This window comes from Lucilia sericata, unplaced genomic scaffold, assembly GCF_015586225.1.
Source record: "Lucilia sericata isolate MDLA Ls3-8-SP2 unplaced genomic scaffold, ASM1558622v1 Contig000575F_arrow, whole genome shotgun sequence".
NCBI classification, from domain to species: domain Eukaryota; kingdom Metazoa; phylum Arthropoda; class Insecta; order Diptera; family Calliphoridae; genus Lucilia; species Lucilia sericata.
Genome location: NW_023994583.1, coordinates 176,048 through 247,834, shown reverse-complemented (window position 1 = coordinate 247,834; position 71,787 = coordinate 176,048). Strand labels below are relative to the sequence as shown.

At 31.6% G+C, this 71,787-nt stretch overlaps 9 protein-coding genes across 10 annotated transcripts in view; 3 read left to right on the top strand and 6 right to left on the bottom strand.

Annotated features, from left to right (window-relative positions):
* Positions 1-10,321: 10,321 nt before the first annotated feature.
* On the top strand, positions 10,322-11,493 carry LOC119606393 (endocuticle structural glycoprotein ABD-4). Its single transcript, XM_037959840.1, has 2 exons — positions 10,322-10,583; positions 10,694-11,493. Exons 1-2 carry the CDS (start codon positions 10,572-10,574, stop codon positions 11,261-11,263), a joined length of 582 nt encoding a protein of 193 aa, XP_037815768.1. The 5' UTR covers positions 10,322-10,571; the 3' UTR covers positions 11,264-11,493.
* Positions 11,494-16,130: 4,637 nt separating this feature from the next.
* On the bottom strand, positions 16,131-32,287 carry LOC119606382. Its single transcript, XM_037959824.1, has 2 exons — positions 31,160-32,287; positions 16,131-17,417 (listed from the first exon to the last, which is right to left on the bottom strand). The coding sequence occupies exons 1-2, from the start codon at positions 31,716-31,718 to the stop codon at positions 16,270-16,272; spliced, it is 1,707 nt and encodes a 568-aa protein (XP_037815752.1). The 5' UTR covers positions 31,719-32,287; the 3' UTR covers positions 16,131-16,269.
* An 11,684-nt stretch (positions 32,288-43,971) lies between these two features.
* Positions 43,972-46,252, top strand: LOC119606384 (putative ATPase N2B). The gene is made up of 5 exons (XM_037959828.1): positions 43,972-44,675; positions 44,735-45,168; positions 45,285-45,456; positions 45,513-45,770; positions 45,834-46,252. Exons 1-5 carry the CDS (start codon positions 44,262-44,264, stop codon positions 45,954-45,956), a joined length of 1,401 nt encoding a protein of 466 aa, XP_037815756.1. The 5' UTR covers positions 43,972-44,261; the 3' UTR covers positions 45,957-46,252.
* Positions 46,253-46,842: 590 nt separating this feature from the next.
* On the top strand, positions 46,843-48,402 carry LOC119606385 (deoxyribose-phosphate aldolase). Its single transcript, XM_037959829.1, has 3 exons — positions 46,843-47,052; positions 47,115-47,698; positions 47,997-48,402. Exons 1-3 carry the CDS (start codon positions 47,025-47,027, stop codon positions 48,345-48,347), a joined length of 963 nt encoding a protein of 320 aa, XP_037815757.1. The 5' UTR covers positions 46,843-47,024; the 3' UTR covers positions 48,348-48,402.
* Positions 48,403-48,458: 56 nt separating this feature from the next.
* Positions 48,459-49,719, bottom strand: LOC119606386. Its single transcript, XM_037959830.1, has 2 exons — positions 49,362-49,719; positions 48,459-49,294 (listed from the first exon to the last, which is right to left on the bottom strand). Exons 1-2 carry the CDS (start codon positions 49,380-49,382, stop codon positions 48,545-48,547), a joined length of 771 nt encoding a protein of 256 aa, XP_037815758.1. The 5' UTR covers positions 49,383-49,719; the 3' UTR covers positions 48,459-48,544.
* An 813-nt stretch (positions 49,720-50,532) lies between these two features.
* Positions 50,533-53,304, bottom strand: LOC119606383 (probable nucleoporin Nup54). 2 transcript variants are annotated; one of them, XM_037959825.1, is made up of 5 exons: positions 53,053-53,304; positions 52,463-52,960; positions 51,097-52,031; positions 50,922-51,041; positions 50,533-50,863 (listed from the first exon to the last, which is right to left on the bottom strand). In XM_037959825.1, exons 1-5 carry the CDS (start codon positions 53,105-53,107, stop codon positions 50,642-50,644), a joined length of 1,830 nt encoding a protein of 609 aa, XP_037815753.1. In that variant the 5' UTR covers positions 53,108-53,304; the 3' UTR covers positions 50,533-50,641. The 2 variants fall into 2 exon arrangements, with proteins under 2 accessions (XP_037815753.1, XP_037815754.1); XM_037959826.1 differs by having other exon boundaries at positions 52,463-52,930; positions 53,053-53,297.
* A 1,367-nt stretch (positions 53,305-54,671) lies between these two features.
* On the bottom strand, positions 54,672-56,382 carry LOC119606391 (WD repeat-containing protein 89-like). Its single transcript, XM_037959838.1, has 5 exons — positions 56,242-56,382; positions 56,006-56,186; positions 55,351-55,944; positions 55,064-55,285; positions 54,672-55,002 (listed from the first exon to the last, which is right to left on the bottom strand). Exons 1-5 carry the CDS (start codon positions 56,267-56,269, stop codon positions 54,771-54,773), a joined length of 1,257 nt encoding a protein of 418 aa, XP_037815766.1. The 5' UTR covers positions 56,270-56,382; the 3' UTR covers positions 54,672-54,770.
* A 1,567-nt stretch (positions 56,383-57,949) lies between these two features.
* On the bottom strand, positions 57,950-60,073 carry LOC119606389 (WD repeat-containing protein 89-like). The gene is made up of 5 exons (XM_037959832.1): positions 59,936-60,073; positions 59,665-59,875; positions 59,038-59,598; positions 58,499-58,717; positions 57,950-58,327 (listed from the first exon to the last, which is right to left on the bottom strand). The coding sequence occupies exons 1-5, from the start codon at positions 59,940-59,942 to the stop codon at positions 58,075-58,077; spliced, it is 1,251 nt and encodes a 416-aa protein (XP_037815760.1). The 5' UTR covers positions 59,943-60,073; the 3' UTR covers positions 57,950-58,074.
* A 10,762-nt stretch (positions 60,074-70,835) lies between these two features.
* Positions 70,836-71,787, bottom strand: part of LOC119606387 (transmembrane protein 18) — a 1,609-nt gene continuing 657 nt past the window's right edge. Inside the window, exons 3-4 of the mRNA XM_037959831.1 lie at positions 71,547-71,695; positions 70,836-71,473 (exon numbers count right to left, since the gene is read on the bottom strand). Of these exons, the coding sequence (XP_037815759.1) occupies positions 71,354-71,473; positions 71,547-71,695 (269 nt within the window). The 3' untranslated portion in view covers positions 70,836-71,353. The remainder of the gene's footprint in view (positions 71,474-71,546; positions 71,696-71,787) is intronic.

The window sequence follows — 71,787 nt, the reverse complement described above, 5'->3', positions numbered from 1 at the left end:
CCTATAGTTCTCCTACTTATCGCCCAGCACCGATGTGCCTTGTTCATCCTTACTTAACTTTGTCTGTCATTGTTATTTTCTTGCCCAGGAAACAAGGTTCAGTATACGTAGATATTTTTGTCTTTCTTGTGAAAAGACAGATTTCCGTTTTTGCCGGGTTAACATTGACGTCTCTCGGTTGAGCCCAGCACAAGGCCGTATTCAGAGCCTCCTCAGCTCTTCTACACAAGTAATTTGGATCCTTTCCCTTTAAAAGTATTACGACATCGTCTGCATAGCAGACAGGTCTAAGACATTTCTCGGTTAGGGTCCTTAGGAGGTTATTAATTGTGGTAACCCAGAGTAAAGGTGACAAAATACCACCCTGTGGTATACCGCGAAATACCTTTTTCCTGATAGTTATATCGTACATCTCGCAGCTTATCCATCTGTTCCTTAGCATGTGGTTGATCCAGTTACGGAGTATCCGGTTGGATAGAGTATCAGTGTGCACGTTATTGAAGGCACCTTCGATGTCAATGCATACCGCCAGTGTATACAGTTTGCTATCGAACGATGCATCTATGTAGTGGACAACTTCGTTTAAAGCGGTTTCCATCGATCGTCCCTTTACATAAGCATACTGCTTATATTTAAGTTCTTTACTGCTATAACCATATATATACTGCTTTTAACCATACTATCGACTATCCGTTCCAAGGTTTTAAGTAGGAAACCAAACTTTAGCGAAAAGGTTTATTACCATGCATTGACTCTTTCGGAATAGCTTTCTGACAGCCTCTTAGAAATCTATGGATAAGCACACGTTAAAATAGCTGATCAACTGGAAAGTCGGTGGTTAGGACTAACCCTAAATGGTAGGTTATATAGCTAGTTCGGGTCTGTCTCCTCTGTTTTTCATGTGTGCAATGACTCCTTGTGGCACTGTTGGGATATCGTGTGGATTAATTATATATTAATAGAAAACCAAATCCACAGAATACCCAAAAAGTCACATAGTAATATGGTTCCATCAAAAAAATGCAGCGAGATGCCATTTTACGTAAACCAAAAGCTGCAAAATCTAACCAGGAATGTTACTATAAAAAATCGCTAGAAACCCCTGTTTCTGGATTAATAAGATGTCAAGTCCCCTTGAGCAACTCTCCAGCTAGTAAAGAAACTATAAACAAGATGTCGGTTTCCCCTGTTATCTCGTTTTTCGCTGTTATCCAAGGAAGCGACCACAATTACTCTAAATCTACTTGTAGATGTATTAAGGTCGACTGAAAGTAAATACTCGATCGAATGGGTGCAGAAGTTACAGTTTCTTAATATTGATACTACTTCCGGATAATTGGGTATTATATCTTAAAAGATTGTAATTTAACAACTTAAATTCCAATTAAATAATAATTTCTTTTGAATTAAATAATTAATTAAGTTTTTTCTTCATCTACAAAAAAAAATCTTGAAAACTGTGAATGTTAAATAACATTATTTATTGCAACTCATAAACATTAATTTAAACCATTAAAAATGCCACAAATACTTGGCCTTTTTTTTTGCCAATTAGTGGGTGCGGAAGATGCTGCCCAAGAAAAAACCAAAAACAAAATATAAACCATTGAAAATAAATGTTTTACACACAAAAAAACGGGTTTCAAGTCTCACAAAAAAATTTGGTGGCAGAAACAACAATTGTTTATGTAGACTTAAAAACAGCGGGTACATCAGACCAGGTCCAATAATACAAGTAACCGACAATTAAATGTGACTAAGGAAAAACGATGCCAAAATACAGCAAAATGTTGCTATATTTTGCTGCTGCTGCAAAAACACAATTGAAAATCTACCGGCTAAGCGGTTATTCAACTTTTTTATTTATTTTTATATTTTGTTTATTGTTTAATTTTATAAAAAAAAACACATTTACACAAATAAACGCGAATAAATGCAGTCAATAGACAACAAACAAAATCGTTCAGTCTACACAGCCAATTGTATAGTTATTGTGATTTCTTAATCTGGCTAAATGTACTTGTAAATACAGTCTTCGCCGTCGTCGTCAGTCAAAGTGGAAGCTAGATACAAATACAAAAATTACAAAAGGAAAAAAAACAAAACTTAACTAAGGAAATACAAATTAATTTTTTTTTTCTACTTGTCTATATTTTTAAATGTTATTAAAAAATACAATTTTGTTGGTTTATTTTCGCAATTTTTATTTTATTCCGAAAAAAAATCAGTTGTTGAAAATTTATATTTAACCTTTTAACTTAATTCATTTTTCGTTGTGAGCGAATAATTTGTTCAAATAAACCACAAAATTCATACAAATAAACGAAAACATCATTATGATGATTACAAGATGCAACATTCCATTAAAGATTCATATTCGACGCATAATAATTGAACTGAAATTTATGCAAATTGTAAACATTCGCATAAAATACTAAATAATAATTGAAAAAATCTATGACAAAAAGGAAAAACAGCATAAGTAGTTTTTTTATATTTTCCAGAATTGCAACACTTAATTTAAATAAATTAGTTTTGAAAATACAAACAAATTATAAAATTCGTATTCGATTTCTGACGCTAACTATAGAGAAATTTCGGAATTTATTTATTTATCACATCTGTCAATTAGCAAAATAATTGAATTTAAACTAATTGTACTATTAATGTTAATTTAACTTATTTATGAGTTAATATAAATAAAATTTATTATTGTAATTTGTAAATAAGAAAAAACATCCAATATCAGTTTGAAGTAAACGTATTCAAGGTATTTACCATTTAAAATCATCACTCTTTTGTGTACAATGTAATGGAAATATCTATAAAATTAATAACAGACATCCATCCATCCATTCATTTTTATCCATATAAAACTACAATTTTTCTCCATATTGTATTAACTGTTACAGTAGAACCTGGCTATTACATGCTAAAAATTGTTTTAATTTTGGAAAAGTATATTGAAAATTTAGGCAATTAGGTTTGATACACTAGTATGGATATCGAAAGTAGCGTATAAACTGATCTTCTTATACAATCTTTAGATCATTTTCATGTTGGCCGATATAGAAGAAAATGTACGACCATTTAGTAAAGATTTCTATCTCGCAAGACAGAATTCTTCAGCCTTTACTCTGGCTAGCCACGATTAATAGCTTCCTGAGAAGTCTAAAAAAGAAAGGTGTTCTTAGACCAGTCTGTTATGCAGAAGATGTCGTAAGAGGTAAGAAGGGCCTGAACAAACCGTTGACCGAGAAAGCTAAATGCAAAAACTAAAATTTGTCTTTTCACTAGAATAATGAAAATTCGTGAAATAAACTTTAACTGGAAAATGAAATAGAGACATTATCAACAAAATACATCGTCCCTGAAAACCATAGGCCAACACTAAAATTTGTCTTTTTACAGGAACGATAAAAATTCCTTAAGTGATTCTTAACAGAAAATTAAAATGAATATATTACATAGAGGATAGGATCAACAAGGTACATCGGTGTTGAGAGCTATATAAGAAAACCTTAGGGCCTTAGTCTACTTATTATCACTAATGCTTCAATAATCTGGTAGCTTGTTTAAACAAAAATTGAAATATATATAATACCACTACAGGGAGCTCAGCATAGATGTTACTAAGACCGTATTGGTCTGGAAGAGAGCCAGAAATTAATACTCTCTTAAAGGTATGCTGTGCTTTGTATGGACACCACATTACTCCTGAGGAAGTTAACCTGACGAATGCAAAACCGATCAACACAAAGAATTGAATTAAATACATGGGAAATTATTACACAGTGAGACAAAATAAACGAAAATCGAAATACCTGGGAAATGATGCTATTTTTCTGAAAGGTGGATCCAAGTAGAACAAGAATCTGTTTTTGAAATTTTCCAAACACCTCCAAAATCTTGAGATACGGGTAAATAACATCTCCAAACTTTAAAAACGGTACAAAGCTAAAATCAAAAACATGTTTGCCGCTGAAATGCACACATATTTTTCTAGGTTGCTTAAACATTATATATGCCATTAAAAAGGCCTTAGCTTCTTCTATCTTAATCCGTTCAGAAACTTAAAATTGGTTGAGATTCAACTAAGTTACTGACTTTTAAGTGCTTAAAGATATGAAAAACCTGGTTTTACCCGTATCTCAAGATTTTGGAGGTGTTTGGGAAATTTCAAAAACAGATTCTTATTCTACTTGGATCCACCTTTCAGAAAAATAGTATCACTTCCCAGGTATTTATTTTTGTCGCATAGTGTTATATTATTGTCTTTCGTTGAAATTAGATCCAAAAATATTTACGTACTTCAGAAACACTGATTGGAATATTACTTGGAATTACGTTCAAGGAATCTGGGTTTCACAATAATGGACGAACATTTCTTTCTTAGTTTACTATAATTCAATATAGTTTTTCCACCAACATTTCCCATGTAAAGTTTTCAAAACAGCTTTGAGAGTTTATAACAAATTTTGGAATGTCGTTAAAATAAGTAGATTTTCCATTTAGTATAGAAACCAGATTGGTTTTAAAAGACCTAGCCAAAGACTTTCAAAAGAAATACTGAAAGAAAAACAAAAAGATGGCAGCATTTAGAAGATTATCATGTTGAAGTTGCAATACTGTATCGGGAAGGTCTATGGGGGTAAAACACATTCGATTACTGTTATTGAGATAACAAATAGAATGGCAATCTTATAAACTCAACGTCGAAAAAAACTAAAAAAATAAAAAGAATAGCTTCATTTATGCTCAAGTTCCTAATAGAATTTCTAATTTTAGAAGCGTATAGAATCTGTCGAATGTCGAGATTTCGAAATTTTAATAATTTTTCCGATTTGATAACAATGGAGAGTATGGACAAATTCTGAGGCCAAATTAGAATTCAGTGCAGATCAATGCTTTGTCTCCGGGTTAAAAAAATAGTTGACCTGTGTAATTCTTTGGACTGATAATATACAGTAATTTAAAATGGGACTTGAACAGGAAAATATCTCAACAGCGGCAAAGTGATAACCAAAAGATTAGGAACTCAATTCAAAATACTGTATTGTTTCTAAAGATTTTAATTTTTTAATAGCAACCGTTATTTTTTAGATCAATTTCTAATATCTCATGGTTAATTAAGGAGTACCTCCATAAACTTAAAAAGTCTCAAACATTTCACTACAAAACACTTACACAATTATCAGTTCTTCTATATTGAAAGACTTGTAATACTGTTTTTTTTAATTTTTGCAATTTAAATAAAAATTAGTTTCATATTTCTTTTATACTCAAAAAATTTTAATTTTTTACATTACAACTAGACGTAAGACGTAATCGACTAATATGTAATTGATTACGCCTTTCTTAAGTAGAAAAAATTTTAAAACAAGAAATTTCAATAACAAAACGAAAAATTTTAGGTTAAAAATGTTTATGCTGAAATTTATTACAGATATAAAAATATTTGTACAAGTAATTAAAATTGATTTACTTTCCCCAGTGAAAAATTTATCTTACAAACTAGTTTTATATTGTAGGCAATATTTATCCTTTAAATTAACATGTAAGAAAGTATAGTCGGGCGTGATCGACCATATGATATTCTACACCAGCTATGAATATTAAATGTGATTTAGTTTTCATAATAAAGTTTTTATTTTCAATATAACTTTGTTTCCGATACATTTTAACAATTTATCGGCGAAAAACCAATTTCCTGAAAGAGAGTTTATATGGGGACTAGGGGTAAATATGGACCAATCCCGATAATTTTGTGAATAGATTTATTTTTATATTTTTGCTCAATTTCATCGCGATGTTAGTATTAATAAGTGAATTTTGGACATTCAAGTTCATTTTATGAAGGGGACTTTGTATGGGAGCTAGAGTCAAATAAGGCCCGATCTTTATGAAATATGACCAAGTTTCACAAAGATCGGACCTCTTAGTTGTGCCGCTTTTTATCGAGATACAGGTATATTTAACATAATTATGAACTCAAAGGACTTTTTCGGGGGGTTCTCTTGTATGGGGACTTAATCGACTCAGAAAATGATTCAAAGCCGATTGGTATACTTTAAGGTGGGTAAAGGACGAATATTTCTGTGTATTACAAAAATCAGCACAAACCCAATATACTCTCCCCACTAAAGTGGTGTAGGGTATAAAAAAAACTTATCATGAATATTTTTTCTTAAAAATTAAATTTATGAGGATCCTATAAGGAATCTGTTTTCGTACCTACAATATATTCTTTACAACAAAATCTGATCATTTCAACTAGACTTTACTGTAAAAATATGTAAATAATTTGTACTATTTTTTGCTTATACTTATTAAGCATTTGCCATTTACTTGTAATTTATATTGAGTATTTACTGCAAATATTAGGGTGTTTTTTTTTTTCATTTCTAGAATCATTGTTTCAAACTTATAAGCCATGTGAGACGCCCTTTCATGTTTAAGTCATTTTGGAGCCAAGGATAAAACCTTTTGAAAATGTTAAATACCTTTTCGAATATTGACACATATCCCCTTTCAGAAATGGAATTTAATATCAATGAAATCTGACATGAAATTCTAACTAAATATGTTCAGTAACACAAATTTAGTAATAATGAGTCTTCAATTGTCCATTGTCCCTTTTCAGAAATCTTTCAGAGACACTCTAAAAAGTTTGTAACTCCTGCAAATTCTTTAGTAATCGGGGCCTGTTGTTGAACCATGCCCCTATAAGACTCTTGGTTCATTCTACTCTCTGAACCTTCCTAATGTACATACATATGTAAATACTTACGCGAACATTTGTAGATATGAATGTAATTTTTGCTTCAATACTATACACAAAAATCTAAAACCAGTTTTGAGTTTTAATAATTTTTGATTTTGTCATTATTCCATTTACCAACTAAATAACGGCATAATTTACAATGATGCGCGACATTTAGAGATTTTTCATAGAATAAAGTTATGAACAAATAAATATTGGTTAGAGATAGTTTTCGTAGCAAAACTAATGTTATTCAATGATATTAAGAAGAGAAAAAATAAGGTGATATGCCAAAATACTGTAAGGTTTGCGTTATTCATTCGTAATATCGAATTTAAAATTATGTAGTAAGTATAAGTAATCGTAAGAATGAACTTCTAGCCCAGGAAAATAAGGGTTTTGCTGCTTTAGATAGCTAAATGAAAATTGGAACCTAGCTAATCCTTTGCATGGTTAGTAAGGGATTTAAAGTCACCAAAAATATCGTGTGCGCTAAGCGAAATATTAGAGATCAAAAGTTACAAAAATCTGTTTTTAGGGAATATCTCGCTTATTATGCATCAGACGATATATAGTAGTCATTGAAAAGTAAGTTATTGAGTAAGTACAAGCCATTACCATGTTTGTGCAGGGTAATTACTAATTTAATGTCAATACTTTGTGTGACACTGCCTTAAAAGAGAGCAATTGTTGTTTTGCTCTTAAATAAATATCGCTAGATCTGCAAAAGCAAAATATATCTGTGTCTGTAGCAAAGAGTACTCGTACACAGAGAATATAATTTCCTCTTAATTTCCACTAATATCAGTAAACTTAAGGTTTTATGTACACTTGATATAAGCATCGTAAATATAACACTGGTAGTAGATATACACATGATGTAATAAAATTTTTTAATTCACATTTCTTTTGTAGCTAACTTCTAGTTTTTCTAAGTGTATAAATATTTAAATACATGATTGTAAATACACAACAATTACCAAATCACTGCAAAAAGATAGATGAAAACTTGATGGCTGAGTCTGCATTATGGAATAGAGTATACATATACCGGCAACAAATAAATGCAGACAATCACACAAATAGCTCTCGTGAAAATCCACCAAAATTAATGATCAATGATTAATTAAGGTTGCCAGATAAATATCACCTTCAGAATTGCCAAAAAAATTGCTAAAAACTGAATAAGGAGACCAAGACTTTCGAATAAAGTAATCTATTTTTATTTAGATTAAGTTATTAGTAAAACAAGAGCTAATTGTATTACAAGACTTTACATATGTATATTTATACCTGCAACAATCAGCAAGGAACTACTTATTCTTAGATCGATTAACCGCCATCGTATTGTCAAGATACTTAACAACAATTTAATCACATTATATAGATCCAGCCTATCATATCCTTGTAATCATGTTGCTTTGGTAATTAGAATTGTTGTAAGTTTCTTTTGATATTTTCAGATCAATTGGTACCGTAGCACATTTTGTGTGTGTATATCGCTGTTGTCTGCAGTTAAACCAAGCCCCAAATTATTAAGCGACCCATCCACAATTTCCGTTGTTTCATTCTACCTTGAATTATTATTGGACAGGATCGTTAATTGATAGATTTCTATTCAGTAGAAAATCTATTATGATGACTTTAAAATGAAGAATACAGTGGACGATGACTTTTTTATTGGACATAGGCACGAAGTATCTTTTAAACCTTAGGAGCAATATAGTGTTCAACATGATGAAATATAGACCAATAAATTAGCTCGCATTTTATCAAGAATATACAAATCTATATTGACACTTAAGCTGCTATTAAGTCATGTGTTATTAAGACTATCATTACGGCAAACTATTGGACAGCAAGAGGCCAGTAGTCTTTTTCATCCACTGGGTAGATTTGAGAACGCCCCTGAATCCTTCTATGAAGAACTCAAGTGGAAGTTTTTGTAAATGGCTGTGCCGGTCCATGAACAAGCACTTTGCTGAAGTACTCGAGCTATCTAATCTGTTGCTGTAGGGATCAATCCCAATGCAAACCCCAACAAGTAAAAGACAATCCGGTAAACCGGAAGGTGACCACCCTTTCGATGTCATGAATCCCCATCAACTAATGACGCATTTCAGTACATTCCATAACCTCTTAAAGCCCGCGCAATCACTCAACTGAGATGGCCATGTTGGCAACAGCACCTAGAGACGTATTTGGTAGTTCGAAATACCTAGCCAATAAATCAGGTTCCCTCTGTATTTCGAAATAATGTGACAAAGGATGTAGAAATTTCCTAAGTCAATTCGAACCCAATAATTGCCCCGACAAGTTGAGTGGTGGGCCTCAACCATAAGTCGCGTAGCATTAAACAACAGCATCGAAAACTTCCTTGAAGTAAAAGGTCTACTAAATCAGCACTAGTCTCCTGTCGGGCAGAGGAGTCTTTCCCGATCGTTCACCAACTTATATCAGTTCCATTCTTAGAACGATCTACGGAATGGCAGGCAACTATCAAGTGTCAACCTCAAAATTCTCCAACCTATACTGGCGCCCTACTACGCGAAAAATAAGAGATACACAACGGGTTCAGAAATCCAGCATAAGTTGCTCTGTCACATCACCCAGTGAAATCTGTTGAGATGGCAACAGCACCGGAGGGAGAATACGGATATATATAGCATATGATATATCAATCCTTAAACCAACATTCACTCCCCACGAATGTGGGTTTAAGGCATAGCCACTACTTGGATGCCGATGGAACCTCAACCAACTGACCAGCCAGGACAAGTACTGCGGGCAACTGTCCACCAGTAGTACGAGATTATCTGGTGCTCCGTTTCGATCCCATGTCAAATCATTCCATGAAAAGGCCGAGGATACATTTGATCATCACCAGTGTGGATCGAGTTTCATTAAGAAATCTAACATCTAACCGAAAATCTTTGATGTCTAATGAACACGATGTGATTTCCATTAAGTATATTGGAATTTCAAAATCGAATATATATTTTTGTTTAGTCTAAATGAGTTGTATACCAAAAAGACTCGGAGACCTTTAACGATCCATTGTGGTTCCCTTTAAGATGAAACAAAAATAAACAGAAAGAATATAGAATAGTCGGAGAGATAAGTGTGAAATTAATGGCAGGGAATTCTACGCGGTCCGACGCTTAAATAACCAATCCACTCCCCTGACAAAACCCAGAATATCGCTTATACTACATATAGTTATATCACCTAAATCATTATGGAATATATTTCCTAGATATTTCTCACCGATATAACAAAATTAATATTTGTAAAACTAGCATTAATTTGAATATTAAGAAAAATACCTTTCAAAGTCTCATGGAAAAATATCTGATGGTCACCTTAAAATAAACAATCTAACCACACATGTTTGTGGTAGTGGCTTCAGCCACTCCAGTATCTATGAATGTATAAGTATGTGTATGGTGGGCACTATGAGGCATCTTGTATCTGTGAGTTTGTGACTGTGTGACGAGACTGACTAGATGATGGCTGCTTGGCTTGTTGGCTCACATTAGTTGTTCGTTTATTGGATGGCTTAAAGGAGGCGCAGTCATAACAGTATAAATAGCTTAAATAGGGCTTGTTGTTGAACAGTCTTTTTTCAAATTTTGCTTTCACTCCGCCAAAAACCGCTTAAACGCGAATACATCAAGTGAATATTGGATACTATTGGATTTGATAAATAAATTTGTGTATTTTAAAAGAAAAAAGAAATAAAAATCCTAAAAGGAAAAGATAATTTAAATAAAGTATAAAAAAAAGAAAATATAAATAAAGAAATAAAATGAAAGTGTTTGTAAGTAAAATGAAAATAATTTAAACTAAAAACTGAAAGTGTAAATAACGGGTTTTTTTCTAATTTAATAAAATTTGTTTTTTTTTTTTTTCATTAAATCCTTTACGTAGTTGTTTACTGTAAGTGTTTGTACGATACTCGTAACCGGTACGGCAAAACCTCAGCCACAACCACAACATCGTTCCAATAATGTCAACATTATTCCAAATGACGAAAAGGCCGATCATCAATTGAGACGAGAAACTTCCACTTGGATACCCATTTTAAAATACAACAAAGAACAGAGTGAAGATGGCAGCTACAAGACTGAATACGAGACGGGCAACAATATCATACACGAAGAGACCGGATTTCTAAAGGATTTCTCTGAAGTCAATCCAAATGGAGTGCTAGTACAACATGGTCAATATTCTTATCAATCACCAGAAGGTGAAACCATTAATGTTCAATATACAGCCGATGAACATGGTTTCCGGGCCACAGGCGATCATATACCCACACCTCCAGCTATACCCGATGAAATTCAAAAGGGTTTAGATCAAATCTATGCAGGCATCAAATTGCAACAGGAGCGCTTGGAACAAAGAGCCAAAAGTGATCCAGAATTTGCCAAGAGATTAGAGAATCAACGTCAGGCTAATCAAAACGGTCAATATGTGGGTCCTTTAGAAAACCCCTAAACATTTTGATAAACCTTTTACACCCACAACTATTGTTAAATCCTACTGATTACCTTTTGTTTTCATAACTTGTTGAAAATTCATTTCATCTAACAATCCCTTGTCATTTATTATGTAAATTTAATTAAACAAAACTTAACTTAAACAATTATTATTTAAACTTAACACAAACAACACAAATGATAAATTAACAATAAATCAAAAACCAAGTGAAATGAAAAGTTTTCTTTCAAAAAAATAAATAAACCAACAAAGACTGTGATTTGTAATAAGTTTTGGTGTTGCAAGTATACGAGAGTCCTAATTTTATTCCGTTTCATCATCTCCCGTATGCCACAAATTACTTTACTTGTATGAGAGTAACTGCAACAAGAGTATCTATCTATCTATACATGTATGTTTGTAAAATATTGTTGTATTGCACATTTATTTCCCTCTTATATTGTAGATAAAGAAAAAAAGTAATTTTTTTAAAAATATGTGTGGAAATAATCTGGTTTGTAACTTTCAATTACTTATGAACACAAAATGCTTCACTTATCTGCAAATACTAATTGTGTATTTATGTATGTATGTTTGTATTCACCTGTAATATACATAAATATTTAGTTAAATAAAGAAATAATAAAATTAAAATTATTTAGTTATAAACAATTTGGTTGAATATTTACTTTTCAATTATTTAAGAAATGTGGTTTGTATTGTTTTGGTCATAAAACCATTTTCGTTGTTCGCTGAAACCCATTATGAAGCCTAAAAAATTTTGACACTGCTCTTTGGTTTGAAATTGATTTTGAATGACTACAAATAAGGTATAGAAAATTCAGTAATTTTTGACAACGAAAAATACCTCAATACGCAACGTCTTTAAACACCTTTTTATTACATTCCCAACAAAAACTGCAATTACCAAGTAAGTGGTTGAAATGCTATCATATTTTAAGTGTTTATTTTAAAAAACGGTGATGACACTGGAGGCAAGTGCTTACCACACTCGCTTACAAATAGGGAGTTAAAGTAGGAGATAAGTAAGTCATTACTAGACTACTTTTAAGTTATATAGACGCTATGCAGTGATCATTGAAAAGTAAATTTGTAGATAAGAACAAGTTATTACCATATTTTTAGGGGGTTGGTCTAGGGAGTAGACTAGTTCATAGAATAGTGAATATTATAAGATCAGTTAATAGACTAATATTCTAGATGAACCCGTAACCTTTTCAAAATTAATGTTTCAATTAATAAACTAGTCCCTAAGAAATCAATAGAATAATATGTAGACTCATTAATAAAATATTCCAAGATTAGTGAATTGATTGATTCATAGAATACACTTTGCGACAAAAATAAATACCATATAATTTTTCTGTTTTACTAGGTTTTTATTCAAGGATCTGGTATGGGTCTGGTTACGGACTAGAACTAATTAAAGTACAAAACTTTATAGAACATTTTCCAAAAATGGGGTCAAATTCATACTATGACACTAATCTCTAGGTTAATTAACCAAAAGCGGATATAGATCACTTCATCCATGTATACTACACATATTTGATTGTTATACACAAACATCTGACGTACCCTATCGAATACCAAAGACAGAAATTGTCGGAAGCTACGAAACATTGATCTCAGATAGAGTCGTAGTCGAAAACATTAGAGGAAATCTACTACTACATGGATGGCTCTAAGCTAGAAGTTAGAACGAGAATGGGAAACATCAATAAAAATTCAGAAACCGAAATACATTAACGACTTCCAGGTCACAACACTAGATTAAAGGCAGGCAGATGTAAATCTATTTTCCAATAAGTCATTATAAGTCATAACCGAATTTTCATCCATTGGTAAGTACTGTTTCATATGGACATCAGGCCAATCGAACTAATATACTTGTCATTAAGTTGAGCGGATTTGAACAAGTAAAAGTCAAGAAAATCCCCTTGGTCCATATGAAATAACGGAAAGGCGGGTAGATCTTTATAATGAAACAGGTCCACGTTTAGTTTGATAGTACGTATCCTGACATACGACTATGGACATAGCTTCACTAATTTTGTCCAAAATAAGATCCAGCGGAGCGGTGTTATATTGCACATCAAATAGGATCATTAAACCCCCTTTAGGTTACACAGTAATCTCTAGATAAGAGGTACTCCACAAGGTTGTGTACTATCATCGCTCTTATGGCATTTTTATTAAAGAATCTGGTATGGGTCTGGTTACGGACTAGAACTAATTAAAGTACAAAACTTTACAGAACATTTTCCAAAAATGGGGTCAAATTCTTACTATGACACTAATCTATATAATAAGCAAAAGTGGATATATATCACACATATTTGATTGTTACACACAAACATCTGACGTACCCTATCGAATACCAAAGACAGAAATTGTCGGAAGCTACAAAACATTGATCTCAGATAGAGTCGTAGTCGAAATCATTAGAGGAAATCTACTACTACATGGATGGCTCTAAGCTAGAAGTTAGAACGAGCATGGGAAACTTCAATAAAAATTAAGAAATCGATCACAACACTAGATTAAAGGCACGCGGATGTAAATCTATTTTCCAATAGCTGAATGGTGCTAAGAACATTATAAGTCATAACCGAATTTTCTTCCATTCGTACACAGAAAAAATTATCGGTAGTTTATTTTCAATTAACATGTTTTCCTCTTTCTTTAACTTTTATTTAAACAATTTTTTAATTGTCATAATTATCTCATTGTTTTGATCCTAAGTATACAAGTTTGATTAAACTTTTAATTGAATCAATTAATTTTTTAATTGGCTGAAAAGGTTTTTCCAGCCTACTTTCTTATTTTGGTTTTTTGTTTTGATATTTTATTTAAATAATTTCATTATTTATAACGGAAAATAATTCTCAAATAGTCAATAATATTTTAGGCATAAGAAGTTGAAGTTTCATAAATATTTTAAAATTTATAAATCACTTTATTTGTTCAAATGTGACAATAAAGAGATATTTTTGAGAGTGCTTAACGCATTGTTAAAGGTATCCTTTAAGTTGTAATCCTTTAAAGTTGTAAGCATTCAATTAATGCTTTGATTGTTTCAATCATCGACTTTATACATTTTTAACCAAACTGTTCAATTTATTTGATTAATAAACTAATTAAAATGTAAGTTTTATTTTATTAAATATTTAATTTATCCAATTAATGAATTAACTAATTTTAAATTTTGAATTTAATTACTGGTGTTAATTGTTTTGATTATTTCTTTAATTAGAAAAAAATATTTTTTTACAAATTTCATAATTGATATCATCATTTTGTTGATAGGTGCAAAACTTGCTTGATACAATCAATTTGATAATTAAAACACATTTTCAGTTTTTTCTGTGTAAGCACTGTATCATATGGACATCAGGCCAATCGAACTAATATACTTGTCATTAAGTTGAGCGGATTTGAACAAATAAAAATCAAAAAAATCCCCTTGGCCCATATGAAATAACTTAACGGTGGGTAGATCTTTATAATGAAACAGGTCCAAGTTTAGTTTGATAGTAAGTATCCTGACATACGACTATGGACACAGCTCCACCAATTTTGCCCAAAATAAGATCCAAACACCTTCGGAGCGGTGTTATATTGGACATCAAATAGGATTATTAAATCCTCTTTAGGTTACACAGTAATCTCTAGATAAGAGGTACTCCACAAGGTTGTGTACTATCATCGCTCTTATGACATATGGTCATCATCGGGCTTCTGGTAAAACTAAACTCTCTTGGCTTCAAAACAGTTGTCTATGCCAACGATGTAGCGGTACATGCCTTGTGTCAAAGGTTAGAACAAGCACAAAACGGAACCGGAAAATACAAGATCCCTCTGATTTCTCTTCATCGACTTAACGGCGAGGTATTCAAGCTGTTGGATAGCGCTAATAGCGTTATCTTATCTAAAGCTATTACGGTGCCATAAGAACAACTCGTTCAAATGCGTTGTTTACAATGCTCCACTGCAGCCAGATTGAGCTAAAATGGCAAGTGAAACAACTGTTCCATGGGCCACTCGACCCAGACCCCAGTACACTATTGATTATTGTATCCCGGAAACGTCTCTAATGAGACAATTCCAGTATCATATCTCCACGTAGTCCCAAGAATCCCTACTTCCGCCTAACAATTGCTTCCGTGAGTATACAGATGGATCCAAGACGACGGAGCTGATAGTCAAGCTGCTAATAAATCTGTAATTGGTTTGTTTTCCACATCTAGACTTGTTCATGAATGCCAAACGTCTCCCATCGAGATGGCGAGACATTCGAACATTACCCTTTGGGTAAGGGGAGTACGTATGGCAACAATATTACTGACACTTGGGCAAGAGTTAGACCCACGCTAAGCGGATTGGAAATAGACCTGGTATTCCACTTCTTGCAATAAAGAGACAGATTATTGAGAACTGCCACTATATTTCTCATGACCAATCATCACGTGAGCACATTTGCTCTATAGCTAGAGCCCTGTGGCTCCATATGGATCCACGCAGGTCTAACTATCTCCTTGGTCTTCATAGACTAGTAGTCTGGTGTCAAATTTAGTAACGACGCTAGATGCATTGGTCTACCGTTCAATGACTTCTGTAGAAGTTATCAAAATGTGGATGAAAAAGAGACTATATCTTATCTTCTCTGTATTTATGCTGCCTTGGCATCGACTCGAATTCGGACGCATGGGTCGATTGAATTTCTGAATGAATGGTTATATACTCACCAAAAGGCATTCATTCTTCTTTAAACCCAACTTTTATATCATTATATATGTGCGGGTATCATATGATGGGGTAAGCCCGACTATATATTAAGTAAAACAAACTAATTAGTAATTACATACATACATTAATAAATAATAATTTTTTAATAAATTTCTTTATTTCAGAAATATTTAACCTGAGTTTGAATTTTCAAATAAATAAAAAAAAACCACGCAATATAATTAAGAAATTTTGTACAGAGATTTTTGTTGTTGTTAAACAATAAATTTAAAATAAACAGCTAAAATAAATGTTACTAAATACAGTTGACCCTTAAAATTACTACTCGATATATTTGTCACTCTTAAAGTTGAGTCAATAAAATCATTATAATTCTGAACTTTTGCCTTAGTGGCGGATCGTAAGGTAGTCGTGCTATCAGTAATTGTGCTTCTTAAACTATTTTCCGATGTAGTGGTTGAAGGAGGCATGGGAAAACAAAATACTCTTTCGATGTAAACCAGTTCCTTTGAATTGATCATATTTTGTTCTCGCACCGTAATGGGCACACAAAGAGCGGGTTCTTCAGCAGAACTTTGTGTCTCATAGGGTTTACCCAGTTTAGTGATATTACCGGGTAATTTGGGCCACAACGAAGGTGGTATGTTTAAAGCACTCAATGCTAAAGGTATTTCTGAGGGATCTGTCTCAATACCATCGATCGCTGAATAGTCCACTTCATTTGTTAGATTCGTTTGTTGATTAGTGGACTCCGTTGTATCTAAAGATTCATCCATAAAATCTGTTGGCCAACTCCTGCGTGTAGCACTAATATTTTCCAATATTTCCGCCACATCATCGTCTTCATAATAAAATTGAGGCTCGGTGCTCATAAACTCAGTTGATTTTGTAGCCGTTTGCGTTTTTAAAACACCCAATTCTTCATTATAATCATCGATATGATCATCTTTACGATCATTATTATTAGCACTTGCTGTTGTCATCATGTCATTGGAATGTGGTGAGGTTTGTTTATGATTATATTTAATTTCAATAGATTCATTAATTTGTTTTACCACCTCCATTAATTTGGGATCCGTTGAATTGACTTTAATGACAACCGTTGGTTGGTATTGAATATTTTCTTTTGTCGTCATTGCTGTTGTTGTTGTTGCTTCTTCTTCTCTATTTGGATTTCGCTCGATGGAGGTTTGTTCTGTTGTGCTGCTAATTGGACGTATTTTTTGTCGACCTTGTTTTTTTAGTTTTCTTTGTAGCTTCTGTTCTGAACTCATTTCCGTAGATTCTTTTGATTTGTGTTCTAATGAAGATGAAGTCGTTGATAATTTTTCATGTTTGTATTTTTGAAGATTTTGTCTGTCGGCTTTTGTTGGTTTCTGCTGTATGTGACCAATAAACCCACCTGTAAAAGAGTTAGTTAAAAATAATTTAGGTTAATTGATTTCAAGCATATGTGTTATTACTGTGGTAATAGTTATAAAATAACAAAAAGTTTTCTAGAATAGAATTACAAGGGAATTAAGTGAATTTAGAACTCTACTCTGCGGGTTGTAACATCAAAACGGAGAGGGCATTGAGCTTTAAACTGATATAAAATGTATCAATATTTGGAGGTGATAGCGGGGTACTTATTATAAAAAGTCCAAAGAACAAGACCGTTGTCAAAGAGGAGTCCTTTACAATCAATCAACCAAATGCTAAAGTATATCAGTGCCTGGACACGAACCAATACAAACATATGAATCCAAAATATTTTTGAAATTGTAATGAACAAATTTACAAACAGCTAAAAAAAACTGTCTCTTTCTATTGGTCTTTGGTGCTCTAATAGATAAAGAGAACTAACGGGAGCCATTGACAATGCTAGCTGTCAGTCGGGTGGGGGGATTCTTGTTCTCCTTACCCTACTTTTAATAGAAAGAATTGTATTTGTTTACATAAATATTATTATAGACTCCCTAAAAACCTATAATAGAGTGGACCGGAAGTTGATTTGTATAAAAAAATAGATGTAAAACATAACCCCAATTAAAATCAACGTAAATATACGGAAAACTAATAACATCAACCAAGAAAACTGTAGTGATATTCTCCAGGATGTAATGGAGAAGAAAACGCCTCTTACCCGCCCTACCTTTGATCTTGACGGCGAAAATATTTAAGCCAAGATCCCACATTTGCTATCCTAATCCTTCACATCAGTAAGAAAACATTTATTATCAATTTAGCTATCCATATTTAACAAATATTTATTCATTTAAAATTCATAATTTTAAAAGTTAACGAATAAATGAAAACTTTTTATAAGAAAAAGAAAATTAAAATCTTATCCTAAGATTTTTCTTAAAATATTTAAGATATGATAAACAAAACGTTAAATATAAACTAAATGAAAAAATTAAATAATAATTTATGCGAATTTATGACCAAGTGTCATATTATCTATCAATTATACGTAGGGTAATAACAAAGAAACAAAAAAACATGTATAGATATTTTTATAAAAAAGATTCTGCAACATTAATTGTTGCTAAAAAGGGTTCTGAACTTGGATTTTTTGTTTCTTAGTATTAGCTTAGTATAACAATGATGTAAGCTACTTTTTAAATTAAGAGATCATAACTAGTAAAGATAAACATTTAAATGTTGACTCACCGCAATAAAAATGTTGCGAAACACAGCTGTTGATGAGGCCTCTTCAAACGCTGCTGAAAATGTTGCTGATAATAGCAATGTCTCTTATAATTTGTAGTTAAGTGACAGGGTTGGATATAGTTGTATATACTTAAAATTAAGGGTTAACTAAATAAAGTTAAATGAAAAAGAATTAATGATGGTGATATAAAGAACCAAAATTAAACTTCATAGTGCAATATTAGTGATTTAGGTAGCTTTAGTGTAGTTTAAGAATTTATTTTAGATTTAAGTAGCATAATTATATTTTAAATTATTTTTAACTTTTAATGTATTATTGTTGTAATTAATTTATTTGCATGCCATTTTAGCTGTAGAGGTATTTAATTATAATTTGGAGAGTATTTTATGGTTTTATTCACTTTTTATATATTTAACACTTTTTTGAAGTTTAATTTTAGTATAGTGAATTAAATAATATAGTTACAAATGATTTTTAACACTTTTTAAGGAAATGATGATGATAATGTTGATGTTGTTGTTGTTTTTCTCAATATAATAGCTCGTGGGCCAGAATTGGATGAAATTGGAGATTTTTCGGATTTGGATACAAATATTAATAATTATCTTTAATTACTGCTTTTCTGGATAATTTTTTTCCATATAATTCTTCTTTTCACTGCACTTTTTGTTTCTTCAATTGATTGTGTTTCTCAAAAATAAAATTGCAATCTCGTGTCATTACCGCTAGTAAATGTTGCGAAGTTTCATTTGTTCAAAGAATGCTGCGAAACTCTTCTTCTTTATAAACTCTTATAAACCCTTTATTTTGTTGTTTTCTTTTGGAATGTTTAATTGTTTTAATTTTTATTTTGTTGCTAAGATTTTTTTTATGCTTCTCATTAAACAATTATTAGCAATTACAACAGTATTGGCTAATATGATAAGGCCACTGTAGTTTTTTTATAATTAAACAATTAGAAATCAAAAGAAATTCCTTTTTTGACCGATTTATTGAATTTGCTATACAAATTTAATTTAGAACAAAAAACTGGGAACCTCAAGAAGATTAATCTTAAAGAGCAGACGCATTCACAAAGGCAATTTTGTTGCAAATTTATGTGTATAAAATCTATAGAGATTTATAAAAATTTGAGTTAAGAGAAAAAGAACTATACATAATTTTAATTTCCATTTTTTTTTTATTTACCTTTGTATTAACGCAATAATTAACACGATTATTAAAAATACAATTTTATTATATTTTGCTTATTTAAGCACACTTTCAACAAATTATTATTAAAAAAAAATGTTTAAACGTTTCTAAATTTTAATGTGGTTTCATCAAAGGTTGGATTAAAAAGAATTAATTTACATTTTTCTTTGTCCCAGAAAACCTTGTGTTGGAGTTTATTTCGGCAATTTAACGAGGTTTCCTGTCGAAGATACATGCGTCAATATGCGTTGAGATGCGTTAAATGAAAGCGTTGCCACTTTTGCATTTATAAACATATCGAACAATATTGATAAATGAAAACAACGTTAACACATGAATTTTTAAATTTATCAAACTCAAACAAAAATTTCATCAGCATTTCATCAAAATCGTTTTTTCTTGTTTTAAGAAATATTTAAAGTGTTTTATTGATTGTATCGAATAAAGACCAAAAAGTGTTAAAGTAATGCATACTTAGATAAATACATAGATTAAAAAAATATAAAATTCATAAATTTTTTAAATTAAAACAATAATACTTAAGTATATAAAAATAATAATGCTTATAAAGTAAACTAATAATTTATTTGCATACTTGTTAAGCTATCTAAAGTTTATTTTCGATAGAAAAGATAGTGGATGAAAAGAAAATTAAATTAAGAATATTAATGCTTTCGTATTTTCAATGAAAATAAAAAGTTGTTTAGTTAATTTATTTATAAAACAAAATCACTCACTACAAACCGCGTAATATTGACCCGTTGGGTGACAATATTATGAGGAAATATAATATTAAGGCCTTAAGTCTTTAGCATGATATGTGCCAATAATTTTTCCTTCCGTGTCTTCCAGAATATAGTAATTATTTCCTACCTTCTCTTTTATTTTTGCCTTAAGAAAGGATGGAGCTAATTTCGCATTAAATTTTTTCTCAAAATTGCTTTGAGCAAAGTTTCTACGAAACACAAATTGACCTACATTATATGAGATGGGCCGAGCTCTTAAATTATATTGGTTCTTGTTAATCTCATAAGCCTTAGCAATATGAGCTTGAATATCTTTACGAAGAAGTTGTAACTGATCATCTCTATGTAATTGTAATGATGGTTCGTCTAATACCTTGAGATTTTTAAGCAGTTCGTAACTACTAGCATGAGTAATCATCTCCTGACCAAATACAGCGTGGTATGGGGAACATTTTATGGCTTGATGAAAAGAATTTCTCAAAGCACAACTTATGTAACTCAGATTACTGTCCCAAAGAGTTTGATCCTTTTTTAAATATGATCGTATACCAGATATAATTGATCTATTCACTCTTTCTGAGGCATTTGATTGTGGGGAATATATTGCGGTATACATATGTTGAATGCCTAAAGAAGTCAAAAAGGAGTTAAATTCATTGGCCTTAAATTGTGATCCATTATCACTAACTAAAATTTCAGGCACACCATAAATATGAAAAATATGTTTTAAAAGAAAATCTTGAATTACGGAAGCAGTAAATTTTTTAAGGGGTTGTAGCCAATGAAATTTAGTTAAGTGATCAAGGACAATTAAAATTCCTATATGACCTTGCTTACTGCGTGGATAAGGTCCTAATATATCAACGTATAAACGCTGAAATGGTCTTGTAGATATCGTAGGATTACCAATATTGGGTCTGGTTATAAAATTTGGAGCTTTTGTTGCCTTACAAGTTTCGCATTCTTTAATGTATTTACGTACATCGCGAACTAAACCGGGCCAATAAAATTTTCGCCTAATAAGTTCTAACGTTTTAACGATACCACCATGAGCTGTGATTGGAGAGTCATGGAATCTTTGTATTATTGTATTTCGCATTTTTTCAGGGATCCATAATTTCCAGGCCTCAGACTCTTGGTCTTCATCACCTGTATAATGACAAGTTCTAATATAGACGAAAGTATCAATAACTTTTACATCCGGAAAGTTTAGTGGATTTGCATTTATCTTTTGTTTCAAGTCTAAATAGTCTTGATCATGAAAATGTCTAGAATTTAGATCTATCTCTGGTTCAGTCATTTCTAAGCTAGCCAAATCCTCACAGGGAATCCTAGATAGAGCATCAGGGACTACATTATTCTTCCCTTTCCTGTGACTTATTGAAAACTTATAACCCTGCAATCTCCAAACCCATCTTGCCAACCGTCCTGTTAAGTCTTGTTGCTTCATTAGCCAGACTAAAGAGGAATGGTCTGTTATCACTTCGAACTCTTGTAGTTCGAGATAACAACGAAATTTTTTAATTGCTTCTAGTACAGCTAAGCATTCCCTCTCAGTAACACTATAGTTACGCTGCGCGGAATTCATTTTCTTGGACATGAAGGCTATTGGTTTTTCCTCATTATTATCATCCAGTTGTATGAGCACAGCACCAATACCAAAATCGCTGGCATCACAGTGTAAGTAAAACTTTTTACTGAAATCTGGATTAGATAATATGGGAGCAGAGGTTAATAAGTCTTTTATTTCTTCAAAGGACTTTTGGGCTTCAGGAGTCCAACAGAATTTCCTTTTTGTGGACAAAACTTCGGTGATGGGGAATACAATTGAGGAAAAATTATGGATAAACCGTCTGTACCAACCGGCTAGTCCAATAAATCCTCGAACCTGTTTAAGATTCTTAGGAGTTGGCCAATTTCTTATTGAATTTACCTTATCCGGGTCGGTTTTTATTCCACCATTACCTATAATATAGCCAAGGTAGTTGACTTCAGTCACACAAAATTTAGACTTGGAGACATTGAGCGTTAGATTGGCTTTTTTGAATTGGTCTGCGATTCGAATAAGGACAGATAAGTGGGTGTTGAAGTCTTCAGATACGATGACAAGGTCATCTAAGTATCCAAACACACAATGACGTAAATCCGCAGGTATAAGTTTATCCATTAAACGACACATTGTAGCAGGGGCATTGCATAGCCCGAAAGGCATAACAGCAAATTGGTACAATGGTCTACCGGGGACAGTGAAAGCTGTCAATGGTTTAGCCTCCTCAGACAAACCGATTTGCCAATACGCATCTTTGAGATCTAACTTCGAGATAATATTCGCTTTAGGTAACCGGGAGAAAATGCCTTCTATATTGGGAAGCGGGTATGCATCCTTTTTTGTAACTTGGTTTACTTTTCTGGCATCGAGGCACAGGCGAATCTTGTTAGGTTTCACAACAAGTCTCATTGGAGAGCTCCATGGAGAAGAAGAGGGCTCTATAACACCTAACGCTAACATTCTGTCTATTTCACCAGACATGAGTTTTTCTACGGCAGGGGAAACAGGGTAAAACCTTTGTTTTACTGGCTTTGAATCGCCAACATCAATTGTATGTTCTATAAGGCTAGTACGACCTAATCCCTGTTTTTCAAAGTTAGGAAAAAACTCAATAATAGTAGCTAATTGTTGACGTTGTGTTGGGGTTAAGGGATATTCTAAATTTGAGTCTTCTGATAAACTTATGTCTTTAGACTTTTCGTGAAACAAAACCGGATTTATATCAAATAGGGAAAAAACTATATCCTGTGGATTTTCTTTCCCTGAGGCATAAACAACATTTCCAAAGATTTCCGGCGCTAAATTAAAGGCCTTCCAGAAATCTAATCCTAGAATTAGTTTCTGTGTAATGGTTGGAATAATCAAAATTTTCAATTTTCGAGTCATGTTCTGAAATGTGACATCAACAAACAAACAGCCAATAACTTTTTGTAATCTACCATCGGCAGTTTTTACACATGATTTTGAAGGGACAAATTCTTTAAATTGAGAGAAATTATAGGCAGCTAATTCGGAACCAATACATGATATGTTTGCTCCTGTATCTAAAAGACCTAATTCTTTAAAAGACAAAAACTTCACGGACGCATAATAACGTTTATCATTGTTGTTATTAATAATAGTGGATACTTTATATTTTGAAAATAATTTGCGAGTTTTGTAAAAATTACGTATACGCAATGTAGAGCGTTTTTGTTTTCTTATTGGCATTGATATAAGTGCATTACATTCAAAGATTTCTTTTCTTTTCTGTAGATAATTTTGTAGTTTTATATGGTATGGCAAAATTGGATGAACTTTTCTAGCAATATTTTCATCTTTCGATATTATATTAGGAGGAGTGGGATTATTTAAAATGTTTTTATTTTTATTATTGGAAAAGTTATTAGACTGAAATTCAAGGGGATCTGATTTAATAAGACTTATGGGCGGTTTCGGGCAAGGTTCTGGACATTCCCGTTTTTTGAATAATTTATTTTTTTACCTGCACATTTTGCGCACTGGGGCTTGTATGTATTTTTTGTGCCACACCCATAGCAGAAAATGTTTCGGGTTTCAAGGCAATCTTCCCAGTGGTGTCCTGGTTGATCGCAGTTCCAGCATTTAAACTCAAGGTTCGTTTGCTGAACAGCGTCAACTGCTAAATCAGGAGTATTTTTCGGATCAATGAAATCCAAATCTTGAGGACCATCTACCTCAGAAACTTGTCGTCTAACTCCGATATTTGGATGAAATTTTGTAGCCATATTCTTGCGAAAATAGTCGTCACCTAACAGATGCTCTCTCATCTGAACTAGTTTTCGAAGATGAGCAATTGAATAAATTGGGACATATAATAACTCGTGTCTAATTTCGGGACGAAGGTTGCGGGTCAAAATTTCTATTAATTCGGATTCTGGAATTGGCGTTTCGAGTTTATCTAACAGGACAGAAATATTTTCATAAAAAGATTCAAATGTTTCATTAGGTTTCATTTTACGGTTTCGGATTTCTTCCTGAATATCGAAACTAGATTTGAATTCTTTGTACTGGTACTTGAGTGCTATGCAAAATTCTTTCCAATCTACAAAATCAACTTGCTTGTGATAGCGCCAATACCAGTCACGAGCTTTTCCGGCTAATAAAACATGTAAATTTTTACAAATCAAAGAAAAATCATTGTTAAAGTTTTCACGAGTTAAACTTCGAACACGGTACAAAAACTCATCGACACTGATCCCATTGGAAGAACCATCGAATTTTATGTTCCAGTTCTGGATTATCGAGGTGATCTTATCAGATCGAATAGCAAAATGTTCATCAAAAGATGTACTATTTCTAGAATTAGAACGAAACTGGTCATTATTTTGATTGGTATTTTGAGATCTAGGTGGTTGTTGAGGAATAAAATAAGGAACATTTTGAGGTTGTGTAGAAGAATTATTCTGAATTTGTATAGGTGGAATATTTGGAATTGAAACTGGTTGAACATTTGGATTTTGAGTTTGGGCTATTGAAGCTAAATTAAGATTTTGTAATAATCGTGCCACTGTATTCTCTATAATATAATTCAGTTGTGCGTAATCAAATGTCTGACTCTGTTGATTATTATGAGGAGAATTATTCACATTAGTATTCGGTGGATTTCTTTGTGGAGTGGATAAACCAAAATTTGAATTACCTTCCGCTAAAGAAGTTTGAGTATCTTGAAATAGATTTCTAGCTTGACTTCTAGTGAAATGTTTTACATGTGCATTTGCAGCACCACGGGGTCTTCTTTGCGGTTGATTTTTAGCTTTTTCCATAGGTTGTGTTTGGACTGGGAAATCAATTCTTCGAAGTTCTGACAAAGCACATGGTCTTTTGCAGTTTGGACATTCAGAAGAATTGGACAAATACGTTTCTATGCAAGAGCGATGAAATGCATGACTGCATTCAGAAATAAGCAAACATTCTTGCCCTTCACACATCCTATCATTGCAAACCTTACAGTTCTGTTCTGTAGTGTCAACAACAGACTCTGGAGCCTGTGGAGGAGGAGGTGATCTTTCCATCATTATGGTTATTAATAGTTTTCGCCAAAACAAAACCCAAAACAAAATTATTGAAATGGATCAAAGGCAAATTATCAAATTAACTAAAAGCAAACAGTGAATTCGAAAATAAAATATAATTGGAATTTCTCCAGAATAAGAAAAAAATGAAATTTTAAACTATGACTATTTTTGTCTATTTGAACAGCAAAACTTTAACTTCAAATTAATTCGATAAATAATTTGTTAGAAATTCAGTATATTTCCGATTTGAAATCAATACATTAATGTTGATTTAAATAAACAAAAATTTAAATAATAATAAATATTTGTTGAATTACAAATAACGAATTATTGAGGCACAAAACCATAAAAAAAATCTATATAGATACCAATTCGGCAAAAGAGAAAAAAAATGTAATTTCTGTATTCAGTGTGTTTCCACAAAACTTTTTAGGTATTTAATAATAAAAATATAGCCTAAAGCTTTTGCAATTTGAAGTTAAACTCAGATTATAAAAATTTAACTTATATTTACATATAAAAAAAAATATTTTTATCAAAACTAATTTGGAAATATGAGACGAAAACTCAATTAAAATAATCTTTCTCTTTGCAATATAATAAATAGATCTTAAATCTTTCAGATTTCTTACTATTATGATGTGAGGAAAAGGATTTAAATGTAACAGTTTTCAAATTAATAAAATGGTTGATAGAAGGAAAAAAAAAAACTTGTCTATTGAGTTTAAAAAACTCATTTACTCTATATTCTGTTGATTTACAAACCGACATGCCAAACATTAAATAACTAAAAGAACTAGTATTATTGGACAATAAAACGCAAACAGCAAATATATTGTATTTCCGAATAAATACCAGGATGTCAATAACTAGTAAAATCCAAAAAAAAAATATAAAATAATGTTGTTTAATAAACCGTCACAAAAGCTTTAAAGTTTAAATGAGATTCCATCTGAATATAAAAGAAATTAATGATATTCTTTGGTCAATATATTCGAACTTTTATATCCTCAAATAATTGAATATCCGAAAGAATCACAAATTTATTTATATATCAGACTTTCTCTTATCTAAAACCCAAAACCTCTATGAGTTAATGAAATTTAAATAAAAAATGATGTTTGAAGTTAGAGCAAAGAAAACTAGAATAATACTTTTCAGTACTACAACTAAGTTTTTCTTGCCCCACGTTGGGCGCCAATTTATGTAATGAACAAATTTACAAACAGCTAAAAAAAACTGTCTCTTTCTATTGGTCTTTGGTGCTCTAATAGATAAAGAGAACTAACGGGAGCCATTGACAATGCTAGCTGTCAGTCGGGTGGGGGGATTCTTGTTCTCCTTACCCTACTTTTAATAGAAAGAATTGTATTTGTTTACATAAATATTATTATAGACTCCCTAAAAACCTATAATAGAGTGGACCGGAAGTTGATTTGTATAAAAAAATAGATGTAAAACATAACCCCAATTAAAATCAACGTAAATATACGGAAAACTAATAACATCAACCAAGAAAACTGTAGTGATATTCTCCAGGATGTAATGGAGAAGAAAACGCCTCTTACCCGCCCTACCTTTGATCTTGACGGCGAAAATATTTAAGCCAAGATCCCACATTTGCTATCCTAATCCTTCACATCAGTAAGAAAACATTTATTATCAATTTAGCTATCCATATTTAACAAATATTTATTCATTTAAAATTCATAATTTTAAAAGTTAACGAATAAATGAAAACTTTTTATAAGAAAAAGAAAATTAAAATCTTATCCTAAGATTTTTCTTAAAATATTTAAGATATGATAAACAAAACGTTAAATATAAACTAAATGAAAAAATTAAATAATAATTTATGCGAATTTATGACCAAGTGTCATATTATCTATCAATTATACGTAGGGTAATAACAAAGAAACAAAAAAACATGTATAGATATTTTTATAAAAAAGATTCTGCAACATTAATTGTTGCTAAAAAGGGTTCTGAACTTGGATTTTTTGTTTCTTAGTATTAGCTTAGTATAACAATGATGTAAGCTACTTTTTAAATTAAGAGATCATAACTAGTAAAGATAAACATTTAAATGTTGACTCACCGCAATAAAAATGTTGCGAAACACAGCTGTTGATGAGGCCTCTTCAAACGCTGCTGAAAATGTTGCTGATAATAGCAATGTCTCTTATAATTTGTAGTTAAGTGACAGGGTTGGATATAGTTGTATATACTTAAAATTAAGGGTTAACTAAATAAAGTTAAATGAAAAAGAATTAATGATGGTGATATAAAGAACCAAAATTAAACTTCATAGTGCAATATTAGTGATTTAGGTAGCTTTAGTGTAGTTTAAGAATTTATTTTAGATTTAAGTAGCATAATTATATTTTAAATTATTTTTAACTTTTAATGTATTATTGTTGTAATTAATTTATTTGCATGCCATTTTAGCTGTAGAGGTATTTAATTATAATTTGGAGAGTATTTTATGGTTTTATTCACTTTTTATATATTTAACACTTTTTTGAAGTTTAATTTTAGTATAGTGAATTAAATAATATAGTTACAAATGATTTTTAACACTTTTTAAGGAAATGATGATGATAATGTTGATGTTGTTGTTGTTTTTCTCAATATAATAGCTCGTGGGCCAGAATTGGATGAAATTGGAGATTTTTCGGATTTGGATACAAATATTAATAATTATCTTTAATTACTGCTTTTCTGGATAATTTTTTTCCATATAATTCTTCTTTTCACTGCACTTTTTGTTTCTTCAATTGATTGTGTTTCTCAAAAATAAAATTGCAATCTCGTGTCATTACCGCTAGTAAATGTTGCGAAGTTTCATTTGTTCAAAGAATGCTGCGAAACTCTTCTTCTTTATAAACTCTTATAAACCCTTTATTTTGTTGTTTTCTTTTGGAATGTTTAATTGTTTTAATTTTTATTTTGTTGCTAAGATTTTTTTTATGCTTCTCATTAAACAATTATTAGCAATTACAACAGTATTGGCTAATATGATAAGGCCACTGTAGTTTTTTTATAATTAAACAATTAGAAATCAAAAGAAATTCCTTTTTTGACCGATTTATTGAATTTGCTATACAAATTTAATTTAGAACAAAAAACTGGGAACCTCAAGAAGATTAATCTTAAAGAGCAGACGCATTCACAAAGGCAATTTTGTTGCAAATTTATGTGTATAAAATCTATAGAGATTTATAAAAATTTGAGTTAAGAGAAAAAGAACTATACATAATTTTAATTTCCATTTTTTTTTTATTTACCTTTGTATTAACGCAATAATTAACACGATTATTAAAAATACAATTTTATTATATTTTGCTTATTTAAGCACACTTTCAACAAATTATTATTAAAAAAAAATGTTTAAACGTTTCTAAATTTTAATGTGGTTTCATCAAAGGTTGGATTAAAAAGAATTAATTTACATTTTTCTTTGTCCCAGAAAACCTTGTGTTGGAGTTTATTTCGGCAATTTAACGAGGTTTCCTGTCGAAGATACATGCGTCAATATGCGTTGAGATGCGTTAAATGAAAGCGTTGCCACTTTTGCATTTATAAACATATCGAACAATATTGATAAATGAAAACAACGTTAACACATGAATTTTTAAATTTATCAAACTCAAACAAAAATTTCATCAGCATTTCATCAAAATCGTTTTTTCTTGTTTTAAGAAATATTTAAAGTGTTTTATTGATTGTATCGAATAAAGACCAAAAAGTGTTAAAGTAATGCATACTTAGATAAATACATAGATTAAAAAAATATAAAATTCATAAATTTTTTAAATTAAAACAATAATACTTAAGTATATAAAAATAATAATGCTTATAAAGTAAACTAATAATTTATTTGCATACTTGTTAAGCTATCTAAAGTTTATTTTCGATAGAAAAGATAGTGGATGAAAAGAAAATTAAATTAAGAATATTAATGCTTTCGTATTTTCAATGAAAATAAAAAGTTGTTTAGTTAATTTATTTATAAAACAAAATCACTCACTACAAAATCTAAGAACTTTGCATTGTGAAAAGAACTCCTAATGGAAGTGTATCCTATCAATTATTCAACACCCAGGGCCATAAAGCATACTAATCATGAGATAAATATGATGTTTCATTATCCCATTGGGTGTCTAGAAGGCAGTGATGCACATTTTTCAGAACATATGAAGAACGATAAATGGTTAGGGTATTATGTTTTTGTACTGATGTTAGGAAGACAAACAAATATTGGTACATTATCCACCTTTAAATACCAATCAAATTACACAATCATGGGCCTAACAGCGGCGCTTCCCAAAGTAAAACACTTCGGTTATGTTTTAATTTTAATTTTTAAAACTATCACATTTCATCATTTGTGTTCCATCCCACACCAATTTTTGATAACGTCGGATCAAAATACTTCCCAATAGAGTTACAACAATTGTTTATAACAAATAAAAAAGAATTGTTTAAAAATCATGGCTGAAAAATTACGTTAACACTTGTGGTCTTTTTCACCCACAGGATGAGCATTCGTGACGACTCACCAACGCCCCTTTGTGTATTTTACCCCCTCTGACTCCGGCAGTTCTTGACCGATATAGCTGAAACTTTTTGTCTGCCCTACTATTCGATTTACCTTGATTTACCTTGATTTACCTTGACGTAAATCGGAAGACATCGATTTTAAAAGTTGGGTCACTTCGCACGAAATTCCCCATTTGTATATTCCGAGTCCTTATTGATAGCGAAGTCGATTTCGCCATGTCCGTCTGTCTGTTCACTATCCGCCCGTGTGTATGTTGAAACTAGTTTTCAGACGACTCCAGAAATGCTTTCTAGAAGTTTCCCATTTAAAATAATTTTTTTCAGGAACTATTGCAGCTATTTCAACAAATTTTGTTACAAGTCTTTTTCTTTCGTCCAGGGATTAACAGGGTTGATAATTGTTGGAATCGGTTTAAAATTTCATATGGCTCCCATACAAATTTTCATACTCGCGAAAAATCGATTTAATTATTAAAGATTCCTTAAAATATCACAAATTTTGTATAAATCTAATATTAATAGAAGTCATATTACCAACTAAAACCTGGATCGTCCCTTAATTGACCATAGCTACCATAAAAGAACCACTTCCGAAATTCAATTTAACTAATATAATTCATTAACATCAGCACAAAATTTAACACGTTCACAAATTATTAAGGGATTTATTTTCGGATATAATGAATGATATTGGGACAAAATTATACATCAATGGGTTTTGTATATACATATGGAAATTATTCTTTGAAAGTTATCGCTAGACCCAAAATTAATATTATAAAACAAAATAAGAAACATTTTGAGAGGGATAACAGAAACATGATTTTACTTCTTATGCAGAGTGAGTGGATTTAATGTACATAAATGTTCACCTTATTTATTTAAAACTCCATCACTTACCATGTTGCCTGTTTATAGTTTTATTATAAACTTTTCCATTAACAACCAGACCACTAGCATTGATATCTATGGTACCACTATTATGTTGTTGTTGTTGTTTTGTACCATTCAATATTTCAACCGGTTGTAAAGGCGGATCTGGCTTCCAAGTACCATAAACTATAGACTCAAATACAGGACCATCATTGTTTGAAGGCGATGAATATTCTGGTTCATCGTGTGAAATGCGATCTTCTAAAACTGGTACAGGATAAGAGTTCAATGTTGGAGTTGTTGGTATTAAGGGTAAATCCTTTGCAGCCAAAGGAATCCAACCAACTGTTGTACTGGATTGTAAAGTTCTCGATGTCGGTCTGGAAGCAAGGCTGGCCGAGGAAACAGCATATGGATACAACATTGGTTGACGTGGAGCCTTTTGTGACTCAAATCCGGGTGGCAGTAGTAAAATAGAGGGTTTGTAGGTTGAAGAAATTAATGAATGTAAAGGAATACTGGCGGCATTTATAAGATTTAAATATGAAATAATTATTACACCGAAATTGCAATATTGTTTTGACATATTTTTTTATTTAATTATTTATTATTTTAGAGCTTTAAAATTTATTTATTTCAATACTAACTGCAGCTGTTCGCATTAAACATAACGTTCTAGATTATTTCTAGTTTTTTTTTTTTTTTTAAATTACAATCTTTGCTTTACGCACGCTCATACAATGACCGGGTCAAAACTTGTCTAAAACATTTATTGGATTTAGTTGTTATTACTCTATTTCTAATTTGTATTTATTATTGCAAACTGATTTAGAAATTTCCACATAAAAGCACACACTTGTTGCAATATAATTTTTTTTCTTTATTTTTGTTGTAGCAGTTGTTGTCTAATTGCTGTAAAAACAGTAGTTTTCGCTTTTCATTTCTTTCTTTCTTTTAAGATTTCTTTTCAATATTATTGTTTATTTTTGCCTCTTTTTACACTTTATTAACTGGAAATAGCTGAATACTCATCTTGGCCATTTAATGTTGCTTTATTTATTTCACTTCACCAATCGAAGAAGACACCGGACAACATTTTACTAGAATATTTTTGCGCGTTCATCATGGTTTCTAGTCAGCATCTTTATTTTAACTGATCTATCGAACACTTCTCGGTTTGTTGCAAACCCCATTTCTACTACTTCTTTTCCTAGTAATATTGCTGGTGTTTTTGTTGCTGCTGCTGTTGTTGTTTTGGCCATAATTTTAATCAGTTAGTTTTGCTTCTTTTATGAACATTTAACGTCTCACATGACTGTCTGTCCGTTTGACTGTCTACCAATCTTCAGTGTTTGATGTAAAATGGCCAAATAGCAAAAAATTAAATAAAAAAAAAAGTAGCCGTTAATTTTCAATTTCTTTTAAATGTAACGAAGTTGTTGTTAAATATTCTGTTTAAATTAAAGCTTCTATTGTTGTTATTTTATTATTTGTTGTATTTTCTTTTGTTATTATTGCTAAACTAAACTATTATTATAGAAAATCATATCAATTCAACAATGACCAACCTGTGGCACAAGTTATGTTACTGATGACTACAAACTGTTTATGGACGAGTCTATGAACTAGGCTATGGAATTGTGTTTTAATGGACTAGTCTATGATTAATATATGTACTAGTTAGTCTGTGGGCAAGTGCTTTAACTAGTCTAAGGACTTGTCTATGGACTACTATATGAACTAAACTATGGTCTAGTCTACGAACTAGGATATGTACTAGTATGCAGATTAGTCTGTGGATTACTGTATTGACTAGTCTATGTACTAGTCCAGCGGTTCCCACAGATTTTTACTTCGCGGACCCCTTGAAGAACTTATTTAATTTCGCGGACCCCCATACATATTTTGATATCTTATTGTTCTAAATAATTGTCCATCCGAAAATTGACCTAGTTCATTAATCCCTAGGTCTAATAAATGTAGAGATGTCATATCTATAAAATATTTCCGTACATTGAGAATATATAATATTTCAGATAGGTTTTCAATTGCATGTTTTGAAGATAGAATGACTTCTTTGTTGATATGTTAACATGATGTTTAATTTTATGATCGTGAGATCTTTCATGTTCATTTTTCTTCAAGGTAGCGAAAAGGTTTCTTTATCAAATATTGTTACATGTGCTTAAGGAGTCACGTTTCAAAAATTTGTTGCGATTGCAAAGGGTGAACTGAGTAAGTGAGCTAAGTTTTCGGGAAAATAATATAAGATAGTTGGACTTCTTCTATGTTGTTGCGGAATGCGTTATCCGCATAATATATGATTTGAACTCTTTGTTAAAGTACTGTTAATTTGGAACTTAAATTTGAATTTTAAAATACCAACGAATTATTTTACTTCATGGTTTTTGGCTACATATTTACGCGAAACGCTATGGATTTTCTGATGTTAATTTAATAATATGTATTGGTCGACAAAATCAAGTTAAAATCTGTGTATCACGTCGGATTGAAATATTTATAAAGAGATGCATAAAGAGTCACCTCTGTTTTGGAAATATATAATTTTAGTCCTTTCAAACGAGAACACTTTTGCTTACAATTTGATAAACTTAAATCTGTAATAAGCTTGTCTTTGAATTGAACTTCATACTCCGGAATACCAGTATCCCTAATTTAATTGTAAGGCAGAGTATTATTTGTCTGAAATAAAAACCATTATTTCAGTACATATACAGGAAATAAAAATTGCAAATCACTTCAGCTTCTTCCTGATAAACAACCGAAAAAATAAAATTCAAAAAGTCACCAAAAAATTTGGGATTATTGCACAAAAATTGGAGATATTTGTACATACATATAAAAGAATATTGTTTATTCATGTTTTTTTTCGTTCGTATTCGCGGACCCCCTAGGATTTTACTGCGGACCACTAGGGGTCCGCGGACCCCCATTTGGGAACCGTTGGGCTATGGAATTGTGTTTTGATGGACTAGTCTATGATTAATATATGTACTAGTTAGTCTGTGGGCAAGTGCTTTGACTTATCTAAGGACTTGTCTATGGACTACTATATGAACTAAACTATGATCTAGTCTACGAACTAGGATATGTACTAGTATGCATATTAGTCTATGGATTACTGTATTGACTATTCTATATACTAGTCTATGAACTCGTCTATGGACTAGTATAATTACTAGGATATGGACAGTCTATGGACTATTGATTTGGACTAGTCTATTGACTAGTATATAAACTAGTTTAAGGACTAGTCTACGAACTAGTCTATGAACTAGAATTTGTACTAGTATATGAACTACTATATTGACTAGTCTACGTACTAGTCTAAGAAATTGTCTACGAACTAGTCTATGAGTCTGTGTACTAGGATATTTACTAGTCCATGGATATGTACTAGTTCTAGGGATATGGACTAGTCTATTGACTAATATATAGACTAGTCTATGGATTAGTCTATGGATTAGTCTATGGACTAGTCTATGTACAAGTGTGTGTACTAGGATATGGACTAGTCTATAAACTACTGTAATGACTAGTCTACATACTAGGATATGTACTAGTCTAAGAACTAGTATATGACTAGTTTATGGGATAGCTATTTAGAAGTTTTCAGTTTTATTCTCCAAGTTTTTATCGTTTTAAAAAGTTAAAAAACCTAAAGGTAATGGACAATTTCCCAGAATGTTATATGTACTATTGTATGTACTAGTACTAGTGTTTAAGAGGACTTGAATAATGTTTCTGAAACTTTGTTAAACCATTTATCGGGAGATCTTATGTGAATTTATAAAGTTAGATTGCACAGGCCAACAAAATTTCTAAAAACGTCGAAACCCAGAGATGGAATTGCTCCATCACATTTGGTTTTCGACATATCGTTTCATGAAATTTAAGGACAAGATATCACGAAAATCGAAATGTGATGGATAAATTCTGATAAACCAGTTTCGGGAATAGCGCTCCTCCACCCAAAAGTACACAGAAAAAAATGGAATTCAAAATCAAACAAAAAATTCATAAAGCCAAGTATTTTTTTTACTAAAATAGGACCTATCACGAAATTCGTAAAATCAAGTACTCAAATTCGTAAATTCTTTATTGAAAAAATTTCAGGATTTTTCTTATTAAAATAATATACTATTTACGAAAAACATTAATAAATAATCGCAACATTTCCAAACAATTATTTTACTGAAACAATAACACAAGTTATTAGTATTTGTACTGAAATTCAAGCAAATATGTTATCTGAAACAGTTAAATTATTTATTGTATTTTGGCAATAATAATAAGCAAAATTTTTTATTGAATCTATAAAAATTTTGTTAAAAAATTTATACTAAATTTTAACAAAAATTTTACAAAAAATATTTAAAACAAAAGTAGTAAAAAAATTACATATATACTTACAACATTTTTAAGAAAACGTTTCTAATTCTAGAAACTATTATTTTGTATTGTGAAAACTGAAACACTTATACATTAAATGTTATAAACCAAATAAGAATTATATCAATTCATTTTAGTACAATCCAAAACTGGTTTTATTCTTGTATTCCATATGCTGACATAAAAATAAAACTCAAACAAAAACATTTATTGAATCAGTAAAAATATTTACTGAAAATTAAATTTATTTCAATAAAGTGTTTGTTAGAAAATATTTTCCTTCTGTGTGAACATCAAACAAATTCGTTATAAACCCAAATAAAAATATTTATAAAAATCGAAATTAAATTTAAGCAAACGATTGTTAAGAAAAAAATTGTGCATATTTTTTTCTGTGTACACTTTGAACATGTTTTGTCCCATTTTGAGACGTTATACAACTAACATTATTTATAAAATGTTGTATATCAGCTGAAAGTCCATTCTGTTAACTTTAAAGTAAATGCTTAACATTCGACATATCTAAATATATTTTGGATTCTATTCTTAGACGATTTGGTTATGTCCGCCTGGCTGTCGGTTGAAAACAATATTCCCCATGTATAACGATTCGGCACCCATATAAACAAAAGGTTTCTTATACATATCCATCATAAATATATGTATGTATGTATAATTTCTAAACATAAATTAAGCTTAATTTAAATATTCAGTTTATCTGCATGCAAATAAATACGTCCATTCGTCCGTCCAACTAATAAAAACACTTAGAAATGTGGTATAATTAATGCAAAATAAGACAAAAAGAGTGTTAACAAAAACATTTAATGATGTATGAAAATTTTTCGGCAAAAGTGTTCCAATGAACACAAAATATGTAAAAATCTTTTGTCTGAAAATTGAAAAAAAAAGATTATACTTATAAAATATAAAATAAAGAAATTAAATAAAATCAAAATAAAAACGCACAAATATTTAGTGAAAATCATAAAATTAAAACTTTTTTGTGATTTTTATATGTTTTATTTTTTCAATTTCTATTTCTACTATAAATTCTATACCACAACAACAAAACTCATTTTGAATCATTTTTACTAATGTTTGGGAGATGTAGCTATACAGATAGAAAGATGCCTGACCTACAAACTAGTTTATGTTGATTCGTTCGATTGTTTATTTATTTGTTTCGATTATAGTTATAGTTGTATTCGCAAATATGTCGTTTGTTGTCAACATTGTATTTAATATTAGTAGTTGATAGTGTATTTAGTTTTATGAGATACTTTTGTAAAAAAGCATTACAAAAGGTGAATGAATGATTAATGACACACTTCAAAATATCGTATCATATATCTACGATGATGATCAATCAAAGCCTATTTAAAATAAAATGATTTAACAATCGATTTTTTTGTAAAATCATTTTTATTAATTAGCTTACTCTTTTATTATAATTTGTAAATTAAAAGGAAATTATAAAATGAAATTATATGTATTAAATTAAGAAAGTTTTAGTTCGATTTAGTAAAATAAGCATTAAATTTTTAACTCTTTCGATTTTGTTATAACTTGGACTCTGACATATGTATAAATTGGATCCATAACTTATACGATTCATTTATGGATCTCTAAAAATGGCCATGTCGGACATATTTTTTGATAAAATAACAATGTTGACGGCTATTTAACTTAGTAAAGGAAGGTCCACTGGCGAAGGAAATTAATTTCCTTCTATTACTCTTAAAACCCTGAGAAAATGAGAGGATTTCAGCTTTTATAGTTCAATATAAATTTTTATATATTTTTATACCCACCATCGCCGTTTGTCATACATCGAAATATTGATCACAGACCCACAAAAGTATACATATTCTAGGTCCTTATTAAATTCTAAGACGATCTAGTTATGTCTGTCCGTCCGCCTGTCTGTCTGTTGAAAGCACGATAGAGTCCGAACGGAAAGAGCTAGAGTTGAAATTTTCCACAAATATTTCTTATAGGTAAGGTTTGTTTGGTATTGATAATGGGCGATATTTATCCACGTTTTCGCATAGCCCCCATACAAGTGGTCCCCTGAAAAAATGCTTTAACAGTCATAACTGTTTTAAAAATGCGAGTATAGCGATGAAATTCGGCATAAATATATTTCATATGATTCAAATTTTCTCCACCAAATTCTATGAGGATCGGTCCATAAATAACCCTACCCCTCATATATGGTCCCCTCCAAAAATGACTTTCGCGCTGACATTATTATATATGTAAGTTTCTCGCTATCAAAAACTTATCTACCGAATTTTAGAGGAGGGGTCCATAATTTACCCTACCCCCCCCCCCGTATAAGGTCCCCGCTCATTACTGCCTTAATAATAAGAGTATAGCGATGAAATTCGAAATGAGGTGAAACATCTCAACCAAATTTTATGAGAATCGGTCCATAGTTGCCTCTACTCCCCATATAAGGTCCCCCTCAGAAAATGACTTTAACGCTCACGCCTTAAAAATACGAGTATAGCGCTGAAAGTAGACATAAGTCTGTTTCTTACGAGCCCAAACCTCTCTACTGAAATTTATGAGACCCCCTTCAGAAAATAACTTTAACGCACATTACTGGCTTAAAAATGCGAGTATACAGAAGAATGTTTCTTACAATCCAAAATCTCTCTACCAAATGTTATATACATACATATGTCCATGATTTAAAAGTTGGACAAAAATATTTTGATTTTAGAAGTGAATATTTTGTTAATGCGAAAGGGATGTGTCCATAATTGACTTAAGTCCTATGTCAAATATCAACCTAATGTTAATAGGGGAGCATTCCATTTACGGCATACAGTTTGATGGTGGGTATATAAGATTCGGCATAGTCGAATATAAAACTCTTAGGGCCAATCTTTAGGTGAAAGATTTGCGATTAAATTAAAATTAATCCTCGAAAGTTGTTTTTGAGTACTCAATAAGTTAATTTTGTTTGCAAGTTTAAGCGCCCAATAGAGGTGGTTTAAACTTAAGCATGAAATGCAAAAGTGTAAACAGCTGATGCAAAAAAATTAAAACAATTTTTATAAATATAAACATTAAAATGTTCTATTTATTGATTAGTATAAATTATGCACACTCAAAATACATTTTTTGTTTTAAATTTAAGTTTTCATTGATTTTCATATTAAATTTATAATTGTCTTCTACTTTTTTATAAAACAAGCATTGTTTTGATAACAAACACTGACATTATCTGTTGCTTTGTATGGCAACACTCCAAAGTTGAATGTCGTAATCAAAAACATCAAAGGTGATTATCATCAGATTAAATTTATGTTTAGATTAACTAATCTGATTATTAATTCGCATTTGATTGCGAACTCAAAAACCCGCTCTTACTTGTTTTTATATATTTTATATACCATTAATGGGAGAAGCCTCATATAAACATTATTTCTCAATGTTTTAAAGTATTTTAGTATCTTCTTTGTCTATCGTGACTTTTATACTTGAAATTGATATCTGAGCATCCAAACTTAGTTCTTAAGGACCGGTTTTACAGTTCATCATTAAGGAAATATTACATAATTAATTTTTTTGAAGTTTGACACAAATATTCGATTCATACGAACTCCTAAAATAAAAGGTTTAATTCAATAGATTCACCCTAATATACCACACCTGACACATCTGATAAGTGACAAACACTCCTTTCCCAACACACACCAAAAAAAGAACAACATACTACATAAACATCTAAAGTTGACACCAAGAAATCATTGAGGAATTTGTTCATGCATTAAAATATTTAGCACATGAGTCGCTAATTTAAATAAAAAAACAATATTTACGCAATAATATTATTAATCTGTTTAGAATAAAAAACTATTTATATACCATGATATTCCTAACTAAAATCAAAATTTAATAAAATCACCAACTCGCAAGTGAGTTTCTTTAACTGCTCACCACCACCGCTTTTTGTTTCTTACAAGCAGGTGGCAGTTTTTGTACATGGTTCTGCCGGCCATGTTCATTATCTGCTCAAATCCAACATTTTATTAATCCATTCGCTATAGTTTGTACCGCTCCTAGTTTATAGGAAGAGTTATAGAATATAAAAGCTACATTTGTTAATAGGAAATTGAAAGAAGTATTAGACATCCCCATGTGTTTAGATGATCTTATACACGAGATCCAAGATTGGTACAAAAGGCTGCAAATACTTCGGCCACCGCCGAAACTAATAAATTTTCGGAATAAGTCAAAAAGTAATTGGACAGCGCTTGTGACTTTAATAAAGTGTCATTAAGGACAATACATTTTTCGGTGTCGAACTAGAAATATTAAGGGTGTCAATGTAGATATTCTCACAACAGCTTTGGTTGAAACAGTCGAGGACAGCTGTCCTCTAAGAGAGAGGAAGTCCGCCAAGTAGAACCCTGGGTAACAGGGAAGTTTCGGAATCTTTGCAAGACTCTTCATAAACTTATCAACCGGTTACTACGTAAAAAGAATACAGTATATTGGGATTATTATCACAGTAAATTTGGTTAATATAAACAAGTAAGAGTGTTATATTCGGCTATGACGATTCTTATATACCCACCATCAAAACTCGTTTGACTCGAATGAAACTACTTATGTCGAATTTCATCTACATATATACTCGTATTTTTAGGCCAGTTATAAGCGTTAAAGTAATTTTCTGAAGGGGACCTTATATAGGGGGGTAGGGTCAATTATGGGTCGATCCTCATAAAATTTGGTAGACATAATTTGGTTCGTATTAAATTTATTTGTGTCGAATTTCATCGCTACACTCGTATTTTTAAGCTATTAATGAGCGTTGCAGTCATTTTCTGAAGGGGACCTTATATGGGGGTAGGGTCAATCATGGACCGATCAACATAACATTTTTTAGATAGATTTTGACTCGTATGAAACTTACTTATGTCGAATTTCATCTATATACTAGTATTTTTAAGCCAGTAATGAGCGTTAAAGTCATTTTCTGAAGGGGACCAATTATGGACCGATCCTCATAGCATAGTGATTTTGGATCACAAGAAACTTACTTATGTCGAATTTCATCGCTATAAACAAGTTATGGCTGTTAAAGCTGCTTTTCGAGGGGCCACTTGTATGGGGGCTATCCGAAAACGTGGACCGATATTGCCCATTTTTAATACCAAACAAACCTTACCTATATGAAATATTTATGTGAAATTTCAACCCTCTAGCTCTTTCCATTCGGACTCTATCGTGCTTTCAACAGACAGACAGACGGACGGACGGACAGACATGGCTAGATCGTCTTAGAATTTAATGAGGACCCAGAATATATATAATTTTGTGTTGTGTTGCAAACGGAATGACAAAATCAATATCCCACCCATCTTTTTTGATGGTGGCTATAAAAATCATTTGAGAACTAAACGAGACTCTTGGAGACTTTTCTGTACACAAGTAGTTAGTATAATTTCGTATCATATAAAGACTTCCGGGAAAAGCCTATAACCGTTTATGTGATGATTTTATTGAGATGGATACTGACACGGATGCCAGTATGTACATAACTGATACTGATATAAAAAGGTCCTTCATACTCCCTGGCGAATACAATATTTTTTAAGCAGATATCCTAGCGATCTGGAAATGCTCTTGACTGTGTTGTACAATATAATGATGTTACGGACGAACTAGTTAGATTTGAGCATTGACATAAATGAAAGGGACAAGAGTGTATCTACCTATGTATCTGACACTGTTTTAGGTTATTCTTTGAGAGACTCTGTGACATCATCAATCAGTAGGTACTAGAATATATACGAAATATCAAAGATCTTATTTACAATCTAAAGTCTAATATTTCAGATAGAGATTTTTTTATTGAGCATATACTATACTTCTACACTGTCCTAGAGTAACTACATAGGTACAGAATCTCAGGTTTAAATGGGACTCAACCTCGCAATTTACTAGATTTTATCTGGGGAATCAGTAATTTCTTTGAGAGATTTAGAAAAATTCAGGTTGCCTTACTCATTTTTCTTAATGGAATTAAATCGGATATCTACTGGATTGAAATCCTTTTTGTGTTTCGGCAGTAGGTTAATGATCTTCACGTGATCCATGGAACAATTTTTCCACTTGCCAGTTAAGCTCAATCTGGCCGCAGTGGACATAGCTATTTACATGGTAATGAGAAGCGCCTATGGCTTTCCTGCAAACATATAGCGCCGTAATGGATTGCCGTAGAGAGCACATTTGTGCTCCAAGATAGCTTCTTATCTAGGATAACGCCCAAGTATTTAGCGCTATCCGAGAACTTCAATACCTCTCCGTTAAGTCGAGGAAGACGAATCAAAGGGATCTTGTATTTTCCGGAGGATAGCACAAGTCCCATTTTGCTAGGATTTACACTAAGACCACATTTAACGCTCCATTAGCTTATGATCTTTAGTGCTTGTTTTAACCTTTGAGACAAGATTTCAAGATGATTGCAACTGTTTTTAAGACAAGAGAATCTAGCTTTACCAGAAGGCCGTTGATGACCATATTCCATAAGAGCTCTAAGTGTGTCATCTAAAGAGGATTCAATGATCCTCTTTGAGATAGAGATTGAAAGATTGAAGCAGATTTAATGTTATTAAAAGCGCCCTCTATGTTAAGAAAAGCGACCAATGTATAATTTCCACACTCCACGGATATTTCAATATATCCGACAAGACTAAGAAGAGCCGTCTCAACAGATTTACACTTTGTGTATGCATGTTGTTAGGTAGAGAGAAAATATTTATCGATCGAGGTCCTTATATAGATATCGATTATCCTTTCCAATGTTTTCAGAAGAAAAGTGTGAGAATTTTTAGCCCCATTGGGAAAAACAATCAAATTGCACTAGGTCGATTAAATAGGAATGTAGGACCAAGAAAGTGTATATGTACATACTGAATTTAGAAGGGAGTTAGTTGGATCGCCTATTGAAATACAATCGGGAAAGTGAGTATTCAGGAGAAGCTCTACGGTCTCCTGATTAGCTGAAGTCCAGTTACCGTCCACTTTCTGTATGTAGCTAGGGACAGAATTTTACTAAGACGACTGTTTTCGGAAGAGCTTTCAATATTGCTATGAATTCCGTAGCAATACTAAGAGAACGTGCAATCCAGCTAAATCTGCCATCATCTCCCAGTTTGTTTTTCTTCTACTCAGAAATGGTTTTGATGCTTTAACGTGGATTACTATATCGAAGTCCAGGCAGCAATATTCGGAGAAAGAGCAGTCTTCGATGTCATTCCACCCTTTCCAGAACATCATTTAGTAGTTTTTGGCCAGAATACAGCCTCTAATATTTTTAATATTACCAGCAGAGTTAGGATACACTAGTTAATAATCTCTGAGAGATAGTTCAAGGATTTTGCCGTGGTGGGTCCACGGATCTTGGACCAATATAAGCTCCTCCCCATTCTCAGCCATCCGGAGGAGAAAAGCAGCTGATGCTGCTCTGAAATGTTGAAGGTTAATCAGAGTTACCTTCACCATCACCAAGGTCAGAACACGACGGTTACGTCGTCAGGATCAGAATCCTTAGAACTATCTTCGCCCTCGCTATTTTCAGACTTCCAAAGAGATCTTCCGTTAAACACGTGGTTGACTGGGAATCTTCTTGGTTTTCTGAACCAGAGAGATCGTCGGCATCAGGATTTTACTCCTAGGGCGGAGCCTCTGGCCTGGCACAAGAGGCGGCGGCGCTGCGTTTGGTATCGCTACAGTAAATACGGAAAGTGATACTTTCAAAACCATAGTATACTTTACCTCCGCATTCACGTAGTGGCGCCAAAGTTTCTCTGTTCAGGACAACAGTCGCCTTTCTGCCAGTTCCTATCGGGGCGGAAACCTTCACCACCTTCCAATCTTGGGTAGGTAGATGAGGATTCCTGCGTTGAATGAATTTTTAATAACTCAAATAAATTTTAACTTATTTTTGTCTTGTTTATCTTTTGGCGATGCTCAGGCTCTTACACTAAAAATAATTCGTACTATATTTCTCAACTTTCATTTAAACGAATTTTCAAAAAATGTAACGGTCAAATATTTTATACAACACAGCACTTATCAACACTGTAATTTATAATCGTTCTGTTTCACTTTCAATATAAACACCAATGTTAGCATCTTTTATTTTGTATATTTATGTTCTTTCAGTTGTTCAATAGCTAACTAATATTTAAAAATATGAAGGATTAATAGCAATATTTACAATAAATTTAAACTAAATTTTAGTTAAAACTATGTGATGGCCTTTCTTCAACACTTAAAATCGCTAAATTTCAAAAACAAAATAAGCATTAACTTCACTGTTGCTTTGACACATGTTTTGTTTATTTACATTTCTCATCGAAAGGAAAAAAACACACAGCTGATTGATTAGATGCCAGCGTTTAGAGAAAAAAAAAAACTAAAAACAAACAGGAAGCAACAAAAACAATGCACTAATAGTCACACAAGAATTCATGGTCGTTGACGAAAGTTTTACCTCGCTCTTGAAAGAAAATTCAACATAATCGTTAGGCCCGCGTATTTATGTAATATGTTAAAGAAAATCAGTTGACAATAAATTTGCAAATTAAGAATTAAATGTACAATAATTGTAAAAATTCTACGAGAAATAACTAACGTTATATAAATATTTTGGTTGTGTAAACTAGTGGTGACGTAGTATGTCAAAATGTTCACCTCCAAAATAGTAGTACGTTTTGTGGGTTCAGCTTTAGAACAACAACAACATATTATATTGTTGGCTGCCAATGGACAACATGCATCGAGACGTTTTTTTACACCTATGCAGGTGTATGAGAAGAAAGTCGAAGAAAAGCAATTAATGCCCGATAAGGCTCAAAAGAACACTGCCCAGCAATTGGAAGAGTTATATAATACCCTCAAGGATTATAAGCCAACGCCTGTAAAGTCAGCGGCTCAAGGTGGAGGTGGTTTCTTTAGTAAATTGCTGAAGAAGGAAAAAACTGGCAGTAGTTCAATTCAGCTGTTGAATACAGCCTCACCTAAAGGTTTATACATTTATGGTAGTGTGGGCGGTGGTAAAACTACCTTGATGGACTTGTTCTATGATTGTTGCACAAATGTGAATTAGTAAAGCATTAACAATTTAATTCTGAAAACTAATTATATTATTTTCCCTAGATCGACAAAAAACAACGTGTCCATTTTAATTCCTTTATGTCTAAAGTGCACGGCCGCATTCATCAGGTGAAACAGGAGCGTGGACCAAGAGATCGTGCTTTTAATACCGAAAAACCAGAACCATTCGATCCTACATTGCCGGTGGCAGAAATGATTGCTGCTGAATCTTGGTTGATTTGTTTCGATGAATTTCAAGTCACCGACATTGCCGATGCAATGATATTGAAGAGCTTATTTACACATCTCTTTAACGAAGGTATTGTTTGTGTGGCCACTAGTAATCGCCATCCGACGGAGTTGTATAAAAATGGTTTACAACGCAGTAACTTTTTACCTTTCATTGATGTTTTGTTAAATCGTTCCAATTTGGCGGCAATGGATAGTGGAGTTGATTATCGTCGCATCGCACAGTCAGGAGATACAAATTATTTTGTGTAAGTACCGAGATTTGTATTAAACTCTGTGAACTTGGCCGTGGTGCTTTTGTTGATAAACAAACATTACTTTTTAATATACTTTTCTTTCTAAACTTTTTTTATCAAAATTTTAGAACAACAAAAGGCGATGCAGAATCTCAAATGGAACGTATGTTTAAAATTTTATGTTCACAGGAGAACGATATCATTAGACCTCGCACAATTACACATTTCGGACGCGATTTAACATTTCAACGTACCTGTGGTCAAGTTTTAGACAGTGATTTCGAAGAACTTTGCAATCGTGTAAGTATTTTAAAAATCAACACAAATCGATGGTATAACTAATTATAAATTTAAAGCCTTTGGGTGGCAGTGATTATATACAAATTGGACAATTCTTTCACACGGTGCTGATTCACAATGTTCCACAATTGACCCTACAAATGAAATCACAAATGAGGCGTTTTATAACACTAATCGATACACTTTACGATAATCGCGTACGTGTGGTGATATCGGCAGAAGCTCCACTCGATAAATTATTTAATTTTAGTGATAAACCCACAGACATTGCCGATGATCAACGTATGTTAATGGATGATTTGAAATTGGGTGCTGTAAGTTAACAATTTTGTTAAGTTTAAATACATTTTCACTTATTATTTCTATTGTAATTGCAGCAAGATACATCAGCTAGTGTTTTCACTGGCGAAGAGGAAATGTTTGCTTACGATCGTACTATTTCTCGTTTATACGAAATGCAAAAGAAAGAATACTGGGAGCAATGGGCCAAACATAGATAATTGGTTTTTGTCTATGTCAGAGGACTACTATTTTTAGCAAAAATAGTTAACATTAATAGCTTTCAATGGGTCACAAATTACTTTTTAGTACTTAACAAGTAACAATGGAAAAATGGTTAAATTATTAAAAAAACTGTGTATGTTTCCAAAAAAGTTTGTAACATTATTTTTATGTATGTCCACGATTTAGTACAATATTATTTAATTTCAATTATGTTCCATTATTTTATTTATAGCAACAACTATAACTTTTAAAAATAAAGTTAATAACAGCAATAAAGAAAAAATCACAGCAATTTTTTTCAGTTTTATTTTAAAATATTCTCAATCAAGTGCTAAACCAGGTTAAAAAGAAAGCTAAAATTTTATAAGTTCAAATTAAATTTAATAAATTTTTTGGAAATGGTGGCCTCAAATGAAACTTAAATTATGTTTTAGGAATAGTTTCAAACATGAGTTCAAAATTTCGAAATATATTTAATGAATAAAATCATTGTTATTTTAAATGATGTCATTCTAATTTTGCCGCAACTGTACCCAGCTGATCTACTTTTTTTTCAAATACATATGTTTATGCAACTTATATTTGTCTCTTTCTTGTTAAAATTGTTGACAAGATCATCTACTTTCAAAGACCCAATTGGAATTGTTTCTATATTAAAACATAAATAGGAACTTTTGGAGTTGTAATTCAGGTCTGAGTTGGGGAACAACTCTCTCGTCATCGTTTTTATTTCTTAAGGACGGTCAGGCCAGTGCTTGTTGCCGAGCTTTCCACAGAGTTACTTCTCCTCCCGCTCTAATTTAATGCATTACCTCGTATAACTGTTTCTAGTTATGCGTTGTCTTCATTAAAAGAGTGCTTTCGTTTTACCTGAGTGAGGTTATGTATTAAATTTCCAATTGGGTCTTTAGAATTTATTTATTTTTTGATATGAATGCCAATAAAAACAATATTTTTATAAGATTATTAACCAAAATTTATACATAAGTATGTATATTTACTCTATTTACAATTAAGCGTTAATATAAAATTATCAAATCATAAAGTTATATTCAAAACTCGCCATGAAAACTAATAAAATCCTGCCGTTTGGTATGTAAAACTCTTCTAACAATAATAATTTCAAGTAACCCATATTTAAAATTTAATTACAGACAATACATTACTTAACATTACCATTTCACTTAGACAATTGGAAGAAATCTCTAAAGAGATTTCATCGCGTGGCCAAGTCACTGGTTTAAATGAAGTTGTTTGGGCTTTAAAAGCACTCACCCTTACCGATTTGACTACATTGGCGGGTGATGATACCCAGGCTAATGTTGCACGCCTTTGCCATAGAGCTGCTTATCCCTTTCCACTACATTTAATAGAAAAAACCATAGAAGAGCCTTTGCACAAACAAATTCATACAGGTGCAGTTTGTGTTTATCCAGCACGTGTAGCTGATGCACGCAAAACATTCGAACAACTTAAGTGTTACGAAGAAATTCCTATAGCTGCTGTAGCCACTGGTTTTCCTACGGGTCAGTATGGTCTTAAAACACGTTTAGATGAAATAACATTTGCCATTGAATCGGGCGCTCGGGAAATAGATATTGTTATTAATCGTCAATTGGCTTTGACCGAACAGTGGCAGGCTCTGTACGATGAAGTGTGTAAAATGAGAAAGGCATGTGGAGAGAGGGCACATATGAAGACCATTTTAGCTATCGGTGAATTGGGTTCAATGGAAAATGTAAGTTGAATATGTACAAATATTAATCAGTCTCCTTATAAACAAAAATCAGTTTGTCATGAATAAATCTCCTAAAAATATCGAAATTGAGTGAAAATAATACATATGTATATTAATTACGCCATCAAATTCTGTACAGTTCATTCCATAATCGACCCAAGCCTTCTTTTGATATCGGTATCTGAGAGACTTCTATATGAGTTTAACAACATTAATCACTCCTCCTATTTCGGATTAACTCAGTTAAAAAAGGAAAATATTAGTTATAAAACTAAAAACTTGTTGCACTCTCTTTCAGGTCTATAAAGCATCCATGGTTTGCATGATGGCTGGAGCGGATTTCATTAAAACCTCCACCGGCAAAGAATCGGTTAATGCCACTATACCAGTAGGTTTAGTTATGATCTGGGCTATTCAAGAATTTCTACGTAAAACTGGGCAAGTAGTTGGTTTAAAACCGGCCGGTGGAGTGCGTACTGTACGCGAGGCAATAGCCTGGATGACTTTAGTAAAAGAAACTTTGGGTATACAATGGCTGCAACCAGCACTCTTTCGTTTTGGAGCCTCTGGTCTATTAGATGACATTGAAAAGGTAGTGCGTAAAGGCTTGGCGGGACAAGATATACAAACAGCTGCTGCATCATATTAAAACGAATTTATACAGTAATAAATGCATTTATGTAAATAAAATCTAACAGAACACTTACTTTTGACCATTTATCTATTGTAAAGGAAACATTTAAGAGGATTTATTATTTGGACTTTACATTGTACATTTTAATTTATTTATATATACATAAGTTATTGACTTATTAAGTTCAGTTTTAAATACTCTAATACTCTAATTTAAAATCTCCTTAAATTTGTAAATTGTGTTATTAATGGTATTTGTAGAGCAGCAGCTGCTATTAAATCCTCCTCTCCTTGACTGCCGTAATCATCATTTTGGCTTTCGACTTCGGTCGTAGATTTATCTAATTTATTCGTTCTATCGGGTACTTTCATGTCTACCGCAAAGAAAGTATCATCAAAATTTATACGATTGCGTTCATCGTTTATAAGGTAAACATCTTTGGGAACATTAACCGATTGTTTATTGCTGGGAGAAGACAATTGCTTTTCATATGCATTCAACCATTTGATATTGATGTGTTTGGCAGATGCATTAAACTTTTTTGGTAATGCTTTCTTGGGTTTAACATCATAAAAGTTTTCTTGACTTTCGCCCTCTTTAGGCAGAGGTGGTGGTGTGAAATGTTCCATTTTACGGCTCTTTTCATCCAGTTTGGTGTGTTGAGCATCGCTTTCATCGTAATCAAAGAGTGGTAAATAAAAGTTAAAGGGTTGATTAGCGGGAGGCTGCATAAATTGTATGGGTACGGCGACTTGTTGGATCTCTGCCGTTGGCGCATCAGAGCGTTGAAGATTATTGGGTTTAAATATTTCGCTTGCTTTTCTCAACAACGCTTCTAAACGTTCAATTGTTATAACTTCAGGCTGTATGAAAGGTCCTTCGTTGTGCGACTTTTTATCTTCAATTGGCTTTACTCCAGGTGGTAATCCATTAATTATATCCACAAATAGAAAAATTAATATCTAAACAACAAAATATTTCACTTTTATAAATTTATTAATAGGATTATTTAAAATTTTATTAACTCACTGTTATCACTTTTTTAAACATTTTGTTTTAATTTTTTATAAAACTTTCTTTTTTTCACTATTAATACGTCTATTTAACTCAAATGTAATGCACTTGTATGGCTTGCAAAAACTAAAGTAGATCTTGATGTAATCGTCAGCTACATTTATACCAGAAAATTGGTGCTGTGCCGTAATGTTTAAACGGAAGCTCGGAAGTCTCTGTAAACAACCAGTAACATCACAAATGCAGCGAAAATTTATACAAGAAAGAAAATATTAAATGAAAAAAAAAGAGTCAACTTAAGCAAAAACTAGTTCCACACTGAAAACCAACCGGTTTTTTTTAAAGAGATTTTCCATTTCTCAGAAAAAAAATTAACAAAACAATGAAACATTCAAATACATCCAATGTTAGGAAAAATAAAAAGTCCATTTGAATGTAGTATGTTGCGTATACAAGATATCAATAATAATCATGTTAATGTAACAGCAGCATTTGAAGCTACTGCAATTTGCTGCAACATACAATGACGACGATGTTGTTGGAAAAATTAAAGAAAATTAAATTCATAATTTCAACTTCAGCTTACAAGTTGATACATATTTGTGTCTTAAGACGTAGGTGCATGTTGTAACCCGTTTTTCTGCAATTTTCTCTCTTTCTTTGATAGATATTCATACAATATTTAATCGTATGTGTGTAATGAGTTCAATTTATATGCCGTACTATTGCAAAACTAATTGTGTGTAAAATATTTTTAACAAATAGAAAATTGTCGTTTAACTAAGTAACTAAATGAAAAGTGAATTTGAGTTTTTCTGATTATTGCAGCTAAAGTTTATTGACATTAATATTGTGAGATTGCATGTTGAGGATGTGAACCTGTTTCTTTCCTAGTATTGTTGTTAGTTATAACAAAGACAAGTTCAAAGTTATTTGCAGATTTGAGATTACTGATTTACATTATATGCAAAGCTGTTTTATTTTTAAGCGGAAACGTATGCGAAATATTCAAATTATAAATTATTCACACACTTAATAGAGAACTCAAAAAACTGGATACTTTATTAAGAACAAAAAAGAATTGCTGGTTTTAGAATAGTTGTATATTTGCTGATGAAGAGCTCTCTATATTAGAACGGTAATAACACTTTTCGTGATGAACTCTTTGTTTAAAAACCATAACAACAATTTTCATAACTTTTTGTTATATTTGTGATTACATACTTATAGATAATTAATAACCACACAAAACGTATAAAAATTACTTAAAAACTTAACAAGGTCTGTATTAGAATTTAACCTCTTACCAATTCTGGCATACCATCGATAATTATTTGCAATGCCTTTAAATCTTTTGTTACGGTATCAGTAAGAACTTCCATAGCTTTTTGTTGCATACCCAAAAAGGTTTTCATTTCTTCTTCACAATCTTTGTCAAGTGTGTATTCACTGCCGGATGTTAAAGCATATTGATTTCGTTGCATACGCATTTGCGAAAGTAGTTCACTAAGACGACCCTAAAGTTGAAAATCATTTAAAATGTATGTCATACACAATATGTAGATGAAAACTTACTTTAAACTGTGTGGGAGCTGAAACTAATGCCTGCATATTTTCTAATTTCGTGCGCAAAGCTTCTTCCTCGGGCGTTAAGGCTAATCCCACTTTTCGTGTACATTCCTGTTTAACTATTATCTGTAAAATAATTTGAAATAAATAAGACATTTGATTTATATACTGATGTGCATACCTTTAAAATTTTATGACTTAATTCAGCCAAATTACGCTTATATTCCATTATTTTTGCAGTGGCCGCGGTGTGGCGTTGTCGTAATTCAGATAAGTCATTTTCCACTTTACGCAAATATAATGCATGCATTTCTGTTTCATTTTCCTGGCATTTTATACGATACTTAAGTTCATTAAAACCAATCATAGGTACTGGTATAAACTTCGCTGCATCTGGATTATCAAGTTTTGCTTGACACCACATACGGGGATCTATACCTTTAGGAGGATTTTTCAAATATTCTTTAAGCTGATCCTCATCCGGCAGCACAAGTGCCAAAATCTCTACTATACCCAAATTATTAAGTTGCCCCTTGACATTAGGCTGATTTAAATAGTTGGCCAAATCTGTAGCTAAAATACGTTTTGTGTCGTTCGGAGATAATTGCGATTTTTCTTCCAAGTATATAACAAGTTGGCATTTCTTCTCCTCGCTTTCTTTACTTGAGTCTATGTTTACTAATAGATTTGGTTTATTGCCAAATGCAGCGTTCAAAGTATTAATAATTTGTTGTTGTTGATTTTTAACTTCCGCAAGTGATTTGTTAAAATTTAACGCCACTAAACCCATTTTATTATCCTTGCCGGGTAGCCTACTGTAACCCATTGCTTTAAAGCGACACAAGTAATTTTGTGGTGTTATTTCTACGGGTGCTGCATTTTGTGAATAAAACGATTTACCGGTACCCCACATGGCTTGAAAGTAATTCCATTTGGCAATTATTGCATCACGTTCATCACCATAAATGGATACATTGAAAATTGATTGCGCAAAAGCATCATCAGCTGATATAGGTGGAGCCTGTTGTTGTTGTTGACCCATCATGAAACCAGTATTTCCACCGAACCCTCCAAATCCTGGAGTTACTGTAGTATTGGCACCTGGTTTGCCAAAACCTATTATTAAAAGAGTGAAAGTGGTTGAAATAATTATAGGTGTTTTTTCCGTACTACGGTCTGAACTATAAAATAGCATATAGTCTGTATTAAGGACAGTATATATTTGGACTGAACCATGTACGAGAGCCTAGTATGTAAACCTAGTCTGGACTGGATACCCATAGCCAGGAAAATTAGACTTTAGTGCGGACTACTATACGTTAGTAAACGATGAATTGGCAAGTTTTTACTATAAGTCAAACTATAGTTTGGACTATTAGTCGACTATAGGTCAAACTGTAGCCTAGATTATCAGCCAGGCTGGATTAAAATTCAGACTAAAACCAGTAAATAATATATGTGTATTTTCTTTCAAATAGATTTACGGATAAATTATCATAATTTATTGTTTATTATAAAGCTATGCGCTGTAAAAAATATGAACTTACTTGTACCAAATCCTCCAAAACCACCCGTCGACGTTTGAGCTCCGAAGCCTCCAAATGCTGGTGCAGTCGATGTGGTTGAAGTGGCACCAAAACCACCAAAAGCACCCCCTGGAGCACTTGTCGCTGTTGTACCAAAACCCCCAAAACTAGGAGCCGTAGATGTAGCTGTTCCACCGCCAAATCCCCCAAATCCTGTTGCAGCGGATGTTGCTGTACCAAACAAACTGGGTGGCTGCGAAGTTTGAGCTGCACCAGCACCAAACGAACCAAAGCCACCCAAACTAGGTGCAGTTGTAGTGCTAGTATTCGTTGCGCCAAATCCACCAAAACCTCCTAAAGTAGGGGCTGATGTTGCTGCGGCTGTTGAAGTACCAAAACCGCCAGCACCAAATGCAGGAGTCGTACCGAAACCTGTTTGTGTTGTGGAGGTAGCTGGCGCCCCAAAAGCAGACGTTGTTCCGGCTGCTCCTGTACCAAATGATGAAAATAATCCAGTTGCTAAAATATTGTGATGAATATTGATGATCTTCTTTTAGGGATTTCATAATGTGAATAAAAACTACAAATGTTGGAGAAAAAGAAGCACTCACGTTTTGCCGGTGTACTGGTAGCACCAAGAGAATTGTTTGCTCCAAAGAAAGACATTTTTTAATATATGTTTATTTGCTAATCACTCTATTCAATAATTTTAAACTTCTCTTTTTTATTTTTTTATCAAATTATTTGCATTGTTTATAATTTACTTTAGAAAACAAAAATAATTTGGCGCACACGAAGAATTTACACAAATTTGTATGAAAAAGCGAAAACCTGCGTTGGCAAACAGTAGCGACGGCGGTGTTGACAGCCAAAATTTCGGCAGCGGCTTAACATCGACTGTAAGCCGGCTAAGTATTCAACTGAGTTTTCAAATTTTTTAACGATATTAGAAATTATTAATATGTATGTAACTAACGTGACCGTGAGATTTAATACAATTTAATATAAAATCAAGTTAGTGTGCTTTATTCGCCTATGGCGATTCCATAGCGGAATCTATAACATAGTTTTTTATTAACACGTCTATTGGGTATTTATTAGGGTGATCGACTCGATTTTTCAACCGGTTTTAAAACCGGTCTTTTGCTTTACCAGTGTCGGTTTTTTGTTAATATCGATTTTTCGAATATCGAATAACCCGGTTTTTTCACTTTTTAAAAACTGGTTTCGAATACTTTTATTTGCTTTGTATTCAAAGATTATTTAAATGAAATTTTTAAGTAAATAATAATACAGCCCGTCTAAATTTTAAAAATATTCGAGTCGAAGAACTAGCGTACATTTTTCTAAAGCTCCTTTGGTTAAACTTTTTTGATTTTCCTAATTAATTAAAAAAATTTATTTGTAAAATTGATAACTGTTTGATAAAATTTTATCAATCTTAAGATTATATTCCAATTACAATAATTAATTTACGGCTGAAATTTTATGGAAGTGTTGGAATGCCTATGCAAATTTCCTAAACAGGGCTTTTAAAATAAGCTAGGATTACATAGTACCTTATGTTTAACAGATGTGTCCCACTTTTTTCCTATTTTTTTATATTAAAGAAATAATGTAAATCAGACGACTAGATCTAAAGTTATAATCTTTTAAGCTGTTAAAAATCATTTCGGGCCATGTTTTATTAATCAAATTTAAACATAAACATTAAGTTTTTCAAATTAAAATATATGTTTTTATTTATAATGAAAAACCGGTTAACCGGTTTTTTCTGAATTTGAAAAATATCAACCGGTTTTTTTTAAATGTCAACTATTCGAACTATTCGAAAACCGGTTTTTGGAATATGTCGAATAATCGATCACCCTAGTATTTATAGAAATGTTACGGAATAATATATATACAAAACGGAATCTTGTATATTTTTATGCCGATATCATTACTAATTTATGAGTTATTTACGATTATGTGATTTTTAGAAGAGTGCTTTATAAGGGAGCTATTACCAATAATGAGTCGATTCAGAAAAAAATTATCTGAAAAAATACAATTTATATTAATATAAGATTTTTTTTTGGAATACCTCTGTTATTTCTGAACCGATTTTGCTGAATTTAAATAGAAAAGTTCTTAAAAGCATGTCTGTTAGAATTATTAAAGATTCGGAACTCGCGGGCAACTGGAGTCTTCTTAAAACTAATTTCAACATACATACTTGTTTTATTACTTTTTTAACATTTATTGAATAATAAAAAACATACAAATGTTCCTGAATACGCATTAACGTCATACAAAATGTATTTAGTTTTAGTTATTTTTTAGTTTCTTAATAAGGTGTTGCTTTATTTGACTTTTTCGTTTTGGCCTTTAAGTTGCTGTTACTCGACTTAGACGAGTTTTGTGGACTCCATAGTGTAACTATACCACTTTCGCCAGCAGTTATTAATATATTTGAGTTTATATCAAATACACTTTCACGCACAATTTGTTTATTGCCTTGAAAATCTACACCAGGCAGAAGTTGTTTATTCTGAACCAGCAAAGAGCGCATTATTTCTCTGAAAAAAAAATTGTTTTGAAATTTTATTAATTTGTTATAAATAAGATTTTTAAACATACCCTTTATTGATATTCGAACCAGTTAACAAGAAAACTCCACCATCCGCCATATTGTGACAATCAATTAAATTGCAATTTGCTGGTGTCTTACGTTTTATGCTTTCGGTAATTTTAGCTCTATCAAAATCAGCCACCAGATCAGCTTCTTCGCATTCATACATTTTAAAGTCATTGGTATGTGTTATACATGAGATTATGTCTTTGTCGTAGACATTTTTATGCCTGTAAATTAATGAAATGGAAAATTATTTTCAAACTTCTCATTACCATGGTTAAAAATGTCTTACCAATTTACCTTATGCACACTACTCTCGGTATTAAGAGTCTGCAAGAGAGCATCATCCTCAATTGTTTTTTGTAAATCGAATATATTTATCAAACCATCGGTAGAACCCGAACACAAAAGATCGGGATTTTGTGGATGGAAACGTAAAGTGGTCACATCATCTTGATGACTATCAAAATAACCACCCATTTGTTTACGTTCTCTTAAATCGTAGAATAGCAAATAAACATTACTATGATGTTGTTCCGTTCCCACACATAAAACACGACTATTGGAATTACGATCAAAACAAACAATATTCTTGGGCATAGCTGCTGCTTCGGCCTCAGTTGCAGGATTATTTTCGAAACGTCCCACTTCACCTGGTGTTCGTAAATCGAAAAGTCTTACCAAACCATTTGTTGTTCCAACCAGTAACAAATTGGGAGTCTCATCTACAAAACGTACGCCACAAATGGTAAAACGATTTTTAGGATCAATGCAGGGTGGTGGGGCTATACAATCTGGCGTGGAGTAGCTAAGACCACGTTCAGAACTTATATCGAATAGATGTACCGAACCGTCTGATAATCCGGCTGCCAGGCGTGTTAATGAGCTATAAAAGCATGCAAATTGAAAACATCACTAAGAAATTCAACATTTATAAAACTACTTACTCATTTTTATCCAAACTTAATATATAATTTTTCTTTAATGTCACAGCCGTTTCATCATGTATACGGTATTTTTGTTGGAAATATTGTTCCAATTCAAAACGTGTACAAGTATCGTCATCTTCAATACAGGATTCTTCACTCGATTCCTCATCGCTGCTGGGCAAAGGTACATCTTCGGCATCTATTTAAAGATTTCTTAATGTAAAAATGTATTGCAATGTAAATATTTTAGTTACCTTTAAAGTTATTTGCTGTATTAGTCATTTTTTCTTGCTTTATTTAGTTTTGTTTATTAAATTATTGCACTAGAAATTATTTAATAATATCGAACTTTTCGATAACAATAACAAATATGCAACATGTGCGTTTAGTGATGACATTTTGCTGTTATTGTTTTTTTTTTCAAAAATATCGAAATAAAATACACAAAAAAAATTGTTGGAAGAGTAATACCAAGTTCAAACGGACAGTTGAATTACTTATACCAAGTTCACACGACCAATTGAATTACTTAATTCGGTATATGAATTACAATAATCAATTAACCCGTTTCTACGACATTTATTTATTCAAACAAAGTAATATAAAAGCCTAAATAAATTCATCGATGTTGTTTTTTTAATCATTATTTTGTTATTTTTTGAAATATATGAGTGTGTGCGTCATGCAAAAATACATTTGTTACATTATTTTAATAAATGAAGAAATATATTTTCTATTTATTTGTATTTTTTTCTGTAATTCAATTTTTTATTTGTCCCCAACCAATGAATCAAACAGCTGATTATGATAAATACTCGATACAAATTAGAGATTACATTCATTTATTCGTAATTTGTAGGTAATTCAGAAAAAATAGGTAATGTCGAAATTTTGCATGGGTAATTATGTAATTCAGTTTGTAATTGGGGGTTGGATGACGAATGAGAGCGTAAATGACATACAGATATATTCGTGTTTTTTTTTTTTTTTTTTGCAATTTATGAAAAAATTTTTTGTTCTTTTCATCATTTGCGTTTTAACTTGTTGACTTATTTTCAATGTTTCCCAGCAAATGCAATAAAACGAAGTACTTGCAGCGGAATAACATTTATCACCAATTAAAAAATATCACTAAGTGATTCTTTTTTACCTTGTGTAGAAGTGAGGTTTAATGACTTCCGAAGAAGCGAAAATAATTATATTTTGTCAATGCTGAAGATATTTTCTTTTTAACCCATATATGGGTTAAAAAATTTTATTTTTGGACTTTTGTATTAAATGTGCATTTCCCTTATTAATATTAATACGATTTAATTGTATTAGTTGTATTCTTTAATACTAAAGTTTCACTTGCAAAAAACAACATAAAAATTTCTTCTTGAGAATGTCTTCAGAAGTATTGATTTTGAATTCAAATAACAAATGTCCTTTATTTGAATTCAAATAAAGGACATTCCTCCTATGACAAGCCTGTACTATAATCATCATTTCTGTAGTTTTTTTCAGTACTTCCATAGAGTTCTATTTATTTTTCGCTTCTTTAGAAGTACTTTTTTGGTAGGAATATTTGAATGCAATTTGGGAAAAAACTTCAAATTTTCGATTTTTTAACTTTCCGACTATTTATTTCATTCTGTCAGGATCAAAAGATGTCAAAAATGTCCTTTGAAATTTGTATCCTATAAAATCCTTTTAGATTTCCAATATATTTTTTTCTGCGATATAGGTCCAAATATTCATTATTTATATTGGAGGTCTTAAGCTCCCTATTCCAACATTTTTGTCTTCTTTTAATTCTAACAGATAATACAAAATATTTTACAACTTTTATTTGCGTACATACATACATAATTTTATTTTTAAATAGAAAAACTAAAAATACAGTATATCAAATCAATCTTCTAGATTAATTTCAAAATTTGTAGTTTTGGAAGAAGTATAATTAGAATGCCTTTTGATCGATTTATTTTTCCAAAGTTTCTTTAATTTTATTTCAGATATTTACATTTAAAATATAAAATAGTATTTGTGAGAACTTAGAGAACTCGCAAACATTCTTATATGTAATAAAACATGATTATTTTTTTCTAATAAGGAGTAAATCTATTTACGTTCTTTGTTTTCATTTTTAAACTTTCCGCAGAAGGACTACTTGTATTTGTTGTTGATGAATCCCATGATTGTGGAGTCCATAATGTTACAATACCCCTTTCGCCACCAGTTATTAAAATATTTGTTTTGGCATCAAATAAACTATCACGAACAATTTGTTTATTGCCTTCAAAATTCGCGTAGGGAGTTAATTCATCCTTTTGTACCAGACAAGAGCGTAAAGTTGAACTTAGTTAAAATAAGGTAATCACAGTTTAATATCACAGTACATACTTAGTAATAAAATTAATAAAAGTGTAATAAATCTTCATTTGCGGAAAGTAAATTTATATGTACATATATCATAGATAAAACTGAAACATTTTCATATACTGGTGTTTCAGTAATTTCAACACTCACCCTTCGTTTAAATTAGATCCAGTTATCAGAATCATATCATTGTTGGCCGTATTGTGACAACTTATTAAATTACAATTTAATTCGTTTCGACGTTTAATTGCTTTCGTAATGTTTAATTGGTCGAAATCCGCTACTATATCGCCATAAAAATTGTAGCATTTAAAAGAGTTTGTAGGTGTTATACAGGATATTAAATTCTCGCCTTTGGAAGATAGATGCCTAAAATTTTATAGGTATTTAATGGTGCGTGATGTATTTAATGTGACAAAAGTAGACTTTTTGGCAGTAATACCCATATTTAATACATTTATGTTTTAAATTACATATCGCTCATATACTACGTATATTTGATAAAATAAAATTTAGTTTAAGTTCAGATGAGAAACATTTATTAACACCTACTTTATATATCAGGTTTTATTTTTCAAATCCTGCTGTTTTACTCAAAACTACTTGATGATTTATGCCGTTCTTGTAGTAAACGAGCGATATGTTATACCTATGTATGTACAAAAGAAGATTCTGTAAACAAAACTTACCAGTCAACCTTGTATATTGTGTCTTCAGTATTAATTGTGTTCAAAATAGCATTTTCTTCATTTTTTTTAACATCATAAATATTAATTAAGCAATCAGCAGAACCCGTACACAATAGATATGGATTTTGTGGATTAAAACGTAGAGCAGTCACTTCATCATCATGACAATCCCAAAATCGAAATATTTCGTTAGTTGAGCGTATATCATAACACAATAAATTTACTTTATGGCTACGCTGTTCAGTTCCCATACAGAGTAAGCTGCTAGTAGAATTACGATCGAAACTTAGAATTTCCTTTGGATGTGATATATGTGAAATATTATTCTCAAAACGAGCAACTTCCATGCGTGTTCGTAAATCCAATAGACGTACGAAACCACGACAGCTACCGATAAGTAATAAATTTGGCGTTTCGTCCATAAAACGTATTCCGCATAAAGATTGGTCTGATTTGGGTTTACTCGACGGTGGCGGTTGAATAAATAATCCTTTTTCCGTATTTACCTCAAATAAACAAACTGATCCATCTGATAGGCCAGCTGCAATGCAAATAAGAGAGCTAAAACAAGTATATAGTGGTTTATTTGTTTCATTTTAAATAATTTCTTTATCCGAAAAAACTTACTCATCCTTTGCCAAGTGTAATACATAATTATCGCTATTTGTCACGCTTTGTTCATCATGTATTTTGTATTTATGATTGAATAATTTCTCCAATTCCTGTGAGCTACAAGTGTCATCATCTTCATAATCCTCACTTTTCTCTACAATATCAAGGTTCTCAGCACCTGCATCATGATCTAGGTTGGGAGATGATTGTGAATTATTTTCAGTTGCTAAAATAATAAATATTAACTTAATAAAAAGCTTTTTGTGTTTTATATTTTATTACAAACTTTTCATAACTATAGATAGTCAATAATTATTGTGGTAAAAACAAATTTTTACTATCAAAACAGAAAAAATATTTTGTTGTTGGTTTTTAACAATAACAAATACAGCACGTGTGATTAGAGATGACAAAAAATTTCAATAAAATATAGTGATGCCAATTGTGTACAATTTGCTACATAAACATACATATGTATACCCTGCAAGAAATGTCCCTACAAGAAATGAATGACCGAAACTAACACATACAAAATTATTTTACTAACACACTTGTAGATTTTTTTAGAGAATTCTATAAAAAAATGTATAATTCCATCAATAATGACAGCCAAATGACCGGTAAAATGACCGACACTGTACCAAACGTGTGGTATAAGGTTGCATTTGCATACGCAAGAGTGAAACAACTATATTTTGATTAATATTTTATTAAAATTTATATTTCCATCAACAATGACAGTCAAATGACCGATCAAATGACTGTCACTGTGTTTCAGAGTTGTATTTTTCGTCGTTATAAATTCATTATTTCTGCGAAAGCCAAAGTTCAAGAAGCGAAAAATTAAAAAATTTACAAAGTCTATAAATTATTAAAAATAAAGAGAATTATTATAAACTGAATTTAAAAAAAGTGCAGGAAGTAGAGCTGAAGATAAACACTTTGGAGTTTAATCAATCTATGGTAACATGAATACTTACTTTTGATTTTTATATTTCGATATTTATATGTATTTCTTTACAGACAACTTATTTCCACAAATTAAAAGGAGAATCAGAGAATTTAAGATTCTGCGAGGTATGTAAAATGGTGAAATGATTGCTAATTTATGTATATGCTTACTATATTAATAAAATTAAAAAAAATAGATATCTTAAAATATTAATAAATTGTGTTTTATTATAAATTGGTATAGCCGTCAGTTTTGACGGATATATTCATCAAGTATGATTAGTCAACAATGACCGATTAATACATAATTTTTTATTTGTTAACTGTGATGGATATATCCATCAAGCATGATCAGTCAATCGTGACTAATATTTATATCATCCTTGATTACTAATCATCAAAAGAGTGAGCAGCTCAAATATATGTGTTAAAATCGATATAATTCATAAGTGCGAGTGGGATGAAAGATCACATGTACACAAAAGTTTCCATCAAGTTTTTCATATTGCCCTTAAGAACTTGATAGAAACTTTGTTCTACGCAATGATCGATATTTCCTTCAGTAGTGTCAGTCAAATGACCGGTCAAATGACTGTCACTGTTCTTGTAGGGGTATGACCGAAACTAACACATACAAAATGATTTCACTAACACTCTTGCAACATTTTTTTTATAAAATTGCTAAAAAAAAAATACCCGTTAATAAAACAACCTTTTGATAAAACAGCAAACCCTAACAGCTGTTTTTGATTGTTGTGTGGTGAGTTTCTGTAAAAACGTAAACAAATGAAACAAAAACAAATTACTAGACATATTTATTTTGTGCTAAGAAAAATTTATGTATTTTAATAATGTTTTATAGCCAGTGCAAGTGTTCTTGGTGTACACCATCTACCCCAATAATAATCCCGGTTTCATTAGAATCAAGTATTTTTAAAACGACCATATATAATGTGCAATTCATTCTATATTCCATGACTGGTTGAAAGAGTCACGGAATCCACCGGAGATCAACCTAAAAAATGAAAAAGGGGTGGCTTCTTGTTCCGTTCTTGTTCCGTTCATATGGGACAAGATTCGAGCCTCATCGTATCAGTTCGCCAGATACCTCATTTGTGTATATTGCAGGGTCCTGGTACCCAACACAGCCTTATTTTAAACGGTCTCATAATAATACTTAGATCTTTTCTTCATTCTACGACTATGCAAGAATACAGCTATGACATATTAATGCTTTAAATGCAGCATGACTATCAACCTAAAATCTTACCAGAGACCGGCGAACAATGTGATTCCCTATTAGTTCCGTCACTTTCAAGATCGCTAAATCACCACTTGGAAGACACAACCCATCAGGGAGTCAAGGAACATTTTACACCGTTTGTAACACATTGAAATATTGGTCTAATATCCATAAAAGTATATGCTGGGATCTTATTACAGTCTAACATTGAGTTTGTTATTGAAAATGGACAATATCGGTATACGATAAACTCATCAGGGAGCCAAGGAACTTTTACACAGAAATATTGGTCTAAAATCCATAAAACTTTAGACTAGGATCTTAGCCAATATTTGCCAAAATATTTTTAGTTGATGGAGTTTATTATTGAGCTTCAATATTCCAGTATAGCGAAGAAGAACGACAAAAACAAGTTTTATAGGAACTAAAATCTTTTTGCCAAATTTTATGAGGATCAGGAAATTATTTTACAAGATTTATATGATCCAAAACCTTTCTGGGTTGGTTCAAAGTTGACCCTACCCCCATATAAGTTCCCCTTCAGAAAAAGATATTAACTCCAATAATTGTAATAAAAATACCAATATAGCAAAGAAATTCCACATAAAAAAGGAGTCAACATCGTTTTGTCAAATTTAAGGGGATCGGTCCATAATTTAACCTATCCCCGATATAAGGTCCACCTCGGGAAATTACTACCACTCATAACTGGCTTAAAAAAATAGCTATAAAATTCGACAACAACTTTTATATGAAACAAAATTTATCTGTTGAATTTTGTAAGGGTCGGTCCACAGTTGACCCTACCTAAAATCTCAAACAGATTATGCCATCCGATTTCTACACTTCCGACTTAAAGTTCTATATATGTTTTTATCGTGCAAAGATCTTCCGATAGCAGTTATATATAATTTTCTATATACGGATATAGTCAAATTTTTTGTAAAAAAAGTTTGTTGCTGTAGTACACACCCTAGAACGATGAAATCCACAAAACAAATTATGCCATCCGATTTGTATATTTCCAACTTAAAGTTCTATATAGGTTTTTATCGTGCACAAGATCGTCCGATAGCAGTTATATATAATTTTCTATATACTTCCATAATAAAATATTTTGTAAAAAAAAAATTGTTTGTTGTTGTAGTACACACCCTAGCACGATGAAATCTGGAAAAAAAATTTTTTTTATCTGATTTCTACACTTCCAACTTAAAGTTCCATGTAGGTTTTTATCGTGCACAAGATCGTCCGATAGCAGATATATATCAATTTATATATACTTCCATAATAACATTTTTCGTAAAAAAAAGTTTGTTGTTGTAGTACACACCCTAGAACAATGAAATCCGGAAAAAAATGTATGCCATCCGATTTCTACACTTCCAACTTAAATTCTATATAGGTCTTTATCGTGCACAAGATCGTCCGATAGCAGTTATATATCAATTTATATATACTTCCATAATAACATTTTTTGTAAAAAAAAGTTTGTTGTTGAAGTACACACCCTAGAACGATGAAATCCGGAAAAAACTGTTTGTCATCTGATTTCTACACTTCCAACTTAAAGTTCTATGTAGGCTTTTATCGTGCACAAGATCGTCCGATAGCAGTTATATATCAATTTATATATACTTCCATAATAACATTTTTTGTAAAAAAAAAGTTTGTTGTTGTAGTACACACCCTAGAACGATGAAATCTGGAAAAAATGTATGTCATCCGATTTCTACACTTCCAACTTAAAGTTCTATATAGGTTTTTATCGTGCACAAGATCGTCCGATAGCAGTTATATATCATTTTATATATACGGCTATAGTAACATTTTTTGTAAAAAAAAAGTTTGTTGTTGTAGTACACACCCTAGAACGATGAAATCTGGAAAAAAATGTATGTCATCCGATTTCTACACTTCCAACTTAAAGTTCTATATAGGTTTTTATCGTGCACAAGATCGTCCGATAGCAGTTATATAGCAATTTATATATACTTCCATAATAACATTTTTTGTAAAAAAAAGTTTGTTGTTGTAGTACACACCCTAGAACGATGAAATCCGGAAAAAAATGTATGCCATCCGATTTCTACACTTCCAACTTAAAGTTCTATATAGGTTTTTATCGTGCACAAGATCGTCCGATAGCAGTTATATATCATTTTATATATACGGCCATAGTAACATTTTTTGTAAAAAAAAAGTTTGTTGTTGTAGTACACACCCTAGAACGATGAAATCCAGAAAAAAATGTATGTCATCCGATTTCTACACTTCCAACTTAAAGTTCTATATAGGTTTTTATCGTGCACAAGATCGTCCGATAGCAGTTATATATCAATTTATATATACTTCCATAATAAAATTTTTTGTAAAAAAAAAGTTTGTTGTTGTAGTACACACCCTAGAACGATGAAATCCGGAAAAAAATGTATGCCATCCGATTTCTACACTTCCAACTTAAAGTTCTATATAGGTTTTTATCGTGCACAAGATCGTCCGATAGCAGTTATATATCATTTTATATATACGGCTATAGTAACATTTTTTGTAAAAAAAAAGTTTGTTGTTGTAGTACACACCCTAGAACGATGAAATCCGGAAAAAAATGTATGCCATCCGATTTCTACACTTCCAACTTAAAGTTCTATATAGGTTTTTATCGTGCACAAGATCGTCCGATAGCACTTATATATCATTTTATATATACGGCCATAATAACATTTTTTGTAAAAAAACAGTTTGTTGTTGTAGTACACACCCTAGAACGATGAAATCCGGAAAAAAATGTATGCCATCCGATTTCTACACTTCCAACTTAAAGTTCTATATAGGTTTTTATCATGCACAAGATCGTCCGATAGCAGTTATATATCAATTTATATATACTTCCATAATAACATTTTTTTTGTAAAAAAAAAGTTTGTTGTTGTAGTACACACCCTAGAACGATGAAATCCGGAAAAAAATGTATGTCATCCGATTTCTACACTTCCAGCTTAAAGTTCTATATAGGTTTTTATCGTGCACAAGATCGTCCGATAGCAGATATATATCAATTTATATATACTTCCATAATAACATTTTTTGTAAAAAAAAAGTTTGTTGTTGTAGTACACACCCTAGAACGATGAAATCCGGAAGAAAATGTATGCCATCCGATTTCTACACTTCCAACTTAAAGTTCTATATAGGTCTTTATCGTGCACAAGATCGTCCGATAGCAGTTATATATCAATTTATATATACGGCTATAGTAACATTTTTTGTAAAAAAAAAGTTTGTTGTTGTAGTACACACCCTAGAACGATGAAATCCGGAAAAAGATGTATGCCATCCGATTTCTACACTTCCAACTTAAAGTTCTATATAGGTTTTTATCGTGCACAAGATCGTCCGATAGCAGTTATATATCATTTTATATATACGGCTATAGCAACATTTTTTGTAAAAAAAAAGTTTGTTGTTGTAGTACACACCCTAGAACGATGAAATCCGGAAAAAAATGTATGCCATCCGATTTCTACACTTCCAACTTAAAGTTCTATATAGGTTTTTGTCGTGCACAAAATCGTCCGATAGCAGTTATATATCATTTTATATATACGGCCATAGTAACATTTTTTGTAAAAAAAAAGTTTGTTGTTGTAGTACACACCCTAGAACGATGAAATCCGGAAAAAAATGTATGCCATCCGATTTCTACACTTCCAGCTTAAAGTTCTATATAGGTTTTTATCGTGCACAAGATCGTCCGATAGCAGATATATATCAATTTATATATACTTCCATAATAACATTTTTTGTAAAAAAAAAGTTTGTTGTTGTAGTACACACCCTAGAACGATGAAATCCGGAAGAAAATGTATGCCATCCGATTTCTACACTTCCAACTTAAAGTTCTATATAGGTCTTTATCGTGCACAAGATCGTCCGATAGCAGTTATATATCAATTTATATATACGGCTATAGTAACATTTTTTGTAAAAATAAAGTTTGTTGTTGTAGTACACACCCTAGAACGATGAAATCCGGAAAAAAATGTATGTCATTCGATTTCTACACTTCCAGCTTAAAGTTCTATATAGGTTTTTATCGTGCACAAGATCGTCCGATAGCAGTTATATGTATATCAATTTATATATACTTCCATAATAACATTTTTTGTAAAAAAAAAGTTTGTTGTTGAAGTACACACCCTAGAACGATGAAATCCGGAAAAAAATGTTTGTCATCTGATTTCTACACTTCCAACTTAAAGTTCTATATAGGTTTTTATCATGCACAAGATCGTCCGATAGCAGTTATATATCATTTTATATATACGGCCATAGTAACATTTTTTGTAAAAAAAGTTTGTTGTTGTAGTACACACCCTAGAACGATGAAAACCGGAAAAAAATGTATGTCATCCGATTTCTACACTTCCAACTTAAAGTTCTATATAGGTTTTTATCGTGCACAAGATCGTCCGATAGCAGTTATATATCAATTTATATATACTTCCATAATAACATTTTTTGTAAAAAAAAAGTTTGTTGTTGTAGTACACACCCTAGAACGATGAAATCCGGAAAAAAATGTATGCCATCCGATTTCTACACTTCCAACTTAAAGTTCTATATAGGTTTTTATCGTGCACAAGATCGTCCGATAGCACTTATATATCATTTTATATATACGGCCATAATAACATTTTTTGTAAAAAAAAAAGTTTGTTGTTGTAGTACACACCCTAGAACGATGAAATCCGGAAAAAATGTATGCCATCCGATTTCTACACTTCCAACTTAAAGTTCTATATAGGTTTTTATCGTGCACAAGATCGTCCGATAGCAGTTATATATCATTTTATATATACGGCTATAGTAACATTTTTTGTAAAAAAAAAGTTTGTTGTTGTAGTACACACCCTAGAACGATGAAATCCGGAAAAAGATGTATGCCATCCGATTTCTACACTTCCAACTTAAAGTTCTATATAGGTTTTTATCGTGCACAAGATCGTCCGATAGCAGTTATATATCGTTTTATATATACGGCTATAGTAACATTTTTTGTAAAAAAAAAGTTTGTTGTTGTAGTACACACCCTAGAACGATGAAATCCGGAAAAAAATGTATGCCATCCGATTTCTACACTTCCAACTTAAAGTTCTATATAGGTTTTTGTCGTGCACAAGATCGTCCGATAGCAGTTATATATCATTTTATATATACGGCCATAATAACATTTTTTGTAAAAAAAAAAGTTTGTTGTTGTAGTACACACCCTAGAACGATGAAATCCGGAAAAAAATGTATGCCATCCGATTTCTACACTTCCAACTTAAAGTTCTATATAGGTTTTTATCGTGCACAAGATCGTCCGATAGCAGTTATATATCATTTTATATATACGGCTATAGTAACATTTTTTGTAAAAAAAAAGTTTGTTGTTGTAGTACACACCCTAGAACGATGAAATCCGGAAAAAAATGTATGCCATCCGATTTCTACACTTCCAACTTAAAGTTCTATATAGGTTTTTGTCGTGCACAAGATCGTCCGATAGCACTTATATATCATTTTATATATACGGCCATAATAACATTTTTTGTAAAAAAAAAAGTTTGTTGTTGTAGTACACACCCTAGAACGATGAAATCCGGAAAAAAATGTATGCCATCCGATTTCTACACTTCCAACTTAAAGTTCTATATAGGTTTTTATCGTGCACAAGATCGTCCGATAGCAGTTATATATCATTTTATATATACGGCTATAGTAACATTTTTTGTAAAAAAAAAGTTTGTTGTTGTAGTACACACCCTAGAACGATGAAATCCGGAAAAAAATGTATGCCATCCGATTTCTACACTTCCAACTTAAAGTTCTATATAGGTTTTTATCGTGCACAAGATCGTCCGATAGCAGTTATATATCATTTTATATATATGACCATAGTAACATTTTTTGAATGTTTTTTATTAAAAGGCATTCTGTAACGATATAATCCCAAATATATTTATATTTTATCAGATTTGTTCCTTTCCGCATTTATACACATATTTTAATTGATCAAAAATATTTTTTTTAATGTAAATCATGAAAATCAATTTTTTTGAATTTTTTCCACGTGCATAAACACATATTGAAAATGTAAATAATGAAAACGAGTTTTTGCGTCTTTTCCACGTGCAGAAACACATATTTGTAAACAAAAATAACTCACCACACCAAAAAAAATGTTTATTTTGATAAAACAGCTGTTACGGTTTGTTTTATTTTTCGTCGGGTTGTTTTCTTTATGTGCGTAAAAAAAAAATAGTTAATGGATAATTCCATCAATAATGACAGTCAAATGACCGGTAAAATGACTGTTGATGTACCCAATGTGTGGTAAAGGGTTTCATTTGCTTATGAAAGAGTGAAACAACTACATTTGACTGTTACTGTGTTTTAGAGTTATATTTTTCGACGTTATAAATTATTTCTGTAAAAGCCAAAGATTAAGAAGCGAAAAATTTAAAAATTTACAAAGTCTATAAATTATTGCAAATAAAGAGAATTATTATAAACAGAATTTAAAAATAGTGCAGGAAGTGTAGCTGAAGATAAACACTGCGGAGTTTAATCAATCTATGGTAAGTAACATGATTACTTTTAATTTTTATATTTCGATATTTATATGTATTTCTTACAGACAATTTATTTCCACAAATTTCCACAATGTATGTAAAATGGTGAAATGATTGTTAATTTATGTACATGCTTATTATATTAATAAAATTAACAAATATATATCTTAAAATATTAATAAATTGTGTTTTATTATAAATTGGTATAGCCGTCACATTTGACGGATATATTCATCACATATGATTAGTCAACAATGACCGATAAATACATCATTTTTAATTTGTTAACTGTGATAGATATATCCATCAAGCATGATCAGTCAATCCTGACTAATATTTATGTCATCCTTGATTAGTAAACAACAAAAGAGTGAGGAGCTCAAATATATGTTTTAAAGTCGATAGAATTCATAAGTGCAAGGGAGAAGAAAAATCACATGTACACAAATGTTTCCATCACTTTTGTCCATTTGCCTTAAGAAACTGATAGAAACTTTGCTTTACGCTGTGATAGAAATAATACGTCAGTAGTGCCAGTCAAATGACCTATCAAATGACTGTCACTGTTCTTGTAGGGTATTTGTATACAACACTGCACAATGGGGAATTTTTTTATTTATTAACTTTATAAACTTCGAATAATGTTTTCATATTTATTCAGGAGTTGTAATTCAGGTCTGAGTTGGGGAACAACTCTCGCGTCATCGTTTTTATTTCTTAAGGACGGTCAGGCTTGTGCTTGTTGCTGGGCTTTCGACAGAATTACTTCTCACCCCGCACTAATTTAATGCACTACTTCGTATAACTGTTCTAAGTTATGCGTTGTCTTCATTAAACGCGTGCTTTCGTTTTACCTCAGAGTGAGGTTATGTATTTAACTGGTGGAGACCATAAAATACTCACGATATAACCTGGTGGAGACCATTTAAACTCAAATATTTACTGGTGGAGACCATTAAAACTCTAAAACTTTTTTCTGGTGGAGACCATTAATACTTTTGATGAAATTAAGTCCGGATGCTCCAACTTCCTATATGAAGGTATAGGTCGGTTGGTGGGGTTTTCTCTGGACAAACGTGTGATAACCTGGCAATATGAGTGCTTAATGTACCGCCATCCTAATTAAAACCCGAAAAAAAAAAATATTTATTCAGCACCAACAGAAGTTTCCCAAGGTTATTATATAAATATAAAAGAAATAATATTTAAAGTTTATTAGAGACGAAGATCATAGATGTTATGGCTTTAGCAAACGTAATATGCACGGAGTGCTTGTATCGTAGGCAAATCAGGAGAGATCAACATCTTTTGATCACCTAATGATTACTAAAATACATATGTATATTAGAGAGCCGAATCCACAATAATACTATTAGACAGACATTCGAGAAGATCGCTATTTAAAATCGGTCCATAAATGACGGGAATATTAAAAAAATTCCGATACAACAAATCCTCTACATTCCCAATGCCTGTTTAATCCCATTATACCATTCCCCAACTTGTAATGCTAACCAAAGTTATCTTATACCTATAGGTACAATGCCAAGTTTTATCTGCTCAAGAATAACGCGGTGATCCTAAGGAAGACCAAGATATTGTTCTGGTTCATCGACCCTGGGTCACGGTCTCGGAAGTCAAAGGGTTCCCAGCATCCACATATAATATAAAAACAATGGTAGGCCAAGTTTATGCTAAAAAATTTATTAACATTTTTCTCAAAGCTCAGAGAACCTAACAGTCGCAAAGGTCAAGTTACCGCTAAACAAAAACGTCATTATTACCTCAAGCTATATGACACATGAGTGTATAACACCACCAGCCGAAGTGAGCGATCTCCTGGCTCTAATTGAGGCATCTGACGGTTAAGGTCGTTTTTAATCCCAAAGCTGACAAAAGAAGTCGTTATAATGCGAAACACTTATTATTCTTATTCTTTTTAACTCAAAACGCGACAGACTGATTTATCGACTACACGGATTATTGCGGCTTTCAAATACATGAGAATGTCGCCGTTTTAGAAAGATCCCTCGAATTTAAACAGTATACTTTGTTAGTCTGTTTATATACCTCTATTTATATATATATCTCACCGTCTTCCCAAGAACCGTAGTTTTTTTTAAGCGGCACTTCTTTCTCTTAACTCACGTCTGGGACTATTATGGAAATGGACAGGCAGATGAGCTAGCCAAAATGGGATCTGCTCTGGGCATCTCTGTTAGTTTTTATCAAAAACAGTATAATCAGATTCATTCTTCAAAAGGCTAAAATATATGAAATAACCTAGACACATCTATAGGGGCCAAATTATTATAATTTTAACTTTTTATCTAGGCAAGAAATTACAAAAAAATTCATATTATTAGTGATTTTATATTTATCTATATTTCTTTTCTTTTGATATATACTTATATTGTATTTATTTTTTTAATTATTTAAACAAGTATATAATAAACAAATGATTTTGTATGGCATTTTATAAAAAATAATTTTAAAGTAAATTCGGCGCTCATTAAAAAACAAAAAATTGTCTTTATAAATCACATTTTTAACCCCGTAAAAAATGAAAATATTTAAAATTAGTGATGTATAATATTATTAATTTTAAAGCGAATTTGTTTCCTGTATAGAAACAGAGAAAATATATATATTTAAGAAAATGTTAATGCTATGAAAATCTTTCACATAAACAATGTATGAGGGTATACTATATACATATATAAAAAGGCATATTTTTATAACTTTAATAAACAAGAAAAAATCTTGGATTATTTATAAACATTAAATTACAAATTAAGTATACACTGCAAAAAATGTGTACATTTATAGAGAACAATTTAAAAGGAAAGTACATATAATAGGAATTGTAATTATATTTGATATATTTTTCTTATTGTTCTTTAAGATGCGCCTCGGCCTTTTGCTTTAAACGTTCCCTTCTAACTTTATCTTTTAATTGTGCAGTCTTTAGTGTAGCCATCATTTTTGTGGAATTATACAACCAGGCACCCTAGAAAGATAAAGAACAGACAAGTTCATTAAAGTTTAAATAAATAGTAACATTTTAAAACAAACAAACTTACAATCAATAGCATACAATTGAGCAAGATGGGTATAGAGAAAACTGTAGATATAAACAGTCCATTACTATCGAAGTATTGTTGTTTTGAAAAGGAACGCCAATTTAAGGCTGCATATTCATTTATCGACTCCGAAAAGTAAACTGCAGATACTGGAATAGAACAATAAGTAAAATATTAGATATAATATGTAGCCACAAATCATCAAGTAGATATTATATATAGTATAATCTCTTAAATTGGA

Excerpts from the sequence above, each read along its gene's own strand:
- LOC119606382 (XM_037959824.1), bottom strand. The coding sequence starts at position 31,718 with ATGTCAAAACAATATTGCAATTTCGGTGTAATAATTATTTCATATTTA. Across the intron at positions 17,418-31,159 it reads AACTATAAACAGGCAACATG|GTGGGTTTATTGGTCACATA; the intron begins GTAAGTGATGGA and ends ACTCTTTTACAG.
- LOC119606384 (XM_037959828.1), top strand. The coding sequence starts at position 44,262 with ATGTTCACCTCCAAAATAGTAGTACGTTTTGTGGGTTCAGCTTTAGAA. Across the intron at positions 44,676-44,734 it reads TCTATGATTGTTGCACAAAT|ATCGACAAAAAACAACGTGT; the intron begins GTGAATTAGTAA and ends TATTTTCCCTAG. Across the intron at positions 45,457-45,512 it reads TCGAAGAACTTTGCAATCGT|CCTTTGGGTGGCAGTGATTA; the intron begins GTAAGTATTTTA and ends ATAAATTTAAAG.
- LOC119606385 (XM_037959829.1), top strand. The coding sequence starts at position 47,025 with ATGAAAACTAATAAAATCCTGCCGTTTG. Across the intron at positions 47,053-47,114 it reads TAATAAAATCCTGCCGTTTG|ACAATACATTACTTAACATT; the intron begins GTATGTAAAACT and ends ATTTAATTACAG. Across the intron at positions 47,699-47,996 it reads AATTGGGTTCAATGGAAAAT|GTCTATAAAGCATCCATGGT; the intron begins GTAAGTTGAATA and ends ACTCTCTTTCAG.
- LOC119606386 (XM_037959830.1), bottom strand. The coding sequence starts at position 49,382 with ATGTTTAAAAAAGTGATAACA. Across the intron at positions 49,295-49,361 it reads TGTTTAAAAAAGTGATAACA|ATATTAATTTTTCTATTTGT; the intron begins GTGAGTTAATAA and ends TTTGTTGTTTAG.
- LOC119606383 (XM_037959825.1), bottom strand. The coding sequence starts at position 53,107 with ATGTCTTTCTTTGGAGCAAACAATTCTCTTGGTGCTACCAGTACACCG. Across the intron at positions 52,961-53,052 it reads TACCAGTACACCGGCAAAAC|CAACTGGATTATTTTCATCA; the intron begins GTGAGTGCTTCT and ends ACAATATTTTAG. Across the intron at positions 50,864-50,921 it reads CAGCTCCCACACAGTTTAAA|GGTCGTCTTAGTGAACTACT; the intron begins GTAAGTTTTCAT and ends TTTCAACTTTAG.
- LOC119606391 (XM_037959838.1), bottom strand. The coding sequence starts at position 56,269 with ATGACTAATACAGCAAATAACTTTAAAG. Across the intron at positions 55,286-55,350 it reads AGTGTGCATAAGGTAAATTG|GCATAAAAATGTCTACGACA; the intron begins GTAAGACATTTT and ends ATTAATTTACAG. Across the intron at positions 55,003-55,063 it reads GGTTCGAATATCAATAAAGG|AGAAATAATGCGCTCTTTGC; the intron begins GTATGTTTAAAA and ends TTTTTTTTTCAG.
- LOC119606389 (XM_037959832.1), bottom strand. Across the intron at positions 59,599-59,664 it reads TTACACTTGGCAAAGGATGA|CTCTCTTATTTGCATTGCAG; the intron begins GTAAGTTTTTTC and ends TACTTGTTTTAG. Across the intron at positions 58,328-58,498 it reads GGATCTAATTTAAACGAAGG|TTCAACTTTACGCTCTTGTC; the intron begins GTGAGTGTTGAA and ends ATTTTAACTAAG.